The 72,089-nt window shown below is 36.2% G+C and overlaps 2 protein-coding genes across 5 annotated transcripts in view; both read right to left on the reverse strand.

Moving 5' to 3' along the window:
- Positions 1–1,252: 1,252 nt before the first annotated feature.
- Positions 1,253–31,734, reverse strand: FGF7 (fibroblast growth factor 7). The gene is made up of 3 exons (XM_074156263.1): positions 31,449–31,734; positions 3,799–3,902; positions 1,253–3,407 (listed from the first exon to the last, which is right to left on the reverse strand). The coding sequence occupies exons 1-3, from the start codon at positions 31,732–31,734 to the stop codon at positions 3,213–3,215; spliced, it is 585 nt and encodes a 194-aa protein (XP_074012364.1). The 3' UTR covers positions 1,253–3,212.
- Positions 31,735–70,565: 38,831 nt separating this feature from the next.
- The window catches only part of GALK2 (galactokinase 2), a 51,196-nt gene continuing 49,672 nt past the window's right edge, over positions 70,566–72,089 (reverse strand). For all 4 annotated transcript variants that reach the window (XM_074155926.1, XM_074155927.1, XM_074155924.1 and 1 more), the window contains one exon: positions 70,566–71,057. In XM_074155926.1, the coding sequence (XP_074012027.1) occupies positions 70,850–71,057 (208 nt within the window). In that variant the 3' untranslated portion in view covers positions 70,566–70,849. The remainder of the gene's footprint in view (positions 71,058–72,089) is intronic.

The raw sequence follows: 72,089 nt of genomic DNA on the forward strand, positions 1-72,089 counted from the left end.
CACTCAGCTGGGTTGATCTGATCTTGCTTTTCTGTTCACCTTTTCCATTATGTACTGGAGTAGGACAACCCAGGATATGTTTTAATCTTTAAGTCTGTTTTACTCTTAAAATGGCAGAAGAAATTACACACAACACATGAAAGAAAGGCAAAATACTGATTTTTTTCAAATACAGCCCCTCCTCTGCTAAACCAACATAAGGAAAGTATTGCAACATGTAAGCCCATATGACTGTGCTACTGAGGGGTTGTATCATTTGCAGCCAGGTGTCTTTTTGTGAACCGTTCACTCTGAATTTCACTGAATTTCACTGAATTTTTCACTGAATTTTTTTTTTAGAGTTGGAAGGGACTGTATAGATCATCTAGTCCAACTCCCCTGCTGAAGCAGGATTGCTTAGAGAATGCTACTCAGGACTGCATCCAGGCGGGTCTTGAAAATCTCCAAAGAAGGGGACTCCACAACCTCCCTGGGCAGCCTGTTCCAGGGCTCTGTCACCCTCACCGTGAAGAAATTCTTTCTCATATTCGAGTGGAACCTCCTATGTTCCAACTTGTGCCCGTTGCCCCTTGTCCTGTCACTGGGAACCACTGAAAAGAGTCTGGCTCCCTCCTCCTTCAACCCACCCTTGAGATACTTATAGGCATTAATAAGGTCTCCCCTCAGCCTTCTCTTCTCCAGACTAAAGAGTCCCAGCTCTCTTAGCCTTTCTTCATAAGGGAGATGCTCCAATCCCTTAATCATCTTTGTTGCCCTTTGCTGGACTCTTTCCAGTAGTTCCCTATCCCTCTTGAATTGGGGAGCCCAGAACTGGATGCAATACTCCAGTTGTGGCCTCACCAGTGCAGAGTAGAGGGGGAGAATGACTTCCCTCGACCTACCAGCCACACTCTTCCCTATGCAGCCCAGGATTCCGTTGGCCTTCCTGGCCACAAGAGCACATAGGATGCTTTTCAGATATGACAGCTGTAAAACATAAAGCAGCCTTGGCTTACCTGGTAATGATGGTAACATAGTGATCCATTAGATATAGTGTATAGCCTGTAGGGTTCATGAATAGTTTGACTGTATTCCTGTATTCTTGAATTACATAATCAAAAGATCTTTAGAAGAGCTGGATTTAAATTTAAGCTTTTTTGGCATATGTGTTCATATATTCATATGGATGTTCACATTTTAATTCAAACTTCAGTAGAGCTTTTAAGCACAAACAATCTTAATGAGATTTTGTTCTTTTTTTTTTTCTTTATTTGAAAGCTTCAACTAACCCAGTTTAGGTCTAGAAACTTTGCTAGTATGTTAATACTGATAATGAGTGTGAACTTTGTTTTAGTATTTATATATTTACAGAAAGTAGTGCAGACAGTTATCAGCAAAAAAAGTTCTTCATAGTACAGTCTTTTGTGTTCAGTGAACAAGTAATAGATAAATTAGCAAAAGCACAGTGAAGATTTACGGATATAGCTGTATTGACAAATTTTTCTGCATGCAAGTCAATAACCATAAATGATTTCCAAATTATAGTGTATGTTAAACAAGCATTTTTTTAAAAAAAGAAATACTTGTTAAAGAGAATTGTTGCCATTTTCTTTGTGCGCTGTTATAAAGAAAGTGTCTCATGTAGGAAAAAAAAAGGTGACTCTAGACACTTGTAATGAAAAGTAGAGGATTTAAGACCTGTAGTAATTAGCTTGACTCCATCCCAGTCATCAGCAGCTGTTTTAGCTGATTTTTTGTGATCTTTATCTAAGAGCAATTATCACAATACCAAGAAAACTCATAGGCAAACTGAACAGAATGAAATGATATAATGCATTAGTCATGCAGGGCTCACTTGAACTCTTTAATAGCTAGAAAATTAAGTGTCTTTTCTTCATCAGGTCACATTGATTTTGGCTGAAGTTTCAAACTAGTCATGTAGGCTCTTGCGTATTTCTGTATCTGAGTGTAGGTTCTATCATCTGAGGATTATTTCCAGTACCTGCTGGAACTGTAACCTTCTTTTACCTGGTGTAACTCTGAGTGTGCTATTCAATTCAATTAGCAAGAGTATGTGGCAAAGATTTCTTACATTTTTGCATTGTTTCTTTTGAGATGTCCATTGTGCGATTTGCTGCAGGCTGTCATTTTTGTCTGCCATCCAATGTATGTTGGCAAGAGGGTTGTGTACTAGTCTTTGTGTCTGGTCACAGAAAAAAATTCATGCATCTCAGCCAGACCATTTTGTTATTCCTTTAGAATTAAAAGCATATGAAACAGATGCAGCTTAATAAGTATTTTTTTTTATAAATAACATTTAAATAACTTAGAACAATAAAGTTCAAATACAACTTAAAATAAAGTTTAATGCTGTAACAACAGAAAAAAGCATGTATAAGGATGGAAAAACAATATTGAAAGCTGTATGCCCTAACAGGAATTATACAAAAGATAGGATATGTTACATAAAAAACCTTAATATGTCTGAATTTTTGCTTCATCGTTATATAAAATGTTAATTTGTGAAAAGTGAGATGAAGTACATTATTTATTCCTATTCTTATTTTACATACACTATTTGAAACATCTTTTAGAGCAGCATTAGGTATTTGTTTCATTAATAGATAGGAACATTTTGTAGTAGAGTAAACTTAATTTTTCCAAACTAACTCTTTTATCTGAATACAACAATAAACATTTACAAGATTATATATTTTTTTCTGATCATATAGTTTATGTATAGGATATCAGTTTCTTGGGGGAAGTATTTAAAATACTGCTCAGCCTCCACATTTACTATTGACTTGATAATCTGACAACTCGTTCCAGCAGCCTTAAAGTCTGACATATTTTACACAACATTATCATCTGCTTATTATTATTATAGCAGCCATATTTAAGAAGCAGATAGGGTTTTTTAAATAAAATATTATCAGATAATCAAGTCATGACTTATTCTTCAGGGTAAATTAATTTAAGAAACTACCCAGTTACAATGACTAAGATAATGATTGTACAACTCTTTAGAATTTTTTACAACTTTTAGTTAGTAAATCTGGTTTTGTGTATATTTTCAAATCTTTTTCATGTAGTCTCTTAAAAATAAACATAAATGCGCAAGTCCAGCTTGTTCAGTTTCTCAGTAGTATTCCAGCCTCTCTTGATACCGTGTCAAATAGTCTTCTTAAAAATAATCTTCCTGCTGGAACTAGTTCTTTATAGATCATTCATGATTAGGATATTGCCAGAGGAAGAAAGTGGGATGCTCTATGTTCTTTCTTTGTTTTTTTACCTTTCATGGGGACCCCTTTGTGATTTAATGTAACAAACATCTCCTTTCCTTTGTGCGTCCATTTTGCAGAAGCATATGTATTATAATGGTTTTCTTCGATCAGTTCTATGAAGTTGCAGTCCTCATTGCATACTTTCTGTTGAGAGTAAATAGTCAAATAGAGTAAAATAAGTACAACTGTTTTTTTAATACTTAGTTAGGGGAGATGAGAGAAGAATATGCATTATAAACCCCACACATTATTAATATTTTTAATAAATAAATTGGACTTCTGAAATCTGAGTGTTGAATATTTTAGCTTTTTCTATTCCCCCTTAGTCTTCCACATTTTTAGAAAGTCTGTAAGCTCTAATCACTGAATTTATTAAATAGACATAAAACTCTAGTATAGGATGTATGGGATAAGTACAGATTACATTTTAATTTTTTAGGAATCTATTTTATACTATACCAATGCTCCATCTAAAAATAAGTGTCTTTAAGATGGCACGTGACGATTGTACACACAAGAGAAGTTACATCCATACCTTTCCATAGAGTCTTCCTGACTTGTTCATTGCCAGAAAGTATTCGCTTTCCACTCCTTTGATTGCCACTATTCCAACCGCCACTGTTCGGATTTCTAGAATACCTGCAAAGCACACAGTAAGGGCTGTAAAATAGTGGTTTGTTCTCCAGTCAACTTAGAAGTTTTAGTTAAACTAATATTCTGTAATATTTCTGTGTTTATTGAAAATCTGCAGCAATCGTTCTTAAAAAACAGAAACATTATGTATTTATTCATGTGAAGAAAGGGCTAGACTTTAAAAATCGTCTGTATGTGATGATATCTGCACATAGACACTTAATTGTATGGTGATAATTTTTAAGTATGGACTGAAGTTGCGATGTTGGTATAAGTAATTTTTCTGTTTTCATAGAATCAGCATATCTTAGAATTTATCAGGTTCAGGGTTTCACTTGGAAGAATTACATACATAGCCATCAAGGTTCACAGAATTTGTGTAAAGCCTTTATTTTGAAGACTTATGTAGCAGTATCATCTCCTTGGAAGAGTGTAAACCTTAGAACTTGTGAGTGATATAAAACAGACCACAGTGTCTTAAATAAGATAAAGTATTTGCTTGACCTTTGTATGCTTTTATGACTGATCGGAGCTGTAAAGATACATGTATTTGCAAATCATTAAAAGCTTCTCTGAGGACTTATTTATTCAAAACCAGAAAACATTTAGAGTTGTTTTCTATAAATTACTTTATTTTCATCTCACTGATGTACATATATCTACAATAGCTTTCTGTACTCACTATGATACATTTGAGTTACCTGCAACATAAAAAATACCCTTATGTTAATAAAAAAACCCAAACAACTGAGCAAAGGCAAGAGGATGGTGTAAGTTATTAAGGAGCACCACATTGTTTTCAAGCTTAAATATTGTTATTGCTGTTTTATGCAGTAGTTTAGAGTTATTCTTCTGAGTTTGAGCTGTTTTCTTCCATATGGAGTCACCCACAGAACTGTGTGCAGTAGCATCTGTACTGTCACTTGTGCTCCAGAATGGGGGCTTTCAAAGCCAGCCAACTCTAGGCAAATTCCAATAGCTAGGCAGGGGGGAGAAAAGTGAGGGAGAGAGGCTTGTGTTAAGTTGTCACCTGAAATATGACCTCCCTCTTGAGCAAAACATTTTTTTTTTTTCTCTTTCAAGTTTGTATTGACTCTTCACAGCCACCACACATGATAATAATTTTTCATTAATTCGGTTTTTTTAGAAAGGCATGAAATATATATGTTATTTCTCCTTCCCTATACTTTTTTTATGCCCTGATGACCTTTGCTTTCTTTACTGTACTGTTTTGCTTTCTTCCTTCGTATTACTGATATATCAGTCCTAGCCTGTATTGTTTACTTTTTTCTTCCTATTTTCCGTACAGGTAGATCAGTTACCTCTTCCCATGGTGTGTGCCCTTCTGGGCGTTCATCTCTGAACACTTATACTTCTCTACTTCTCTATAATGCTAAGCCAACTTTAAGCTTTTAGAATTCTTTGACAAGATGCACTCCACTGCAGGCCTAGCAGCAATTCTTACAAAGCGTAATTTCTAACTGAAACTTACAAAAATTTTATTAACTTTCATTTAAATTTCACTTTAGAAAAACCACAGTGAGGCTGAAAAACAGATGAACATCTGCATCTAGCCAAACAAAGAACATAACAGTGGAAGGGATCTCTGGGTCATCAAGTCCAGCGCTTTGCTAGCCTGGGAATTGCATCAGATAATTCTCTTTTCATAAACTTTGCCAATACTAAATTGGAGTTGTTATTTCTTTGCCCCCAGTGTTTCCGCCGAAGGCTGTTCCAGAGTTTGATTTATTTTAATGGCTAGAGACTCTGTAGTAATTTGCAATCTGCATTTTTTCAGCGACAGCTTATATCCATTTGTTCTTTTGCCTGTGCTTGCCATTAGCTTAAGGAGAGGTTTTTTTTTTTTTTTTTTTTTAAATCTGTTTGAGTTTTCTATTTATACAGAATTTAAAAAATGAAAGATTCAAAGTGACTTTTTAAAACAAGTCATGCTAATAGGAATTGAGAATTCCTTGAGTAAGCTGATGTTGGCTGAAGTTTCAGTAGTAAGAAATACTACTACTTTTAAAAAGGAAATGCCAGAAGCTTTTGTCCAAGGCAATATTACTATTATTATTCAAATTTTTACATTATCTTTTAGCTTGTTTTTTTCCTGAAGTGGATGGTGACATTCATACTAACTTGTAAGAATTATTTTATTTTGGTTTTGGGTACTTGTTTTTCTGCTTTATTTTCAGTTGAGACATAAGTGTCTTTCATGTGGAAACTTTACACTATCTATATATAATTTGATATAGGATAGAAATTGGGGATGTAAAAATATTTTATAAGCCTCCTTTACAGCAAATCTGAATAGCAAAATAAAATGTTATCTATGAAAGTAATATTCTACTTATAATTTACAAGGGCTCTGCATGTGATAGATTTATTGTATTTAGATCTCTACATGGGTTTTCATCTTATTTGTTAAAATCACAGTGTGCATAAAAAGCAATACATTTCAATTAAAGACAGATAATTTGAGATTCATTAATTTTTATGTATATTCAGTACTATTTGCCATAGTATTACGTGCTTTTCACAATTTTAAGCAATTATTTACCCCCAGAATTAAGGGTAGGTTTCACATAAGTACCGTTTGACACCCTGACTGAGAGGTGATATGAAATCCAAAGAATGTTTTAGGTCTTTGAATGGCACTTTTCTAACAATACTCTCTCTGTGCATTTCTCCATAAAGTTTAGTGAGGGAACACCACACAAACTCTCCAATAACTACATTGCATTAAAAATGTGGTAATATTAGCAATGTAAAGAGAAAGAAAAAGACCCTGGAGTGTTCAGTGGAAATAGAACTTCTGTATTCTTGATTCTTTGCTCAGACCATCTCTATCTCAGAATTAAATGGCCCACCATAAACTGCATGTGCTCGTTTTTCTGTTCTCAATTGTAGATCATGTCTCATTTGTTGTGAAGTTTCTTAACGTATCCCCGAAGGAGAAACAAAGCATGAATTTTCCCTTTCCAGTAAAGCATTTATGTGATTTAGGTCTCTGAGGCAGCGTCTCACATGCACTTGAGTGTTTGATGAGTTTCTCTCTCTATTTTAAGGCATATGACAGAAGTTCCTTAAGCAATAAGACAGCATACTGTAAGCTCCCTTTTCTTCTCCTGGAGGCTGTGCATCAGTAATTCTGTTCATTTCAGAAATGTAGTATTGCTGCAATTAATTGCATTTTTTTCTTTAAATTAAATAAATTATATAGGAAATGGAAACAATTTTTAGGAAACGGAAAAGTAAGACTTTGCTGTGTAGTTGGAACTGTAATAGCTGATTTTAGCTGAGAATTTGATTTATGATCTTTCTGTATATAGTCTTTTGTGCGGAACTCACTTGTTCTGTTAATTGCAAAATGTCATGTACATACATGAATTTAAAATTTCTTCCTTTATGTACAGAAGGTATGGAAAGAGAGTATTAAGGTTGAGAAGTCATACACTGAAAGTTTATTAGTTTATCAGTGTCAGTATTGCAGTTGTATCACATGCTTAAATTTAGTATCAATTCTCTCACAGACCAGGAAGAATGATTCTCGAGTAGTGTTCAATTTAATACAGACAAAGATTTCAGTATTTTAACTGTTTTACAAGGTGTTTCTGAACATACAAGATTTATAAGGTGAGCAGCTTTTTCCTGCACACCTATTATGTGCTACATAATTCTCAAAACACAAGTTCTTTGACGAACTAGTTAATGGAATCTTTAACACTTATAAACAACATAATCTCACTGTGAAAACTTTTAAACTACTTTTCTATGTTTTTTTAATTCTCAGCTTGATATATAAAAACTCAGCACAAACTTTGAGGTTAGACATGTGAATAATAGAAATCACTCTCTTCCAATTATAGTTTTATAACTTATATTTAAATATAAAAATGAACGTTTATATTATCCCATTATCATAGTACCAAAACAGGAAATTCCTGAAGGATATACCAAAGAATAAAAGAATAAATCTATAAAGTAGAGGAAAAAAGTTGTATTTTCCCCTCTTTGTTTCATTTGCTTCTATATCTCTATTAAGTCAAGATATCACATTATATTACACTATATAACATCATAGTCATATTGGTCTGTCTCTATTTTGCATGTGTTCCTGGTACTCAATCACTGTACGAGAAATTACGTAATGGTAAACAGTCACTAGGATGTGTTGTTGCAGATAGGAACCTAATCCATTAGTAGGTGTCAAGAGGTAATAAAACTCTTCAACCAGAATTTTGGGCAAATGTGGATATTTCCTGTTTCTTCCATACTTTCTGTAATCATTTGCTAGTGGTGATTCTTGCCAACAGGATGTTGGGGTAAATTAAATTTGGGTCTGAGCTGATATGGTTGTCCTTTTGCTGTTAGTGTGTATGGTTTGTTATACAGTTGTGACAGCTACATACAGCCAGGTCTGTGAATGTGATCTTTTTAGTTAGTTTGCTTTTTAAAAAAAAAATAAAGTTTTTTCTCTGCTATTTCATTTTGAAAGTCTGCGTCATTGCAATGTCATTAATAAGACTAGCCAGGAGCAACACTTAGTGTATGGAAAGTAACCCGATAATCTCATTTTTCTATAAATGTAGGAAGAGCTTTGCTTCTGAGTAATTGATGGTATTAAATTCAACAATAAAACAATAATATACTCTAAAGATTAGCTTTATAAGGATGGTAATCTGAGTTAAGCAACTCATGAAAGCTAAAGAGTGTCTTTTCTAGTATACCATTTTTGACTGCTTTTAAGACATGAAATAAATTAACATGTCTTAGTTTCATTGCTCCTCTGCTGTGAACCTAAGTGTAACTGAGCTTCAGTGTTCATGCTAATTCTTGTTAGCTGATTAATTGGAAGGAGGTAAATCTCTATATTCATAGAAAATTGGTAGTAGAAGTAAACCTACTATGTTCAGTTATGTTTGTAGACCATTTTATACATAAAGGGAAAAAGTCTGTCCTCATTAAGCAGCTAACTCAGTAGAGCTGAGATGTTATCCTTAAGGTAGTTCCTTCAGTGAGGCAGGAGGTGTATAGTAAGCTAAAATCTTTTCAGAAAAAGCCCAACACAGAAATAGAGGAAAATGCTAAAGGGGCACAGATGTGAGATTTGTCTGTGCCAGTTTCTAAGTGTTAGTTTATGTAGCACCAGACACTCCAGTGAAATGATAAAGAACTAAAATCTACAGTCAGAAATTCTACTAAAGAAACCCTCTTCTCCTCAGTCTAATAGTATACCCTTCCTTGTCTTATATTATAAAGTCCACTCTTATGTGCTTCCTCTTGAAGTAAAAAGTTCTAAGCCTGTCAATCTCTAATCATGAAAAGGAAAAAGTTACCAAGCTGGGATGGCAAAGAGAAAATTCTTATATATGTAGATTGTTTCATTTAAATATCCTGAGTTTAAAAATGAAACTGTAAACTATGTTTTTCAGTTACTTTGTCTAAGGCATCCACATAAAAGTTCAGAAGAGGTTTAAGAGAAGACTTGAATATACCTCTAAGTAACTGGGAAAGAAATCAGATTAAAGCCAGAAAGAGAAAAAAACCCTGAAAATGGGCATGCAAAATTGAAACCAACTGTAATTTCTATAAAATCAGCATGAAATTCCAAACAATTTTATATGGTTGCGTGGTCAGTGTTACAAATGTAGCTTAAAATTCCTGTAGTGAAGGAAGTTTCCTACACATCTGAAATTCTGTCCAGTGTACGTAAAAGACAGTCAGCTGAAGTGGGCTATACTTTCTCTTTAGAAGAAGATGACTATGGATGCTGGCAGCATCCTTGGTGCAAATTAAATAACAGACAGTTGATGTAAAATCCAGCAGGAAAAAAAAAACCACCAAAAAACCACAAAGGAGCAAAACAGCCCTTTGGGTTAACACAACAGTTTTAGTGGGTGAAATATATCTCGTGTTTTGGAGACAATTTACATAATAAATGGGGTGAGTTTCCTGGCATTCTGGTCTAGAATGACAGTTGCTCAGTACTTTACAAGTAGACACTTTTATTCCGTGACTGTGGCCTGGAAGACAGGACCGTATGTCACGCTGGAAATTTATGTAGAAAAATTAGCATTTAGCTATATCATTGATACAAAATTGAGCATTCTCATGTGAGATAATTCTTTCCTGGCAAGTGGTATTTGATAATTTTAGTTTCCATCACCTGATATTCAGTATCTTTTTCTGATTTAATTAAAATTTTCACATTAACATTTTAATTTTCTTTTTATTTGTTAACCTTTTTTGCTTTTACAACACAATAATACTGTGACATTTTATTTGTTTTAATAAATCTTTGCTTTTATTGCTACACAATCTGTTTACGCATTATATTGAGCTAATTTCTAACTGTATGGAGCCATAACTGAATAAGCAAAGTTTCTTTGTGTTTGCCCATATTATCCTGAAATAACAATATCCTATCTATAACAAAGTAATGAGAGTCTTGTGATTTAGCAAAATCGGGGCATTTTGTCTTTAATAATTTTGCAGCCAAGAGGCTGAAAGAGCAACTGCAGTTCTTGCTTCTGAGAGCTGTAAGGGAACCAGTAAGAGCAGCACATTACTGAAGATCCAGCAGGTGGTAACAACCTCTCTAATGGGTCATTGGAAGAGAAGAGAGATCAGAACCACCCAGCTTGATATCTTTTCACTCACTAGGGAACTGCCCCGGTATGTTGGGTAATAAGATTGTTCAGGAAGATTTTGGATGAGGTTTTAAGGTGCACATTGTGTTTGGTCCCTCATCAGCTGGCTCTTTTTCCAAACATTGCATATGTTGACGATATCCACTCCACGTCTATCTCATGGTGTTTCTGGTCACTGCTTCTCAATTTGTTAGTGTCAGAGTTTCTGTAGACATTAATTCAAAGAGAAATTTCGCCATCCATTACATTTTTCAGCAAAGCTGACAGCAGTTTCATCCCAGTATTTTTCTGTTGTGACAGGTACATATGTTACTAGAAAATGTTTAAGGGTAAGATAGAAACTGCTAAGAAGACTTCTGCAGTCTTCTAAATGCTGGAAAGAAGGGAAGAAAAAAGAAAAGTATGGGTTTTAAGGAAAGAAAAGCAAAAGTCCAGAAGCCAGTTATGATTTTACATTCTTGTTATTTCTTTTTTTAAAAAAAAATAGCTAACAGATAACTGATTTTTAACATATTCTACATGTTTTTCAATACCACTGTGTGGTATTTACAGCACTTTATTTCTTGTGGCCTCTCTGTGCACTGAAGTTAAAAAAAACAGTCTATTACTGATTTTTAGTGGTAGGGAGGCTGGCACTGCCAGTTAAGCACTTGTGAGGAACGTCTTTGTGAAATACCCTTTCTTAGGCAGAATTGTCCTAAGATAAAGTATGTGGAATCTCAAATAGGGAAAGAGGCAGCAGAAAATACTTAGGTGGAGAGTAAGTCAGAACAAAATGAAACTTCTAAATTTCACTAAGTTGTGTTTCTAATCAACTAAATTTAGAGCACATAGTTATGAATTCAAGTGACCTTTGCAGATGATTGAAGGCTAAGAAGAATGCTCTTGTCGTTGCTTGCAAGGCAGTGTTTAATGGTATTTAATGCAATTTGTTCTTTTGTTCTGAGATTTAATCAGTTAATGTTTGTGTCTCTCAAAGCAAGAAACTAGAAATCACAACGGTCAATCATACAGTATTTTAGAAAGCTTTCATGGCGTTACTAATGTGTGTGTGCGTTCGGTCAGCCAGCACAGTAAATACATCCATTAGCTGCCTTATTACACTCAAAATGTTTTTCCAGAGGAGTCTGTCAGAGTTTGTTTTCTGAAAGTAAATGAATACTTTCATTGGATAGTTTTTTTAAGTTACTGGTTTCAGGAAACATTGCCCCTTTCTATTTGTTTTTAAAAAATAGTGTGTATATTGTGAAGTATTTCTTTGTGCTGAAGTTATTTTGATTCTCAATAATATTTTTGAATGGATGTATCTTGAAGTTCATTTTTAGGTAGAGCAATCTGCATTCTCATTCTCTCTCAGATATAAAATCTAATGGTAAAAACTTCACTGCAAATAAAGGTATTAATTTAAGAGATATTGTAATACGATTTAATTATTTTTTTACCTTTCCCCATTATTAAATTTCAATTGATAGAATGTAGGATTTTCATTTGTATTTTTTACTTCCCTTTTCAAGAGAGTGAAAGTTTCTCAGATGGTACTTCATAGAACTTTTGTTCATAAGCTTTATAAGTAGAAATAAATATACAAGTATATGTTATAATAGTTTTCAAAGCAGACATGAGATTGTCTCCACCCCAGGGATTTTCTCTCTATTGATAAGATTTTAATAAATAGTTAATTATGGCAACAGAAAACAAGCTGGTATATACATTCACTATCATTTTCTTTTTTTTAACTGTCATATATTTGCTTCTCCTTGTGATACTCAGAATTTGGGTTCATGGCATAAACACATATAAAATATGTTGCTATTTCTGGCATTGGCCAATATGAAAGGCTAAAAAAGCTTTTATTTAGAGGTGTTGTGCTGTAGCCCTGCGTGCATTTGCTGTCCATGTGTAGACTATCTGAAGCACTTTAGATATGAATGTGACTGTAAAAATGATATGCACATAAACAATGAATCTGTCAAGGATTTTCAGTAGAACAGTTGAAGCTACTGCTTCAGTGAGGTGCCAGACATCTGGATATCATGGACAAATATTCAAAGCACTCACAACTCCTGGTTTGTCCCGTGTGTAACTTACGAGCAGGAAAAACTGTAGTTGTCTGAGGAAACATTATTAGTGATGAGAGCTGTTCCTTGAGAACCTGATGCACCATATTGTTCATGCATCCTCAAGTAGCAGAATTTGTGTATAAGATTTAGTCTGTGTGCAGAATCTTTAGTTAAGCATAAGTAGCTGATGTTTAATTAACTTTTTGCAATTCATTGGGCACAAAAACAGTAAGCATACTGTATTAAAAAAAATTCAGATAATTCCTAAACAGAAGTCCATCAAAATATTTTTGTACTTCACTGAATTTTCATTTATTGATAATTTTAAAGATTCCTTACTTGACATTACATTATCCATAAATTTCTCTACTCTTTGACAGTCCTAAAGACTGATTAACGTATGCCTTGCTAGATAGAATAACTTTATAATAAACCATTGTCCTGGTGGCATTCAACAGTTGACAGATAAATTAGTTATGGAATTTGAGCCATGTCAAGGTTTCTGAAAGAAACTGCTAACTTGATAACTCTGTGAAGATAGTACAAAAAACTGCAAGCTGAGAACCAAACAGAAAAGAGAAGGTACAACAGGGAACTAAAATGACTGTTTAGAAATGCTGTTATTTTACTTACAAGATCTGTTCTTTGCATGTGTACTTGGACTTGTGGGTGTTTACCTTTATGACAGAAAAGGAAGGAGTAAGCTAAGTTCCACTTTAAGTCTGCATTGTTCAAAGTATTCACATGGTTTCACATGCATCATCAAAGGTATAATCTGGCCTTCTGAATATGTATTACTGGCACCATAGCACGAAAAGAAGTCTGGTTTGAACTTTCCAATTGATGTTTAGGAAATACACCTTCCTTTTTACTTACTAACTTACCACATTTGATCCGCAGTGGGAAATACTAAAAGCCATAATAACTTTTCTAGTTACTTTTCAAAGTGAATAAATGTAAAGCAGCGCTCGTCAGTTTTCAACATTCAGTAGCTTACCTCCACTAATTACTGTAGTGAGGATTTCGGTGGCCATATTGCAACGAATTATTGCTGAAGAGAAATAGCTTGGAATTTCTGAGTATTTTTCCTTATTGTACAAACTCTTTGACCTCAGTTTTATATTAACTTTCTGCTGGTGTTGGTGAGTTAGGTAGGTTTGTAAATCAAATGCTTCATTCTAAATGCTTGTATAATAAGAATTGGTCTAGGACACACTGACTCTAAATTGCTTTCTCTCCTTCTGTGTATGTCTCTTTGGAACATTAGCACTTTGGACCACTGTCTTTCCAATATTTCTCTTCATTTGATCTTCAAAACCAAAATGGTGTGACATTTTTCACTGAAGTAGATTGTAAAACTATGGAACTTTTCAATTTAGAAGCGTGACTTGTGAATAGCACTATACAGTAACAACTGAATAACATGCTGCCCCAGGCAGTCATTCACTTGTGTATGTCTCATTAAACTTATTAGAACCCTTCACTTTGCTGATCTCCACTGTTCATTTCATATAAATATTTTCTTGATCAGCCTCTTACACAGCACATAGTCATTTCTCATTTGAGCAGGAAACTACATTTCTCTCCAATAAAAATTGCCTTGGAGCTAAACATATGGTTATAATGAAAAATAATATTATTTTTTAGAATTAATGGTGTCATGTAAAATCCAAGTCTTAATCCTCAGTCTGAAAAAGTACTCTCTTATTACAGCATTAATAATTTACTGATATTAAAAATGGAAAAAAAAGGGTGGAATGACTGTTTTCAAAATATAATTGTTTCCAAGCAGTAAGAAAATTAATGACTTGATAATTTAGAGCTAAACTTGTACAACAAATACTTTCACTACAGCTCGGATGAAGAATATTTCTAGTATTTAAATCTTTGTTCCAATTTCACTAGAAAAATTATCTTTTCATCTTAGCAGACTTTTAGAATCTGGCTTCAAAATAGCAAAAGTAAATGTAAAATGCTGCTAATTAACATTTTCACAGCAAAATGAGATACATCCATTTAGTGGTGCAAAACTTCCTAAATATAGAATTTCAGTGCCTATAGCTATTTTGATTTACTGAAACTTGGAAAATCCCACATAGGACCAGAACCTTCCGTCTCTCCAAATTCTTCTGTAATGCAAAAGTCTTTAAATACATTAATTTGTTCTTTGATATTTGTTACTGTGCTATTTTGTGTTTTCACCTAGTAAAGAGCTGGTGTCTTGGTGTCATGCCCAGGCATCATTGCTGATTACATTTCCTTCCCCCTTTCCTGGGTAGAACTAGTGATCACAGTTGACATAAAATTAGTCATGTCATTTCTATGCAAGACTTTTTCTTCTGTTTTTCTAAGGAAAAGAGAGGGGCATACTAACATACCTTCTCGGTGTATAGGAAATGGAATTATTCATTATCTGAATTGTGTTCTGAAGAACTTCAATTCCAGGTGCATTTCATGTGCTATTTTGGCTTATCACCTGTAATAATCTGGCTGCAGGCAGTTGCAAAGATGGCACTTTGTGCTGGATTTGTTCAGTTAAATGGGGCAAAAACATATCCAAGACAGGACCTGTTCTTTTTTATATGAAGTATTCCTTCACCCTCAAGGTCTAGCTGGTTTGTTCTGCATATTATACTGTCTCCAGCCGTCCCTGTGGCAGCTTTTCTGGTCCCTGAAACAGGCTTGACAGAAGAAATAGCAGAGCCGTATTCTGGAGACAAACTGAATCTAACAACTGCTTTCCTGTTCTCTCAGGATAATTATTTAGAATTATACACTGTTGACAAATATTACTAAGAGCTATTATTAAATGCTCATAGAATGATTATAATGACATTCTTGGTACTGAAAACTGTATTATCATTTTAAATATAAAGTGAAAGGCATTTTTAGAAGTGAAAATGTTCTCAAATATAGCTAATTACTGAATGATTTAAAATCAGTAAAATTCAGAAAGTAGACGCATAAGAAAGAAGATGGCTGCAGTATTCCAGAATCTGAATGTATGCTTAGGGGCCTCTGGTGCAAGAGCAAATAGCTTTAAATGATTTGAAGTTTTGGACAGTAAAATTTTGTTTCACACAGTTAAGAGAGCATTTCATGCAGAAACACTGCAATCCCTATTGCAAGAGATAGACATCTTTTCCCACTCTAAGCAGTTATGTCAAATGTAGGGCAAGCACTACTCAACTGAATTCCTTTTAGTTCAATTTCCAAATCAGATCGGCTACTTGGTACAGGAACAGCTGAAGCCAGACATCTAAATATATCAATTACAGCGCCTACAAGAGCACAAGCAGGCACTACGTTACTCCTTTCAAGGTACAAAATGCAAGAAGCTGTTAAGAAAATCATACTAACCCCTTGCTGCACTACAGAGTGGGAATTGATAGAAACCATCTGGCTTGCTCTTCCTGCTTTCAAAACACTACTGGACATATATTTATATAATATGGTCCCTCAAATTGTTCTGGTTTGCTGCCGACAAATAATTTAGATTTAGTTGAACTTTCAAAATCTATAATAGACCAAACACTGAAATATAAACTAGTAGATGGAGAAAATTTTTAAAACCCTCAAAATAAAAAACAATCTAATAATTTAATTGAATTCTGAGAGATAAATTGGGATTTTTTTTATGTGGTGTTTCTCCTGTCTTGCTCAGTATAGAGATCAAAATGTGTGTCAATTATCCAGCTTTTTTTTTTTTTCAAATAGTTAAGTAATTCCTTGTCTTAATTTTGCCTAATGTCATTCATTTACTTCTAGTTACACACTGGTTTTACCAGTCTAAAAATTTTATCTAAGATGAAAGCCTGACTTTAGGAAAATTAATAGAATATTTGCCATTACACACAGGCAGCACTTTGAAACCTCTCTGTTTGTTTACATGATCAGATATTTGTAAATATGTTACTGCCATCCAGTTAATCTTTATTTTCTTCTAGTTTTACAATTCCATATCAAAACTGAGAAAAACAGCAGCGTCAGCAGCAGCGGAGAAAATTGTTCCTCTGATTCAGGACCGATTGCTATTACCAGAGCAAATACACTATCGGAGCTGTAGCCAAATTTCTCTTTTATTGTGTATTTATTTGTGTGATTTTTTTAATCTGCCTTTTTAAATTCAGCTGAATTATGCAGTTTTAATATCAGGGTGGGGGTTTTTTTCAGTTTTGACTTCAACTGCTAAGATATAGAGGAAATCAGGTGTTAATGATTTTGAGTTTGATGATAAATATTCGTGCATACATTTAGTTTTGCCGATGTGCGTAATATCAGGAAGTCAGTGAGAAAACTATTGCAACTTGTGTCATGGAAATGTATTCTAGAGTCCACAGCCTTTCTGTGCTTTTCTTTTCTCAAGCGTTACATAGAAATCGCGTCCTAGTTTTTTAGTGAAAGTTACTTGTACCCTTAAAGTAGAATGAAGGGCTCAGAACTAAGGGCTGTACGTGTTCCGGTGTGTTGTGATAGAATAATATGATGTTATCTTCTGAAGAGTTATCGGTCACAGCTAAAATGTAAGAAGTCATGCAATAAAGATAACAGTACCAGAGCACAGGATTAGCCAAATTATATGAAAAGTTTCTTTAAAGTCTTTATTAACACATTTTTATTATGTTGTTGGTTTGTACACAACCCAGTTTCATATTGTTTTGTTTTAATTTTTATATCCCCATGTGTGAAGTTATGTTTATTTCAATTAAATTAGCATTGTTTATATCAACTAACAATGTGAAAAGGAGACATATAAAAGGGAAATGATGAATTTAGAAAGCTGCCTTGGGTTATTATGCACTGTTCCTGTGCATTATCACCAATAACCCCACCTGCAGTCTAGTTTAAAAGAGGGGTTTTCCTATATATCTAATGCTGCTTAACTCCACCTTCAGTTACTGAAACACTCTTAAAAACCTAACCCTTAGTGATTTAGAAGATCAAGTCTCGTAAAAAGATTTTTAAAACACTTTTGGCAGAAATTGCCCTAAAACAATTAAATCAAATTTTAAAACATTAGTAAAATTGGTATGCTCTCTCAATTAACCAGAAAAAGGTATTTAAAGTGTGATAGAAACTACTTCACTTTCTTTACCAACTAAGGAAACTTTCTTGTGGCCCTGAACTGCAGAAGGAAGGGTGTGAGCTCTCCTGTGCCTGTAAAAGGCAGTAGTTTTCTTGGCTCTCAGAGCATATAGGTACTACTATATCACTATATGGTGACTGTTTAGAATACAGTTACCTGTGACCAGTCTGTTAAAGGATTTGATATCTTAAATGGAGATCCGTCCTGGCAGCCATATTATTCTATTGGCAGAATTCCAAATTTCCATCTCTGACAATAATCAAACAACCTGTCTGATAGACAACAGTGCAGTGCACTGGCATAAGCGTAAAGAGGTACTCTTCTCTTGATCTGGAGACAAATGAAAGATTTCATGCCACTCAAGCATTTGGTAACAGCTTCAGACAGGGACCTTTGGGAATGCTTCACTTTCCAATTTCTCTGCTACAATTCACATAATTCTTATTTTGTTTTTATATGTATTGGTGTCATGAAGTTTTGATGAGCTCCACAGAAGTAATACATAAGCAATCTGTAGCAGAATATATGGACTCCTTTAAAATCCGGAAAACAGATGGTCTATGTTTTTAGATGTTTGAAAACATGCAGTTCAACTAGTGGGCTTAAACAAGGACCTTGTTCAATCAGGGAAGAGTAAAATGTTCTCTGTAAGGAAGGAGAATAACATGTTAGAGATTTCCATAAGTTTATAGGGCTAGAGGACTCAGGTAGAGGTTAGTGGGTTTTTAATATTAGACTTTGGGCTGGGTAGCAGAAGCTGTATGCGCAAATAAAGGGTTTGCAGCTCTTACATTTTTGTTTTATGAAGTATTTGCATTAAACTTGTATAATTTTGTGATTAGCAGACTCGGTTTGCAGGCCTTTTTTGATTCTGGATTGTATTTATTATCATTTCTACTCCTTATGGTACAGTTCTCTCCTAGTCTTCGAAACATAAAAGTTGCTGTGTAACATTGAACTCAGCAGGAAATTTTAGTACTGCCTTGAAGAGCATGAAGTTATAACAGAGAGCACAGAGATTGGCTGCACCCATAGTGGTACGTTCTAAAATATATAAAATATATAAAACGCCTGTTGTTGGTAAAGAATTTGCTATGCTTTTTGCTCTAACTGAAACAATTATGGCTATTCCAAGCACTTAAAGTGGTGAAGAAACCTTTTCTTTCTTTGCGTAAAATACTTGTGACTTCAGCTGTATTGCAAGAAGGAGCTGGACAAAAAGTACCAAAGCGGAGTTTGAGAAGACAATTGTTTTTTACCACACAAAATGAAACAAAAGGCTTCGGCTGTTCTGAACTTGGTGGTTTTGTGCCACCTTACTTCCTCCATGATTATCAAGGTATTCTTGATTCCTATGTGAATGCAAATGTCATGGTAGAAAAAAATTTACAAAAGTAGATTATATTTCTACTATTAAATATGTATTCAGTATAAATAATGCATTCAGTTTCTACTCAGTATACAAATGTGGATCTGTGGTTTTAATATAGCTCCAAAAAACTTAGAATAAACTTCTATTTATATCTTTCATACAGAAATATAAATTGGCATATCTATTTGAAAAGGAATAGCTAACTATTTTTCAAGTTGAATACCCTAAATTGGGTATATTCTGCTGTATTGTTCTCTCAAGCCTGTATCTTGAGTAGAATAAATACAGATAGCAACATTACCCTGGGTAGGTGTTGGTAAGATACAAATAAATTATTCTGACTTGAAATTCGGGAAGAGATTAATGGTGGAACAGGAATTTAATTTTTCTTGCCCAGTCTGCATTACCAATGTTATGAAGCCATACCTTAAAGTAAAAGCACATGGATTTACAGAAGCAATAGTTGTTATTTGGCATCTTTTAAAATTAACTCCTTAAGCCATTGATAGGCATCAGTAACAAAACTCTTACTGATCTCAGTAGAGCCAGGCTTTTACAAATGGCATATATTTGTTTCTTTCCTAATATGGGTCTTTCAACTCTTGAGCAAACTTTTCCTAATGAATCACAGGGTTAGATAGCTTTTCCACTAGTCAGTAACTTAACTCCTCCACAGCTGTGCAGTATTTTTTACTTTCAACAGCAACTATTTAGACTATTAATGATAGTTCTCTATAGTTCATCAGTAAGTCAATACAAATAGAACAGTCATGTTTTGACTGTATGTTGAAAAGAGCTAATGCTGTACTTCTCAACAATTACTTTCTCATGTTGATTCCATCTCTGTGTTGTTGAGAATGTATTTCAATCAAATACCATGCACACAGCAGGGGAAATAGATTTCTATATGAAAAAAGTATGTTAATGAAATAAATATGGCACAGTCTGACAGGGCTCACATCAGACTTTTTTGTGCAATACCACCTGTGAGGTAAATTGCAGCACATATGATTACGATACGATAGATGATGTATATATCATTCTTTAGGGATCCACTAACAGAGGGTAGTTTGGGGTGCAGCTGCCAGATAGCTGCTAAGGGGAAAACAAAGAAAGAAACCAACCCCCACCATGATGGGTCTGGAGCTGGAAAAGAGTAAACTCATGAAACAAGAGTCATAACTAGCAGTTCTGCTTTGCTAATCTGAATTCAACTGAAAGTACCCATAACTGCAATGTTGAAGTATGAACGAGAAGACAATATAATAAGTTGTGATCCAAAATCTTCAATATTTATGGTGCTGTATACAGGCAGAAATATCCTGCATTTTCCTGCATCACATACAGTGGGGTTAGGATACACTCTAGTTTTGGAATTCGTGTAGTTAACTGTTTGGGGAAATAAGCGTGATTACTTTCATGTGCAACTTGTACAAAACTTATGTTTATTAAATATTCTCGTATATGGATAAGTATACCCCAAACAAAATGGTATCACAGACAAAAAAGTGCACAGCTAATGTGAAGAGGGAGAAAGGGAAAAAAGATTTTTAATGGCAGTCATACATTTTAATTTAGCCTTAGCAGGAAAAAAAATGTTGTATTTTATGGGTACAAGATGATTGCTTGCAAGTGATTAGGAGAAAGTCAGGAAATATGGGTTCTATTATTTATTTTGTCTCACATAGTTGCATAACAGTGGCTACTTGCACATTTTTGAAAATATCATCTGAAGTCATTTAGACATGTAAGTACCATGTACGTGCCATGGGGTTTAGACTTTAAGTATTGCTTTTTGAAATGTCCCTTGAGGACTTGTTAGCACTTTTAGAAAATTGTCTCTGAGATGTCTAAAGATCCTGTCTGAAAAGGACAATGTACAGAATACCTGCTCGTATTTATGAAATATTTTGTTATATAAGAAGAAAAAATGGGGTTAGTACTTAGTCTTAGTTTGGCAAAGATAGGTATTTATTATGTTCCATATGTTAAACAGTTCTGAGGGATTTCACCAATAATTTCTCACAATAATTATGATGTGTCTTCTATCACTAGATCATTTTCTGCTTAAATGATATAGCCATTGAAACTCATCATGTTCTCTTAAATAATCTAGTTGGATCAGAGCTAGGCTGTTCACCACTTCACTAAATTAGGGGATTTATGCCTCATATGTTATGAATCACCTGAAAAATTCTGCTTTTGGTCTAGTTTGGTCTAATGCTAGTTTTATGGTTTTGGTATAGACCAGTTTTGCTTCTGGTGTTGCTTCTGGATGGAAGTGCCATTTCAGAAATTCTCATTAAATTATTCAGAATGTGTCCTAGAACAATATGATTAAAGTAGATGAATTCAAATTCAAAAGACTGGATTACTTAGCTAAAAAAATTAGCAGAGCATGATTTCCTTGAAAGATGTGGTAATAGTTTCCTAGAAAGATGTGGTAATCTTTTTTTTTTTCTTTAATTTTGTTGCATGACAGTTATGTTCAGTAATATAGACTGAATTTCCTAAGTCACACGAAGTTGCAGTCAGAAACGAAGGCATATTAAGTAATTTTAGTTTGTTATTTATAATCAAGTAGCCTGAGCACCAGGTTGCTAATTTGAACATTCTGATTGAGATTGGTTTCTGATAATTTAAAAGAATGGTTTGATTAATACCTGTATTATTTTCATTGCTCAACTGAAGAGGAATTTAAAGGGACAGATATAAGCGGCCTAGGACTCTTGCCATTTACTTTATAATTTGAGCACCTCTCCTAAGGCTACTGTCAAAATTCATGTAACATTTTGTTTCCTTTGAAGTAATAAATATTAACTACAAACTCCAGTAACAATTCACCCAAATATACGGCTGTTACACTGTTAGTAAGGTAGGAAACATGCCAGACTGTTTGTCTTTCACAGCTTTACTAAGAAAACTTCCTTCCTGACTGCTGAAACAGCTGCTCAGACTGACCGGTCAGCACCCTAACCCTTGGTACCAGTGCTGTAGGGATGGCAGGATGGAAAAGGGAGCAGGAGGCTCAAAACACCTGTGCAGTTGACCCCATTAGTGAGTGGGAGGAAGGAGGGCACAGCCAGCCCCTTGTAGCTGGCCAGCAGAGAGAAAAGGGGTGGTTCGTACAGGCTCTCTGTGTGCTTCCCACTCTGGTTTTCTTCACGTTTCTTATGTTGTCTGTTACCTGATGAGGTAGGTGGTAGTATTTGTTTCCTGACTGGTCTTTTTGGAATCATAATTCAGACATAAGGTATAAGAAAGTTTCTTTTTTTCTGACTTGTATACAGTGTTTTAGAGTGCTCTAAAGAAGAACTTGCTTGCCCTGGAAATTATGTACCTTCTTATTTGCTTTTAGTTTTCAGTCTTTGTTGGAAATATTGACCAAGGTCTCCATGCTCAGTAAAAAATGTAAAAGGTTCACTTTGAAGAACGGAGCTTACTTTAATAGGAAGAATGGCTTTTTTTGTCACCAGTTAGTTTGAAAACAGCTTTTTGAAATTCTACCCAATTTAGTTTTTGATTAGTAACAACACTGTAGGCAGAGTACTCTTGGAGTATCTGTCGTGCTGCAGTTCATATGTTGTCAGGTGTGGGATTAGTCCGTGGCAAAGATTTCTTTTTGTACTATGTTGTCGCACAGTATTGTGAAGATGGTGCTAAACTAATACAAGCAATAGTGCTGGGTGGGGCATTTAATTGGTGAGAATTTCACTTTATGCACAGGTGTTTGTCCCTGTGCGTATGTAAAGGTAGTATTACAGTTTTTTGCTGAAGCATTGGAAGTGATAAGACTGTGATCACTTCAAGGCTTCTCAGGTGTAGTTTCCCCACATAAGCAAATGTAAAGAACCACTGCTGAGGAAGATCTTGTACTGGTCATTCCTACAGGGTACATCTGTTCCTTATTGTAAGGTGACTGTAACAAGCAAGTCTCATTATTTGAGTCATTATGTGCTGGATTTACATAGCCAGTTCCCTAAATCCTTGTAAAATCTCACCAATAAGCACTCAAGAACTGCTTGGATTTCTTTGTATCATCTTGCATGTTATGTGCAGTTCCTAAGCTGTATAGGCTATTCCAAAGGAAATAAATTAGCGTGGTGGAATTAAAGTTGCTTTTGCTGGTGAAAGTTGCACTTTCCAATTGTACTGTTACTGGCTGTGGTCTCTAGGATTCAGTTATCCTTTCTATTTTACTTCAGAGTTTCTTTCAGGGAGTACAACCCTTGTTTTCACAAAGTCTTTGCTGCAGAAGCGACACGAGCACCGGGCTGCCTTCTACCCTTGACTTAGCTAGATCCACATTTTGTGCCAAATCCATCTGCTTGGTGACTAACTTGAGAGCCTCAACATTGCCACCCTTAGAGTTCATGTAGACCACTCCAAGGGCAAATCTATCATCGTAATGCAATGTTGTGTGTGTGTTTTGTGCAAGAGGCCATAAAGCTCTTGTAGTGAGTATTTCCACACACCTGACAAGCATCTAAAATGGATGCCACTACATTGCTTACAGCTGTGCATACAAACAACCCAACAGAACTATGGCACCAGTTCACCTGAGCAGCTCTGAGACTTCAGCACAGATTCACATGCAACCTTTTCAAAATTTTATGTTGATTGTGATTAATTTTGCTTCCCCAATATCTTCAGCTCAGGATAATATGTATGTTCACCTATAATAATTTCTGCCTTTAACAATCCTAAAGTTCTCTATTTACTTTTTTTTCTGCAAACAGTTACTTCTGATTGAAATATCAAATCATTTGACATTTAAAGGTCATAATAAAATCTTATAAAATTAGCATAGGTTATAAATGAAAATATGCTTCTTGTTAGCAAGTGCATTTATTTCTGTTGTGAAATACATTAACTTCCAGTTAGACAAATATCAAAATTCCAAGGTATCAAAATGGCCAAGTCTGATCAGCTGCTTCTTATAGTCTATAGCACCTCCCAGTGTCCATTAACACGTTTAAAAGCAAGCAAGCGAGCAAGCCAGCTTACCAAAAATGGAAGGTAGGGCGTGTATGCTATTAAAGGTCAAAGTACTAATGCTAGGAAACTCCTTCAAAAAAACCCACAGGTAATGAAGATTTTCAAAAAGTGTTTTGATTGAAGTGATGGAGATGAGTGGTGTTTGTTACTCCCTGTTGAAGTTATTGTGGTTACAAATGCTATGAAATGGTCATGTTTTCTGTGGTTTTGTTTATAGTTTTGCGTTGATCTATCAATGTTCTGACTGTGCTTCATTTTGAAAGATTGCATCCTGAAGGAAAATGTCAGTGTTTTTAACAGGATATCTAGGCTTTTTAATCATTTCATCCTGGTTTTGCATTGTCAGATTCCCACTATAACTTTAAAAGAGCAAATGCTCAGTTGGAATAAATTGGCACAGCTTTGCTGATGTTAACTGGGATTTACAAGTCTGATCCTCTGATTCAGCCTGTTTAGAATATTGAAGTTGTCTGTTGATAAACTGTGCAGGTACTATTCATGTCATAGGCACTGTGCGAATACTGTAAAAAAAAAAAAAAAAGAAAAAAATTCCGTAACAATTTAATCCCCGTCTTATTCTTTGTTTCAAAAGCTAAATAATAGTCCAGAGAGTGTATTGATTGCATTGGTATTTTATTGCTTTTCCGGTGTGTTTTCATGAATTTGTGGGCCACATCTGTGAATATCCACTTCCAACTTTTCAGCACCAATTGTTACAAAGAATTTTTTCCATTTGTATAAATGATGTCATGTGTTATGAAAGTTTTAAAGTGTGACAATTCAGTGCTATGATTGTTAACCTCTATTATGTTATTGCCATAGGAATTTTCACTGTTAACTTTTTTAAATAATGTTTCTAAATTACATAGACCAGAAGGCTAACTTGACCTTTCTGTCAGCTCATATCCAGAATTAAAAATTAAAAATAAAGTCAAAGGTCAAAAAAGACAATTGAAATACAGTTGCCAAATATAGTCATAGGCAGTCAATTATGCAATGAAAGCAGTGTGCCACCCAAGAAGAGTAACAGCCTTCATTTGCCTAAACTTATTCTGTTTTGATGAGGAAAGTGTTCCAAAATATACTGCTAGGTGATACATCTTGTAGTGTAGAACAGTAAAATTATATGCTTTAGGATATCTTGGTCTTCCTGAGCTTTAAGGAAGATGAAGGGGAAAAGCAGCTTTGTTCTGTACTCCAGGATCCTAGAAATCTAAAACAAATCACTTTCAGATACCTCCCTTCACAGCTTCCAGCTTTCTGTATTGTTTGAGTATCTGGATTTTGGGTTTGTTTTGCAAGACTGACTGTATAAGGAATTATATTTTTGAACAAATTCTATTTGCCTGTATTGAAAATTGCTTCCTTAAGATTCATCTGAGCTCTGTTTTTCTGTCTAGTTACTGACTTCGGTTACTTTAGTTAATATTCTGTTAGACAATTAAGAATAAAAATATTTAATGTCTATAACATTAAAACAGAATTCTTTTGTAGGTTTGGAAGTTTTTTCACTAATAATTTTTAAAGATTTTACTCAGAGTTGAATAATTATTTTTCATAGAGGCACAGAGAGCTTGAAGAATTTTCCCAAAGTCTGTAAGCAAATTGCTTAAAAGTTTGGATTAGCCTCAAGTCTCTTGAGTCTCAGGTCAGGGCCACTTCAGCACATTTTCTTCAGGATGGAGCAATAACATGCCCAGTGATACAATACTGAATTTTTCATACATTCAGAAATTGTAAACAATGTGGGGGGAAAAGCTGTGGGGAAGAAGGGGCTGCAATTTATCACTTTAAATGTACCTTGTAACTGCTCCTGCACTCGGCTGCTAAACTTGATTGATGGTTCCATAAAAATGTAACATGACTCATTTCTGATAAATCTCCATATTGAGAGATTCAGAAAAAATGCCAAGTCACAGCTGAATTACAAAGGTGTATCGAGGTCAAATGTATCAGTTTAAGCATGATGTGTATAGAGTCAGCTTAGATGTTTTTCACTGCTCATACCCCGGTTTTAAAGCACACGCAGGCAGATGTAGCCCTGTTGGTGTATATTGGCTTGTGAAGCCGCTGCTGAGCACAGAGGTTTGGTTCTCCCCTCACAGAGCTTATGCAATTGCTTTGTGTTCAGGGCGAGAAGAAAGTGAATATAAACTGCCACCGTTCTGACTTGACACATGTTTTTCAGCTGGTAAATACCACAGAATAGACAAGGTGATGAAGATTCAGGAGGTAAATTGAGAACTGATAAACAGTTTTAATTGTGTTTTGTGGCACCCCTGTCATACTGTGGCAGTTGAGCACTGATCTGGACACTGATACGTGACATACGAAGAATCTTGCTGCAGTAGTTCAAGGCTTTACTCCCTCCTTTCTCCTCACTTCCCCCAAAGGGTACTATTATTGAAATAGTCAATTGAAGCTGTAAGACGGGTGTAACTCAGCTGCTTCTGTTATCTGCATCTTTGCTAAAACCCATCTTCATCAGCAGTTGATGGTGAAAAGCTGGGATTTGTGATAAGATGCAGGCTAAGATACAGGCATCGAATCTCTTCTGCTGGTTGAAACTTGAGGGGTGGTATCTACCACCAGTGCTAGACAAAGAGATAGAGAGGGAGCAGGGAAATCTGTTACATTTAGATCTGATTAATTGCTAGGGGAGACAAAGTCACCCCTGGCACTGGAGGTTAAGTTTTGAGAGGATACACATATTGCCATGCAAATTAAATCTCTTTCTGTTATAATTGAAAAGATTAGCAGAGTACTAATGTGAAACAAAAGCACTTTCACATCAGTGAAGGTTTGTCTTCTTCTGATACCAACATTGTTGATTGAATCAACAACCTCTTGAAAAATCAAGAACGCAGTTGCAAAGACAAACCGGTTGGTTGGAATGCACATAACCGTTAGCTGAATTTGGTACGTCAATATCTTCCTTGAAATACCCATTTCCAGATACTGAATATTCTTGCTCCTCTATGTAATATGTATTTAAGCACCAGAAATAAAATGTATACAGGGGCACAGCATACAAAGTCCAACATTTGTTTTACTCTACGAAGCATATATAAAATGCTATTGGAAATAATTTTGATTTCTAAGCAAGTTTGAATATTTAAACACTAAGATGCATATAAAAGTATTTTGTCATTAGTTAGGGGTTAGGTTTGAGCAAAACTGAGTTAGAGTTCATTTAATAATGCTGAAAACTATGACACGTTGGATTTTGATCAAGATAGAAGTAGTTTTCCAAGATAAAAATTTTAATAAAGATTTCAGCCATTTTGTGCCAAGGTCTCACTAGACTATCTTTTCTTTTTTTACTTTATTTGGTTGGCTTTATCCACTGAAAAGAAGAGGAAATAGGCACTTTCTGGGTTTAGAGCACACATGGAATATGATAGGATCAGACATCTTAGGATTCAGGTTCCGGGAAGGCTTTTTTAGTAACTAAGAGACCCTTTGAAGTCTTTAAAATGAGATTCCAAAGGCAACAGAGCGTGGAAAGTCCTAAAGCATCATCCAGTCGTAGTTGTAAATCCTCTTGGATAGAGTCAAAATAAGCTCTGAATTTTGCTGCCTTTTTCTGAACAAAATAAAAGAAAATCTGGGAAAATTAATAAACACAAACTGAAATGAAAGAAGGAGTAAGAAGTAATAAGGAGAGATTTATTTTCTACCTAAGACAAAGTTAACAAATTGCCATATTATCTCTAACATTTGTTCAGTCACTCTCACTTTTTTACCATCATGAATTCAAAAAAATCTGTTTTGTGTGCCCACTTAGATTATTCTACATGAACAAGGTACAAAATTTATTTTCTAATAAAATGTATGTAGTTTAGGCTTAGACAAGGTATAATAAGTAATTGCCAAAGAGAAAAATTTTTATGAATAATGATAGATTTTTCTGGGTGACCTCATCTCTTGGCTGCTTCCTAATTCTTGCTTTAGTTTTTCTGTGTGTGACTGTCAGTTCTCACTCTGCTTTTTAGTTTTCACAATGAAAGCAAAGCTGTCAGGTGCAAAGTGATTTCCTCTGCTTAGTGGAGATCACTGTCCTCTGATTTGCTTAGTTTACTCTTGAGTTATCACCTTTATGTCCACCAGAAGGCTCTACTGCTTTCTGAAACGTGCAGAGAATAATATTCTTCGGGTACCTAACAAACTCATCACGGTTGTAAACAGGATTCAGCGATTTGCTTTCACTGAAACAGTACGCACGTTTTTCTTGGACTAAGCAGAAGTGAATGATAAATACAGACTAAATGCAATTGATGAGTGAGGATTTGATTCAATATTTAATTTTGTCATGGAATTTCAACCCACATACATTTAATACAGTGGATTTTGAATTAAAATCTTAGGAAATTTTAACACTTTTGTTATTTTTGCTGTTACTTTCCTAGGATGTGAATATGTATTTTATTATTGAACTTACTAGAGAATTTTGAAATATGAAGACTCTAATTCCTTACTGTCTTGGCATTTATAGTCTTAACCGATGGGAGAAGCTCTGTGAATTTTGACACTTGCCAGAGTTATGACGAAGTTATTCTACAGATATTTCTCAATGTGAAGATTGCTCTTCACAATTCAGGGGCTGAAAACAAGTAGTTGACTGTCTGCAAAACTGTTAATGCAGCTTCCTTTATGAAGCTGTTATAATAGTTAAAAATATGAATTTTTTATTGTTTTCATTTTATTTGCACATGGTAGTGATTCAAAAGGGAAAAAGATTCCTTTTATTTATTATGTAAGTGGAAAATTAGGATAAAATAAGAAGATACTTCTCAGAGCAACACTTTTTGTACCCATTGATTAATTTGGCTGCAACTGTTCTGGGATTCCGTCCTGAGAAACAGGTCTGATTTGCCTTTTACTAACTTTCAGAACAGGAAATCACAGAACAAGAGTATTCGAGCACCCAGATTAATACATCTTTGTAATGTGTATGATTTTAAAATTATGCTTTTCAAAAACCCTGAATAAAAATAGCCTGTTTACTCTTCTAATGTTAAAAATTTTGCTTAGGGAAAGTGTATTGGTCCAGATAGGAATTTTTGGGTGCTTTGTTTTGGTTTTTTCCCCTCATATCATCTTATTTTCTTTATGGGTATTTTAGTATAGAGCCATAAACACATCTTCAAAAAGGCTTCTTACATATTCTGTTGAATAGAGGGTATGACAAAAAAAGGTTTTCACAATAGTAATATTTTTTAGTTTCTCAGAAAATCCAGGTTATCAGCATTCACATTTTTCCAGTCCTCTTTGTCTATATTTCCCTATTCTACTTGTCCAACAAAACCATTTGGATATTATTTCCTAGTATACAATAGATTAATTACAGCATTTCAACTTAAGATGGTGGGAGAGTTCCCACATACTTTAAATTTAGCGGAGAGAGTTCATCGCAGTGCACATTGGTTACCACATAGACCATTCAAGTATTGATTGTTTTTTCTACTGATACTCATTACATTTACCAGAAAAAGAATTCAGGTTTTTTTTTTTTTTTTCACTGCAACATAAATGTAAGGGTTTAACGACTCAAGGTTGCCTTTCTGTAACTTGTAATAATTACCATCACTAAATATCCATAAATTGTTCAGAAAAGTACAGGAATATGGTTTGCCTTTAGCACAAGATGATCTGATATTCTCTAATGGTTTCACTATAGAACGTTTCAGGGTGTCATTAGTGTGCTTCAGCAGCATGGGATCCTGCAGACAATTGGGAACCTTTACTTGAATTTGAAATAATGCTAAATTACTAAGTTTTACTTAAGCAGTGTGGAACTAAAAAAGGCAAATTAATATAATTATTCAGCTCTATATGCTGTCATAATCTCTTTAAAGTGTGTGTAAATAACAGAAAAAAATGGGTACAATGGGTATTCACTTATCTGCAAAAATGTAGAAGAAAATATTTCAACAGTCAGTAACAGTTTTCCCCGGTGATTATTATAGGAGCAACATTTCAGTTTGAAACAAGCTCTATGGATCTCTATTGTAGCAATACCCTCCTGAAACTCAATGGGAGTCTTCTTGAATATGGACCAAATAATTTATTTGGCTGCTGGCCATGTGTTGTCTTTCAGAGGAATATGGTTGTTCACTACGTAATAGTGGAGGAGGAAAGGAGACATATGGAAACAAATTTTAAAAGAAACAGTAACATTAGTCAATGAAGTTTTAACCATGCAAGTTGCTAAGCACTTAATGCAGTCAAAGTCAAGAAATAAATAAATTATGAAGCCCACTAGCCAGGCACGTAGCATGCAAATGTGCTGTTCTTATAGAAAATAAGCAGTCAACTTCCGTTGAAAGCTGAGTCACAGTAACAGTTCTTGAAGTTTGATTTATTGATTTTTTTGTTGTTGTTGTTGATGCTGATATAAAAAGCACGCTAACATGTAGAACCTACATTACAACTATATTTAATAGCACCATTGGAAATATATGTGTCCTTTCAGTTGACTATAAACACTAGACCAGCATGTCTCTGGCCTCTTTTCCTTATACTTTTGTTTTGAAATATGCAATATAATCCTGCGTATTTTCCTGTTGTATCTTAATAAAGTAACATCTTTTGAAGTAGATGACATATTTCTCTGAATAAACAATGTATTTGTAATAACATGAATGTGAAAGTGGCAAAAATAGTGACTGTAAAAGTGATGCCGTCAAGTGTAAATGGAAGATATATAGGTAATTGTGTGAAAAATACAGATTAGTATGACAATTCTTTTGCAGTTCAAAAATGGTATTTGCTACAGTTTTGCAAAATATAATATGTCCATTCTCTGTAGATGAGTCATGTTTTTGGAAGAAAGGGGAGAGAATATTTTTTCAGCATCATGATCATTGTAATAATGAACTACAGAAACTATAATAGATTTTGTTCCTGGCTTGGCAAACTATCTAAAAGATTTTGCAAGAGAGTTTACATAATTCTTTCCATTGAACTTTCTAGTATTGCATATGTTTTAATTGTTAACCCAAACACACCAAACTTTTAGGTAGTTTGTGGACTACATAAATGTGGTTTAATGTTTCATAAGTATTTTATGAGCAGAACTTGTGGTTATACATTTTCATACTTACAACCTTAATTCACTTGTTAAAATAGGCTCTCTGTTTGCTAATAGTTACCAGCTGTAACTAATACATTAGCAGATCTACAATGTAGTATTTAAAATGATGCATTTCAAAATCAATAACAAATGTCCTGCTATAGGATTAATTGGAAAACTTGTCTTATACAATGGTCAGTATACTATACAAAATCCTTTTGAAATTACTATAAATCAAGGAATAGGAACAATGACGTGTAAATTTCTAAAAACTTAGAATTAGGAAAAGCAAAAATATTACTTACTGTAGTTGTTGTTTGCTTCTCTTGTCCCTTTTACTTTGCCTCGCTTATCAATCCTCATATACCACTGAGTTCGACAGAAAAGTCTTCTCACTCTTACATCCCCCCCTTCCATATAATCATAGCTTCTGGTATGTCGCTCAGGGCTGGAACAGTTCACATTTGTAGCCATTTGCTCTGGAGTCATGTCATTGCAAGCTAAAGATATAGTGCCCATTAGAAAGATAATGTAAAAGTATGATCTGTAGAGCAAAATTGGCAGGATCCATGTCAGTATCCATTTGTGCATTATAGTGCAGTGTTCGGGGTGTTCATGAACAACATAATGAAAATTAAATCTCAAGTAGACTGTTGCTCTTAGGTCACCGACCTGCCTTCTGTCTTTACGAGTTACAGATTCATTTAAATGAGATTGCTCCCTCTTCTAGAATTCTGATCGTTATTCCTTAATAGTTAATGGCGAAATAGAAGAGCTTCTTAAATATCTCTTCAGTCAGAATATCCTTTAAAGACACAAGTTATAAAAACCTTTGTTGTCGTGACCTTCTGTACTACTTGAATTTGCTGCTTGCACTGAAAGTAAAAGATCTGTGAGAAAAGGTGCATGTATAAGTCTTTATGCTCAATTGTTACAAACGTGCAAGGATACATTATGCTACTGAAAAGTACTATACATAAATGTATGACATTTAAAAATATGCATTTATATACACAATAGATATCTCTCACACAACTTTTTACATAAACAGACATTTAAACTGATTGTAAACATAGTCCTATCTTCAGTTTTAATTCCTTCCAAAAAATCCCTTATTGATTCAGTTGAACTACTTTCTCATGCATGGTAAAATTCTGCTGATTACTTTGTACCTATATATTCACTGTTAGCACAATCTATCAGATAAGTTTTGTCTAGTTCAAATTTCAAAACAGACCTCTTATTCTTAGCCCTGTATTTATATTCCTATCCTTTTCAGTTATTAACAGAAATAGTTTTCTTAATATTTTTTAGCATCTAGCATATACAAATGAAGATAAAAGTTATTAGCTATTACAATCTGTTGAATGTTTTTGTAAAGGACAGAACTTACTTGTTCCTGTTGACAAGAGCTGGATACCCAAGTATTCCATTTCTGTTGTCTGCTTTTTGCAACATGAGACACTCTACTGTAGCTACAAACTTTCTCAGCTCAGAAAGACTCCACCAGAATTATAATTGTTTCCATAAATCAACACGCTGGAGAGATGGTGTGTATGTGCTTATGCGTGCGCGTGCATGTGTGTGTTGAGCCTGTTGTTCAGTCCTTTTCGATAAATACCTTTGCTGACCTCACTTGGAAGCAATTAGAATTTAACCAGTCAGCTGTCAGTTGAATGCACGAACAAAAATAAAAGGAGACTTGCATTGTATCGTGTCCAATGGTCATCAGAGGGAGCTATGTACATAGCTTATACTTTAAATCTCCAAGAATCTACTTTCTAAAAACATATATTCTGCAGTGTGGGGGTAAAATTGCTTCGCATGCTAGCTAGTGTTTCTGTGCTTTGATTTAGGTATTTTTCTGTCCTTAAAAAATTCCTCCCCCTCTCTTTTGTACTCACACGCTTATCTCAGTTTGCTTTCAAATCTATTCTGCAGTTTGGTGGATTCATAGTCTGCTTAGTGCCTTTCTGATGGATATGTGAAACGTGTGGGTCCATTATGTACCGTGGAGAAGGGTGTGCTGTGGCCATTATCGATCACGCAGTGTATTTTTATATCATGGACTTGGAAAGAGGAACAAACGCACTGAGATTTTTATTTGATCAGCCACTAGGTGAAAATGAGAATGTATATTTGGATGTTTCAAAGTCTGACATTCAAATGCAACCTTTATCAGCATGAAGGAAAAACTACTACTAGGGAACAGCCTTCCTTAGCGTATGTAGTTATTAGATCTTGAAACTCGCAACACAAAATGAAAAGTGGCGGCAATGCAAGAAAAAGCCTTATATGCATACCTGCCAATGGGTGGCCAGCAGGCTTAAAATACAGAGAAACAAAATAATCAGTAGATATGCCTGCTTTTCTCCTTCTGTATGCTTATTTCCATCTTTGACACCAGTCTGCTACCCAAAGTCCATGTTCCATTTCACCCTTAAATTCTGTTGAGTTTCTGGTGAATGTATTTGTAAAACATACTGAAGCTAAGTTTTCAATTGCTCCATACCCTGTTTAATATCCAGGATTAAGGATGTGACTACACCTCAGACCCATTAGTAAATAATAGTAACAAGGAAAGTCTGGAATTAATCCACATATTAAGAATAGTTTACTTACTTTAGTTGTCTGTACTTGATAATATAATGCAGTTTATCATTCACTGCTTTTATCCCACCTTCCTTCCTCTCTGTAGAAACAGATAACAGTTACTTCTTAAAAATTAAGTGAATTGTAGAAGCAGTTAAAAATCATAGAGAGTACGTATGTGCCACCTTGTGGTGGGGGGGACATAAGTAAATTGGGTTTTTTTCCATTGGAGTGATCCAAAATGAGAATAAAGGTGTATGGCACCAGGCAACTTTGTATTACGCAGCCTTTCCTATACACAAACACAGAATGAGTCATTTCTTTCCTTAACATCCTCAACTTCCTTCTCAGCGCTCACTTGGATTAATCCCATTTTTTACTCACTTTACAGTATTTATTTTTTTTAATCATTTTTACTCTTTTCATTATGTGCATGGGCTGTTCCCTATGTTGTGTGCCTCAGCCTAAATTTCCTAGGTCAGCAAAAGGCTCAATATATGCATCTTTACGATATGAAAGGTATAGCGCTTAGGGCTTTCAAAGGCTGGATGCCTGCAGTAGATACACAAAGAAGTGGCTTTCATTAAGTTAACCCTTGTAAACTATGATTACAGCTATTTCTGGTTTGACTTGTATCTTGTCAACCCATGACCACCATTCTGACAAGTGGGGACTGAAATTATTTATCCCAGTTGCGCTTTTTGCCAGTACATTTGTTGGATTTATATCAGTATGTTCTCTGATCCGTTCCACGGTCTGAATTCAGAATGACAGCAATGAAAAAAATTTGTGGTATTCAAAAGGCTTATCTGTTGTGTATTATAAAGCAAGCAATCAAGGATAAAAGGTAACCTGTGTTTTACTCAGCAAATTACGATGCAAGTAGAAATGTTTTTGCAAATATTCTGGGTCTTTTATGTGCAATACCAACTTTCACTTTTGGATCCATACTCTTTTTAACTTTTTTTTTCCTTGTTTACTTATTGTTTCTGACAGTTAGTAACGGGAGGAAAAAAACATACCTGAGGTTTTGGTTCCGGAAAGCTGGAGCTACTCCTACTCCAGGCATAGGCATGTATTTCTCTTGGCTTTGAAAAAATAAATCACTTGTAAGTGATTTACACTGTAAGTGTGTTTTTTAAGTGGTGCTTCAGTTCAGATATTTATGAAGTTTTCTATTTAGAATAAGTGAAAAGCAGTTTAAATAAGGCTCTAGCTGTAAGTTTGGTCAGCGAACAATGCAGTTAATCTTTAATTACTGCTGATAGCGTTCATATCCTCACATTTTCCAATTATACAATAACTGTTTTCCACAATGTTTTGACTGCAGTTTTATTTAAGCACAGTTTTATGTCTTGCTATACAAGTACAACCGTATATTTTTTAATGAAAGGATGCCATCTTCATCTGCATATGCAAGTCAGCATGCTTTGCATAAATCTCTGATCCCTTGAACGATCCAACCCACTTCTGTTTAAACCAAGCATCACAAATCTCTCTGTCAAATTAAACTGGTTTAGTTTTATGGAAAATTTAGCTTGACTGGCACTTCTTCCTCTACCTTCTTACAAATGTGCATGCCCAGGGCTTTGCAAATCCAATCCCAAGCAAGTCCTTAATGATGTATAGAAATTGTCCACATAAAATGCTAGCAACCTTGGGTTTCTTTGGTGAGATTGTATTTGAAGAAATGTGTTAAGGTATTGGGACCACATGAAACATGAAAATGTCCAAAATACACGTGCTGTAAGCCATCCTTTAATATTTAAACCTGTCCCCTTTATGTTAACCCATGAATTGGTTCCCACTTCCCAGCTGATAGACAGCTGTCCACAGCATTGCTACAGTGCACATGCTGAAAAGAAAAAAAGTGGAAATTAATTGCAAGCACTTTGCTTCCGATTATGAGATTGTGCGTAGGCCTCCAGTTCAAATAGAAACAGCTTAATAAAGTCTATTCCCTTTTCCCTCACATAGGAAATTACTTTTTGTCCTTTTAGATGAAAACATGAGCATGGGGATCCATGCTTTCCTCATCTCCAGGCTGGCCTCTTGTAATATGTACCGCCCAGGTTTGGCAATGGGTCATGAATGCGACTTTTTAAAAAAAACTCCATTTCATCCAGCTTGCCCTCAGGGCTACGCATACCTGCTAAGAAACTATCATTCTGCTGCTCCTTGTTCCTTGATCCATTTCAAATTTGCTTTAGAACATCTTCCAGAACTTTCAGAATTTAAGACAGTAGAAAGATAAAAATCTCTGTATCGAACTTAAAACCTGAGATGTTGGCTTTTAATGCCCTGTGGCAATAGCTAAAATGGGATTGGAAGGTCCTGTGGAAAAAAATCTGCGGATGTGAAGGTGCTAAACGTTCTCATGGTTAAATTCTTACCTTTAGTTCCCTGATCTCAGAAGTCGGGATTAGATAAAGGCTGACTTTTGCTACATGCAGAAGATACAAGAAAAGTGCTACTTCTGTCAACACCGATATCTTAAAAACACTGCAACATGCATGCAAAATAAACTCATTTAACAAGGCAGTAAAAACAAAAGAGGGATGAGGAATATGGCACTTCAATTTGGATTAATCTTTTCAGGTTGTAAACTTAAGTGTAAATTTAAGATTAAAAACGATAATTATGAATCCTTTGTCTGCCTGACTATAAGAATGTCTCTCTGTTCTTGGTAACTGGTATGGTTATTAAAATCATATTGAAAAGACAACAATAAATTTTTCCTAGCAGTTTTCAAAACAGATCCCTTAAACATTCATTTCTTTGTTTCCTCCTATTCATTGAGATCATATTGAGCTGATTTAAATCTACAGGAAAATTGGAATGAGATGTAGTAGATAAAAAAAAAACCCAAAACCCCCAAACTATCAAATAGTTGACAACTGTATAATAATTTCCTTTCTTGTTAATTAGCTACAGCAAATGTCTTTTATATTACTTATTTTAAGGAAAACAGAGACTGGGAATACCTTGGCTCCCTCGGTAATAAACTTCAAAGGTAAAGCCATCCAGGCTTTTTTCAGTAGGACAATGGAGTGTCATGATACTGACTTTTGAAGGGGATAGAATAAAAAACTGAATGTGATGGCAGTCAGATGAATTCTTCCTTTCTGAATGGAGTTTGCACAGTATATGGTTATGATAGGTCTCCTTGTTATTCATAGCTTGATAACCCTCAGCTTCAGGGAATATTGCTTGTAATGACATCAGGACACTCAGGCTGTGATCATCATAACCTCAGATGTCGCAGACTTGAATTGTAACAGTACATTTTTGGTGGAGACACAAAAAATATAGAACTGATATGAGAAAATACTGAGGAGAACCATTTGGTTTATCTTATTTATTACCAGGCATGAAGGTCAGAGTTCTCTCTTTCTGAAGGGATCCACATGTTTGTATTCAAATTTTAGTTTTACAAAAATACTTACCATGCACTGATTTCTTCTGCGTGATTTTAAACATAATTTAAAAAAATAAAATAAAATGTGTAGCATCTTTTTATATACACAGATTTTTGGATAAGAATCAGCTGTTAAGTCCTAGATTTGTGGAACTTTACTGACGTATCTTCTTAAAAACTTTCAGAAAACTATTGTTCCTATGAGTTTACATGTAACCATTAAATTTTACATTAGTAGCAATAAATATAAAATAAGGTGTTCATGCTTAGCTTTTAACTCATAGCTATACATAGCTATGAATATTGCATATAACTCAAGACTGGATTTTACAAATTACTTCTGTGTTTTTTTTCTTTTAAAGTGGTCAAACAAGCTAGCCATTTTTAACCCTTCACATGGGTCCATATACAGCATAACTATTATTTTGTTTACTTGGTGGTTAAACATTTCATGGGCCATATAAAAATAATTCATTAATAACACCTAAACAAGAATAAAGCTTTGTTGCTATGGTAATATATATCCATTATTATCCTGTCTATCTGCTGTTCTTTTAATCTTAGAAAACAATTCAGTTCCTTCTAATTGGAGCCCATGTGAGGGCAGATTTTGGAGGATAGTTTTCAACCTTCTTGGATTTTTATACTTTTGAAACTGTGGCTTCATTGATCTGCTAATACTACCTATATACCTCATTGAACAAAGGTTGATTGAAAATAAGAATGGAAAATTATCCTCTTATTCAAATATTTGTTTATATATCTAATTTAAACTTAGTCATGGAAAATAACTAGATCGTGCAAATTATATGGTCTGCTTTTTGATTTGCACCACAAGTTGCACTCCTTGATTAAACCACAATAAAGCTGAAATTATTAGACTTCCAGTAACTACCTGTTGGCATCTAGTTAGATGGCAGCGCACTAAGCCCTGCGTTTTCTGATGTAAAGGTGCTACCAGTTAAAGTCTGAAAGAAAAGACGGTTAAAAGAATTAGTAAAAATGTACAGCAAGTATAATGGCACATGACTTAACATCCTACATAGATACATACCTGTATATAACAAAAGGATTTGCAATATCACTTAGTAGTAGGTAACCTTACATGTGTAACTGAAAGTGAGCTGGTTGTGCAGAAAGAAGTGAGAGCGATTGGTCAGAATTTGGGGGAAAATGCTTCAGGTGGGAGAGCCCTAGGGTTAATTAGGTGATTGGATTGGGCACTCCCAGGAACCTGCAGAGGGAGAAGGAGGCCAGCACTGAAGAGATAGAGTTCAGAAAGGGAACTGGGGTAATTTGAGGAAGGGGCAAGGACCTAAGTATGGAGATTGTGAGTCAGTAGAGAAGGAAATAAAATGGGAATATTTCCAAAATCCTAAAGTGAAATGGAAGCTTTACAGAGAAGCAATTTCTTCAGCTGCCCATGGGCCTACATTGCAAATCTTTTGGCATGGCCCAAAATATTAGGTGCCTCTGTGTGCCTACAGCTGCCTTCTACAGCTGTGAGTTTCCCCAATTAAATAGGCATGATGGATCCAGTATGTACTGCTGCTATTGCATACTGTAGATGTAAAAATGCTCCTGTGATGGAACGTTAAAAACCTAGGCTCACACATACACACACTCTACACTGAAACATTATTAATGCTGTGAAGTAAAATACTCAAAAGGCACAAAATACTAGTTATCCATCTTGTGCATTAACTTAGGGAGGGAACTTGTGAAGAAAAGAATGATGATAAAAATTAAAATCTGTATCATAGTACATACTCACAGACACAACCAAACCAATGTTGTGAAAGCAAGCTGTTGGCATCTCCTTATACCTCAGCAAGTCCAGGATTTCACCTGAGGTTTAACGTGGATTCCTTCTTTATGATTCTATGTTATTTGCAAATGTCTTAAGTCTTCAGATTTAATTAGATGGTTTTTTCAGTGGCTTGCTCTTTTTATACAAAGTAGGCAATAAAGCAGATTGGTACAACCAGTACAAATGCAAAGTAACGAAATACAAGGCTGTATATAGCAGAAATGCTACTGGGTTATTACTGTGTATTTAATATTTGATTTTAGGAAACAGCTGGAGTAAAACCTTTCCTAACCTTCAGCTAATTATATGGCCTATTACTACGTATGTTCTAAGAGCAAAATAATGTAGGGAAAAAGTGCCCTGTTCCCCTGCAAAGCTGTGCTGTTTGCAGAGAGTTAAAAACTCACCAGTATATTCAGAACAAGAGCAATTCTCTGTAATGATTGCATTTTTTATTACCCATCTGTCAGAGACAGGGACACCACTTAGTCACAAAAATGTAAGGTTTTCCAGCTGTTTACCATTTGAATGGTAGATAAGTATTTGCTGAACTGAGGGAATCTAATAAAAGGGTGTCTTTACTACAGAATCTGTGTTAGTAATTGGTTTACAGAGTGAGCTCCACCACATTTCCTCACTTTTTCCATTCCCTCACTGATAATGAATTTCATGTTATCCTACTAAATCTATGTAAATTCAGGCCAGAATAGTCATTTGATAATCTAGTAAGGGTGTGAAAGGAGGATGTAAGGTACTAGGGATCTGAGTGCAGCTCACCATATCAAGTGCAGGGTTAGAACAAGCATGTCAGCATCGTTCCTGAGGCATCTAGTGAACCAGTTTTTCTAATTATAAAATAAGAAAAGAAAGTGTCAAAATACTTCAAAGTAGCAGAGGAAATTGAGACTATGTCAAAACTGCAGTTTCTTTCAGAGCTCCCACAAGAGAGTTAGGCAAGATGAGACACTATTGATTTCAAACTGACTGTAATTTTAAAGATGCCTAGACTGAGGATTACCAGATAGTTTATATTGCAAGTAAATAGCACCATCCTGCTCCTCTGTACATGTAGTTTTGTAGATTGAAGGAGTGATCCCTTCTATCTGTGAACAGCTGTACTTCCAAGAGTTTAAATGTCTCCTCCTGCAGCTGTTGCTCTGTTAGATGGTTATTTGCCTGGCTTGTGGCATCAGCGAGGATTGAATTTTGTCAGCAAGTGATGAAGGTCAGGCTTTGGAACAGATCTTAATCAGAACTGATGTTGTTCTGATCTGCTTCTACTCCTGGCTTACTTTGCTCACCATAACTATCATATTACTAAAATAATTTCTACCCTTTTAATATTAATTTCAATTGCTAGGTTTTCACGCTTACTTTTGACAAAGGCTGTCCATTGCAACTGAAATATTCTCCACCCAAACCTAAATGTTACTGTTATGTTAAGCTGGAATGCAGAACATTTGGGAAATGATAAAGGGGGAGGGGTGAAAGCTAGAACTAGGGGATCTGTGTATTCCCTTCTCCCCTGTGGCAGACTACTTTTTAATCCTATAAAAGAGGAGGGAAAACTTGATTCCCCAATAGGAATTTGTCTAGTGTACTGGCAACTTCTCCCTATCAGCTTTTTATGATATTGGGTTGGGTGCATCTGCAGTATCTGTCTAGTTTGTATCTTTTGCTTCTCTGTTGGCTCTGCCATACTTGACACTGTGTTACTGCCGCAGAGACCTTTGCTGTAGTAGAAATTTTTTTTTGATCTGACTTTGTCAGCAGACTGTATAAATACACCCTTTTTGCTTCAAGGACTTAAATGGTACATATTGCCTTGCCCTGTGCATCATGAGTGAAAAACTGTGGCATATGGGTGAAAAACAAGTTTGAGTAATAGCTGTTCCTAAGAATACTAGTTATTCACTTAGGCAGTAGAAATAATGTGGTCAATAGCCTCCAAAATCACAAATAGTAAGTCCATAAAACAATTCATAAATAACCAATACCCTGAAAAATTGCTTTTTGTGTCTATTCCATAAATATACACACACCAGCTTGATTTTTCCAGATACTTTCTAAATGAAAAACAAAAAACAAACAAACCAAAAAAAACCCCCCAAAAAAACCGACTCCCTTTTTTTTCACCCAGAAACAAAAGTTTTTGTGAAAACTATTTCCTGGCGAGTAGGTGTATCAGCTTCAGTGCTGAGGCTACTGTGCTGGGCTACATCATACTGAGGTACAGAACGAGACAGTCCCTTCACACGGCAGTCAACTGAACAAGTTTTTGTTTGTTGGTTTTTTTTTTTTAATGTAGTTGACTGAAAACCACAGAATAAGAAGATATAAGAATAAGATTTAAGAAAAGATACTGAAAAGCTTTTTTAAAGGATTTTGACAAGCAGTTTTTTGCTAGTTAACCACATTTCAATAAAATTCCTCCCTGAAGATCATGCCTTTGTTTGTTTGTTTGTTTGATAGCATTGTTAGACATGAACAATACATTGGCAGTGCCTGCTATGAATTCTTGGTCTCTAAAAAGGCTCTGTTGAATAGTTTATCAAATTTAATATGTATTCCATAATCTTGAGTTACAGATTAGTTTTTCTGCTCGAGTGAATGGGCTGTGCCCTTCCTGATTGTTCCTGTTGGTGCTAAATCTTTTTATATCTCTTCTTGATTGAGAATCCTAGAGAAGAAAGGACAGCTCTCTGAAAGTATCCTAAAATCTGGGAGCTTGTTACAATTCTTAGACTCTGCTGTGAGGTTTGTGAGGTTTTATCAGTAATTCCCAATGCCAACATGCTTTTGATAGCCATTACTTCAACACCAATGGGAAGATATCTTTTGTAGGAGTCTGTAGTTGTACAGTTGTGGAAACAATATGTGATGATGCAAAGAAAGATCTCTGTACACACAAAAGTTGAAGTAAGGTTGCATGAACGATGTTAATTCTGGTATTTCCCAAATACAGAGTGCTTGACTTTGCAGTCTTAATTTTCTTCTGATATTGGAGTAGTTGATAGTTATAACTGTTGATTTACACAGTTTGCAGTGTGAGAAAGACCAAGTGTAGGATCACAAAACTTTTACAAAAAGTTACCCAAAAATACCCTTTATTCCATTACAAATATTTTGCTCTGTGGAAATATTATTTCTTATGCCTTCAGAGTGGTGGTTGCAATGTTAACTCAAGGTACTTCTGCCTTTCTTCAGTTCAAGGGGCAAAGGATTTTATTAATACTCTTCTAACCATCTCTGTAATAGTTATTGGCACCAGTATCTCAAACATAGCAACAGATATCTCAAATAAATAGAACTTTGATCCAATATCAGTCTTAAAACATCCACAAATACTGCTTCTCATGCAGGTAATTGTCTGACTACACAAGATCAGTAAACTTTTGGATGAGGGCAGTGATGGGTGTCCTCTAATATTCCAAGAGGCCAGTTAATGTAGAAGCAGGTGCTGGCATGTGGAAGAGAATGGAGAACCAGCTATGGGAAGAGGGAAATTAGGAGCATTAAAAACAGTGGAAGAGAAGAAATAATGGAAAAAAAATTTGGGGAACTCCTAGAAAGAGGGAGAGAGATGTAAGTCCTGGGGAGGAACAGAGGAAAGTAACGAGGTCCTAATATATGCAGTATGTCAGAAGAAAAAGGAGCTAGAAATAGAGGACTCCTGGAGGTAAACTCTAGTATCCTGGCGTGCAGGGAGGGATCAAGGAATTTCTCATAAAAATCCCCTCCTCTTCTGTCTGATACTTTTTCAAAACATCTCTAAGAGAAATAACATCATTTGGCAAATCAAATGTGTATGAGGCTGTGCTTCATGGAATCTCTCATTTTGAAGTTTTGTGTAAATATATTTAATATTCAATGTGTTTTGGGTTTGGTAATCTGCAGTGAAGGACTTCTGGGGACGGAGTAATTACTGTACCACACAGTGACAAAGCTTTGTTCACACAGGAAATAAGATACTGATACCCAAAAGTGTTCATTCATGAAAACTAGAAATAAGTTCTCTCTTCTGCCTTTGTACGGTGTGTTGTTTCAAGCCAAGTTTTGCAGGCCTGATAGTGGGGGTTATGCTTTTCCTGCTGGAAGTGACTCTCAGCTGCAGCAAAATGACCTGGTGCAACTGGGACAGTAGTTGCTAGAGTTGCTGCTGAGCAGGGCCAACCTTTTTTTTTTTTTTTTTTTTAATTATCATTATTTTTTCTACCCAAGTGATAAAATCCATTCTTCTCCATGCTTGTCAAAGGAGACTGCCACCCTCTTCAGCGGTCTAAGGTTCCTGGCCTAGATGTAAAAGTGCAAGGGGAAAAAATACGGCTTCAGCAGGGCCATACTGAGATCTGCAGTAGAAGCTGTGGCTTGAGGGTTGGTCCTGTAATTTCCTTTGTGATTTGTGATCCCTATTCCTTTGTTGCTCTTTTCTAATGCATGTGAAGAAACAGCTGGTCTACTCTGCTGAACAGTACCATTAAGTCATACTCAATCTTCAAGATTGCAGATAGTGGCCTGGAATTTAGCACAAAGAGGGCTCCCATCAGGATTGCTATGAAGATAAGGCTTCCATTTAGTGGCTCTCTGGAGCTGAAGATAAATAATTCTTTTGGAACCTTTGTATCATACTTACAGGCCAGTAAACCAAAGTGGTATTGCTATAAAATGCTGAGGTCTAAATGTAATTTAGTCTTTTTTTTTTTTTCTTCCCTATGAGCTTTGTTTCTTGTGGTTTTGTGAGCAAACCTGAAAATACTGATTTTTCTTTGTTTTAGTGTTAGCTGGTGCACCCAATTTTAAGCTAATGGTGCATTGGAGTATAATCAAAATAGGTGCCTGAAGAACTAGATTGTTTCATGTTTCTTAAGGGCTTTTTTGAGAAAGAGGAAAGTTCTATTTTTTAGTGTTTTTCAGTTCCTGCCCCGCCCTTCTAAAAGATACATATGCTCTCCCTCTTCAGTTTTGAGAAACACCCCCAGGGCATCCTTTTTATTTGAATTGATTTTCTGGTTGTTTATCTTTTTCAATCTGGTCGTGAAAAGCACATCTGGTTCCTATTTTAATCAGTATTCCAGTGGGAGCACCATCATATTATAGAAGGCTAACAATGCTAAAATAATAATCCATAATGATGCAACTTCTGGTAATTTAAAACTGTTTTATCCACTGTTTGTAGAAGTGTGCTAATGATGTAGGCCAACTGATCTCTTTGTAGATTAAACTCACCCTGGGTCCTAATAACAGAAATATCTGACATCCACATTAAGCGAACCCTTCGAACTGTCAGGAATTCCCGTTTTTTCTGAAGTGTCTGAGAATCGTAATACTTATAGAAAGTGCCAAACTAACAGTTGTGGAAACTAAAGCAACCAGTTAACAAAGAGGTTGGTGCTAGTTTACATGTAAACTTGTTCTGCATTTTATTTGATGCAGTTCTGCATCTTAGAGGTGATAGGGTTGCAGGTCTTTGTCTTGTTTTTCTTTACTTTGTTAGTTGATTCAGTAGTTGGCCTATATGGTAAGACGACCGGAAAGCGACAGTGGTTATTTTATTATGAAAGTTTGTGCTAGCAACTAAACTGAGACCTGCTGTTTCAAATAGGTTGCCAAACAACCTTCAGGTTGTAGGACTCGTTTTCTGTATTTCTTGTCATGGTTTGAGCCAGCAGCAAAGAGGAGAGGCTGCTATCACTACTCTGACTAATGCATACATACGTACTTTAGCCATTATGTAAAATTGAAACACGATATCTCTGCAGTTTTCACATGAGTTTGCAATAGTTCAGCGCAGCAGCAGACTCCAGTACCTTATGTGACAAGGCAAGGCTTTGCTGAAGTGTGGACCTATCTCAGTTACACTCATGTTGGCATTGTCACTTACTTTAAAGTATATCCATTCTGATACCATCTCCAGGTTAGACTTCTACAATATTGCAGTGTAATCTGAAGAAGCTCTCCTTTAGAATTGACTTTGAGAGGTGGGGAGAACATACTCTTATTTATTGAGAAAGCTCTGGTAACAGAGTGCTCTATCTAACCCTCTCATTTGGCCTTCAAATTATTTCTTGGAACTGTCACTTTAATACATACTTGCTTTTCCCTTGACTCCTTCAGCAAAGTTTCTCACTGTAGCAGGATGTAGCATATTTTAAATTGGAAGGTCAAATTTAATACCAGTATGGTCAAATCAGGAGTGACGTTCTTGGCAGGATGACAGCATTATACATTAATTATTTTAGAGACTAAACTTCCAAGTGAAAGTTGGAGTTCATGACCTCTACTTCTTTCTACTCTAACCTAGTTTTAGGAAAAGCTAAAGCCTGAAATAAAAAGAAAAATTTAAATTTTGCAAATTCAGTTTTTAGACAGGAATGGTTATGTTTTAGAGCTCTGTAACTGCAGTAACAGTGGAATTCTCCTAAAGGTCTGTGTTCTTGGAGAGGTATAGATATCAAACTCAGCAGTAGGTTTCTCTAGTTCTCTAAGAAACACTGCTCTTAATTTGTTTTTTCAGCTCACTTTCCTATCTTGAGACAACCGATTAATGGATTAATATCTTAGCACTTCCATCAAATATTGGTATTATTTGCTCCACTTTGGAGCAAAATAAACTATTTTTCTCACAGTTCTAAAGGAGCAAATTCTATAAAACATCAGAGCAAAGTAATGCAAATTTTAGAGGAGCTAAGCTTTTGAAATGCTGTATCCGAACTTCTGTAAATAATCCGTGCTAGAGGTCAGAATATCAGGTCAGGGATATCCAATGACTGCACATTAAAGCAGAGGAGCCACAATATCTCTCATCACTAAAGTTTTCAGTTTGCATTTTTAAATAAACCAGGAACAAGTGCAGCGTATATATAGTATTGCAGCCCTATGTTGACAGAGGAAACCTCTTAAATCTTGAAACATGGAGTTAGTGAAACTGGTGAAATGTTATATTTTCAGCTACCCACTTGCAAGAGAGAATCTCCATAAGATTGTCAGGTGCTATTCGTTGCTCTCATTTGAACTGATGCTGCGTTCCTGGTTGGCATGGACACACTTCAGTGCTAGATAAATGGAAATATTACTACCTACTACGTGCAAAAGTATTTTGGAACCCTCATATTGTGGAACTATTATATTTCTCTGCCAGATACGATAAAAAGCTTCAAGAAATACTTTGCCTAGCGGGGAATTATATAATTGAAAAGAATGGGAAGATGGAAGAATCTCCTAAATGTTTCTTTCGTGAACTGGATTTTATTGTTTGTTTTATTTTTATTCCTGTTTTGACACTATATTATTTCAGGATTTCAGCTGCATTTTATAAAGCATTCTTATTTTTAGAATGTCCCATTTTGAAAGGACTTTCATGAGTCAAATAATATTTTTGTTTCTACTGAAGAAGGGGGTGAAGAATCACCCTACTGTCCATTTGGCACTTTTAGGTTTCCCTAGTAGCCAGTTTCAAGCTGTGGGTACTGAAACAAGTTTCCAACCTGGGATGCTTTTCAAATCATAGATTTGTGCACTGGCTCATGTTTGTAGTGTTGAAAATATACCATGAATACAAACCAAATTTGTCTTTCCAGATCCTTGGTTTAATTTCTATGTCCTTGTGGTCTAAATTCAAGTGCTTTCTTCTAGTATTTTTCTCATGGGTATCACAATTTAACTTCTAGATGAGTTGCATAAGTGCTTTCAGGATACTTGAGCATAATGTGTAAATAATAAAGAGGAAAAAAAGCTTCTCTATATGTATGGCTTCTGAATCCTGGCAGTTTTCTTCAGAAAAAAGTTTATGAACTCCATACCAAGAGGCATATGCAAGCAGCAGTCATTCTGAAGAAATAACTGAGAAAGTCCTTGTAACTTAGGATCATAGCTGGGGAAAGTGAGGTATAAAGAAGAGGTGTACATTTTCCAAACCTACGAAACGAAGTAGCCGTAGATGTCGGAGTTAAGGTCAGGTGGCCTCACTGCAGGAGCTTTCAGAATGAGAACAACCATTTAGGCTATATCTCACAGTGTGCATTTCACTTTCTAGTTTTCCCCTCTTGGCATCCTATTTTTCCTTTTTTTTTTTTTTTTTTTGTACTATTTACAAAAGAACATACGTGTTCCCAGTTTTCTATGTACATGTATTTAGGAACAGTATATTTGTTGTCAAATAAAACACATTCCCGGAATGGGACAAAGACTCAGTAAATGATGAGAAGTCATGGAACTTCTGTGACTTTTGAGAACTACTTTTCCGCCCGCTCCCTCCCTCCCAACACATTGCTCAGTGAGTTGCAGCTCAAGTATGTAGTTTTTCACAACTGTCTCCCAGACTTTGGTACCAGAACAGTTGCTCTTTTTGCCAAATTTTATCAGAATGCCTCCCGTCCCTCTCTCCCCACTAAAAATAATTATTAGCTCCACCTCCTGTTTTGGAAGATGCTACTGTCTCGTTTATGGAAGCCAGTTCAGTTTTTCCTTTGGCTCAAGAAACAGCTGGTTTGGTAAAATTGTTCTTTCTGTGTGCATAGTGCCAATTTGGTATTTTGCTGAATAAATAAGGTGCAGGGTGGGTCGGAAAGAGGCTGAAAGAAATCTTTGGTGTGAACTTGCTTTCTCCAAGTAGTTAGTCAAGCAAGTTAACAAAGTTTATTAAAAGTATGATAGAATGAAATACAAATTTAGATATAGTTTATAAAGTAAAATTTTTCAGCTTTTTCAATGGGCAAACTATTTATAAATCAGTGGCATAATACAGCCTTTTCTGTTTCATTTTATACAGTTGTGCATCATTAGTTTTCTTTCACTTTCTCACTACGAGTAAGATGATACCGGATCATATCCTTCCTCTGTTCTGGAACACAAAACCCACCTGACTTCAATGATTTTGCTTAAAAACTGATGGCATGATAAAGTCACTCTATTTAACATCCAATATTATAAGATAAGAATATTAAAAGCAGCTTTATTATACAAAATGAAAGCAGATAAATTATCTCTGCTTTATCAAAGCTTTACACATTCTAGAAACAGATGCCTTTTCAAACCAATACAAAATTCCTAGATATTAACTTTTGAAACAATAGCAGCTGACAGAAATCAATCCCTTTTGATTAACTACTCTTAGAGTAGGCCAGATTTGTTTTAAAGTTAAACACTATCATAGAATGAGTTTCTAAAATCAGTGTATTGTTTTCATGCTTAGTCCAAGGAAATTAAGTTTAATTCAGAATTCAGTATGTATTTCATCCCATATTTCATAATATGGGAAATCTTTTGTAACCTAAGCTAAAATGTTACTTTTGTCTTTGCTCACAGTTTAAAGAACATGCAATGCAGCTTTTCTATTTAATTTTTTCTGGTTGTTTTAATCTCTTCAAAAGAGTGACAAATGAATTAGGGCTGGTATGGATTTAGTCAGTTGTATTGCTTGCCAGAGTAAATTATTCTGGCACCTTCTTGAAGAGATGAGTCAATTTGGGAGATTGACCTAGTCTCACCTTTTTTTTTTTTTTTTTTTTTTCTTTTTAATTGCAAACAGATAAACGTGTAAATTGAATATTTGGAGATAAAGTTTCAAATTGTAGAAGAGTGCCTGATGTCATAGAACTGGACTCCTGCTAGATCCCTTGCCGCATGCCTGTGTATGTGTGCAGTTCCCTGTCCCGCTGCACCTGTTCAAGCTTTTAGCTATTCCGAAAATACATTTGTGTGAGTGGCAAATAGTCTCCTTTTTAAATGGAGATGCATATCTGGTGCCTTCTGGGCACCAGTAACCAGTGTATTCAGAGGCTCAGATAGCATGGTGCATTCCCAGTCATGATTACATTAAAAAAAAAAAAAAAAAAAGTCAATCATTCTTTCCTTTGCTGCTGGGAATTCACATGTTCTAATCTATAAATTGATGCTACAGTTTAGTGAGCAGTACAAGAGATAAGGATCAAAGCTCAAAGGATTTCTCATTCATAACCCTCATTTTAGACATTAGTTTTTATCAACCAAAGCCAGCTTTCTGTGCTTTAGGTGATTAAAAGCAAGATGCAGTTTTACATGAAAAAACAGGTGATCTGTGGCTTATTTTCCATCTTTGGAAGGATTGCAGTTCTAACTTTGCACTGAACATAAAAGCAGCAATAACTGCATAACTGCACTAATGAAGCTGCTAAGTGTCACAGCCAGAGATACTGTCATTTGCAGGAGTAATTCTTTTGCTGATTAACTTTATCATAATGCTTTTCCTTTACTTTGACAGTGAAGACAAGTACAATCAATATTCTATTTAACACGTAGTGCTGTTTTCAAGCGTGAGAGACAGTAATATAGATACAAAAGTACATTATCTTTGCTCAAATGTTGATGTCTATATTCAAAAATTAAAAACATATGAACTTGTGTCAGACCCTCAAAATAATATGCATAAATTTGTAGTGTTCAACTTGGATGCATCCTAAGAGTGCACATTTTTCATAAACTCTTCCTCTGATGATGATCTTCTAAGAGCACTCAGATTGCTGTGAAGTGGCAATAATTAATTAATGAAGGATTAGGAATTATAAACTACCTTCTGATACCCAAGCAGACAGGGACAAAAAAAATAGCAGGCTTTCTGTTACTGTGAAAGAGAAAATTAAATATAAGAACAACTTTTTGAGACTTATGCAAATTCTTCCAGGACAGAAACAGTTTTAGGTATTTACACTGACTAAGAAAAATAGACCTCAGAAAGATCTGAGTTCCACCTACAGCACCAGTTCTTTTCTGCTTCCATCTTTGCAAATTGGGGAACATATTGAAATGCTACCAGGTCCTCATCACCTGATTGTTGTTCATTCAAAAAGATCCTAATAATTAGAACCAGAATCTTAGCTCCTTCCTCTTTCTAAGCCTTAAATAGCCTCCGAGACTGGAAAGGCCTTGGAGTGTTTCAGCATTTATTTAAAAAATGGAAGCAAGCTGAATTCCTAAAGCCTCTTGGAAGTTGCTCTTTTAATCAAAAGTATCTTCAAATCTGAATGGCATAATGGGGACCAGAATTTCTGTACCTGTTTTTTGGGGTGGGGTTTTTTGCATGCATGCATGCATATTTGAATGACCGAGGTATCACTAACCTTTTGCCAAGACTCATATATAAAAGAAGTTTGCCACCATGTTAAAAATGCATCATGTTTTTCTTGCCGATACTGTTCCTGCTGTTAGTCACAGGGCTACATGCATTATTCAGTCAGAAAGAAAGAATATACATATTTTTCTACTCCTGTTCTCTTATCGTGAAAAAATATGCAAAAGACTTTCTATAGATTGTTTGGTGGCCAATAAAAACAAGAGAGCAAATTTATTTTCATTGTGGACTGAGTTCACTTCCATGCCCTAAAATCTGCTGCTCTAGACTGTTGAAATACTTTGCTCGTCTTTCCTTAGCCAAAAACAAAGAGACATTTCTCTTTTCCAGCGTGCAAGTACTGCTTGGAAAGGTTCTGGAAGCATTCATCCACCATGTAATCTCTCTGACAGTGCACACACTACTAGTGGAATTTCCTAGATATGCGTGCAACGGTCATTTACCTCATCTCATAAAAGAAGGGGGAGGGATGGGACCCATCAAAACCGTGTCATACTTTTTTTGACTAGGTAATTATAAATAAAGCCTCGCTTTTGGTTGTTAGTAATTCTTCCTTTCTTACTTTCATTTGCGGGTATTTCATGACATGCTACAATAACTAATGACAGTCTAGATATTCTGGTTTTTAAATCAAAATAATCAAAAACATTTTTAAAGAGTTAAATGCTTTCATTTAAGCTGGATAAAACCCAGCAGAGTAAAAGCTTGTATAGTACAATTTGTGCATGATACTAGAGCAGGCTCAGGGTTCATTTGAAGTTTCTGCATGCTAAGCGTCTACTGAAATCAATGGCAGCTGCACATGAAGAGATATTGCAGAACCCATTCACAGCTTAATGACTGCTAAATAGTAAATATGAGATAATCTTACTCTACTTCATTTTAATGAAGAAAATTTGGATTCAGAGTTGGGTAAAATTGTACCTAGACTTCCATATGAGTTTATAAGGTGTCAATTTACTTCAGAATATGTCCTGTATAACCTGATTAAGTACTCATCTTGAGCAGTTTGCTCATGTGGCCTTTCCTCTACACACCTTCCATTTATAAGTCTATTTTCTAAATCAACTCTTTGTAGATATGAGATATTTTCAACAAATTCCTCTGAAAATTTACTGTAGCAAATGTGATATTGTTTCCAGCTGTTTCTACCCAGAACTGATATTAAATACTGGAAGATAACACAACCAGATCACTTTCTCTATCAGACTTTGACACTAGGTCATGGGAATTAATAATGTTCAAAATGTATCTCAGATTGAAGCTGGAAAAGCCAGAGATCTCAACCAGCAGCAGATGTTAAAGCCAAACTCTGATCCAATTATTACCTTGCACTGCAAAAGAGGAAAAATATTCTGGAGGCCAGTCATGACGTTTGGTCTTTCTGGGTGGCCTGCTTTCCTTCTCTTCAACTGATCTATTCTGAATATTACTCAAGATGCTTTCAGGTCATTCAGCTAGCAACACAACATTTCATTCCTTCCCACCACACATTAAGATATTGGTGAGATAAGATGTGGGTAAGATATGGAGAAAGACAGTATCTGAGCTAATAGCCAGATTTGATTTGTTACTGTTACTGCCGTATTTTGTTAGGGTGTAAAATAGCTGTTGGGCAAGTTTCCATACTAGTTCCTAATTGTGTAGGGGAGATAACACTAAAGGTGATATAATACTGAAAGGTGGTATAATAATATTGAAAGCATGTGACCTCCCAATCGCTTGTTCACTGAAGTAGCTGATTCAGAGTACTGGATTCTAACTGCAAGCTTTATATGCACTTCTAGTTATTGCTGATGTTTCTGGTGGGATGAAGGGATCGACAGCCACTAATATGTGGCTACTAAATTCATTCATGAGGTAGTATATAGGAGTATATATTGCTCGTGTGATATAATTTGCTCATATGCAACATATAATTTGCAGCGGTCTCTGAAGACTTTAGACTTACAGAACCCTCTTCCTGAAACCACCCTCCATGTGGGAGCGTTGCAGTTGCTTTGCCACTATGATGTGACATATCTAAAATAACCTAGTGTCAAAGATTTCCCATTTTGCCGGGAGGAAGAATTTTTTTCAAGGATCAAAGTGATCACTTAACTCCAAATGTTTTTTATGAATTCACTATGTCTTGTACAGTAAAATTTGGTTCCTAAGAAACGAAGTAATCAAAGAAAAAAAAAAAAAAAGGAAAAAGGGAATAAATTGAATAAATCCTTCTACTGATAGCAACAGTATTGGTTCTGTAGAGGAAGTTTGGGCAGCAGTGCTAGCAGCAAGAAGATATTTTATTGTGGTAGTTGGATTGCACCAGAACATTCTAATGTTATTTGATTACTAGTTGATTGATCCTACCTTCATGCCAGGTAACACATTGGCCGTGTCTGTACACCCTGGGAATCAGACCAGTTTGTCACTCTATTAAGTGGCTTTTTTTTTTTCAGGATGATGCATTTCTGTCTAATTTGTTCTCTAGTTTTCCTAGACAGAATTGTGTATCTTGGTATCTTGGCCTGCAGACAAGGTCATTTTTACAGTGACTTAGAAAAAGGTAGGGAGAACAACTGATCATCTGGCTAAATAGTGTTTTAAAACCATAGAATAGTTTGGGTTAGAAGGGACCTTTATAGGCCATCTAGTCCAACCCCCCTGCAATGAGCAGGGACATCTTCAACTAGATCAGGTTGCTCAGAGCCCTGCCCAACCTGACCTTGAATGTTTCCAGGGATGGGGCGTCTACCCCCTCTCTGGGCAACCTGGGCCAGTGTTTCACCACTCTCATTGTAGAAAATTTCTTCCTTGCATCTAGTCTAAATCTCCCCTCTTTTAGTTCAAACCATTACCCATTGTACTATTGCGACTCAGAAAAATATAGTCTAAAATACTTGACAAAACTGCTATTAAAAGTTTTGGTTATAGTACAAAAACTTAAAATATTGAATCCAGAAAACAGAAATTCTTATCCAGTAGTTTAGGAATATTAAATGAGAAGAATTGGAAAAAGGGACCTCAGTTCCTTCTGCCAGAGGACGTTTTGGGAGAAGAGCTTCTGGTTTGCAAGATATCTTAATATACAAAAGTCTTCAGTGGTCTATTGCAAGATTTTATGTGTTATGAAAAGTTCTCTGATTATTTCCTAATTTAAAAGCAAACAATACTAGCAGAAGATCAGATTTAAATAAAATAGAAATGGCTCTGCATGCAATATTGTTAAGCGCCAAAGGACACTGTTGATACTAAATTTTGAAAAGTTTCAAAGATTACTGAAGTAATTAGAAAAAAATTCATACAGAGCTATAAAATAGAGTGACTACCTCTGGTTCTGGAGCCACAAAATGCTTGTGGCCAAGAGAGATTTCTGTGGAAATATCACTATGTGCTTGCCACGTTCTTAGTCTTCCTTAGGCATCTGATGTTGGTCAGAGCTGGAAACTGGATACTGCGCTCTATGTACCTTTGGTTTGACCAAGTACAGCTATTCTTGTATTCTTTTGTCATAACAGGAAACAATCCAGTTACGTCTTATTTTTTTTCTACGGTGAGAAGTTAGATTTTCAAGTACAGTAAAGCAGATGCAGCATTTAGCTCTCTGTTGACTTTTAGTCATACAAACTCTCTCTTCACTAAGTACCCAGACCCCTGAACTAGCAGACAGGGGTGGGGAGGAGAATGAAGCCCCCGTAATCCAAAGGGAGGTGGTGAGCGACCTGCTCCAACATCTAGATACAAACAAGTCTATGGGACCAGATGGGATCCACCCAAGGGTACTGAGGAAGCTGGCAGAAGTGCTTGCAGAGCCACTTGCCATCATTTACCAACAGTCCTGGCAAACTGGAGTGGTCTCAGCTGACTGGTGTCTGGCAAATGTGATGCCCATCCACAAGAAGGGTCGGAAGGATGATCCAGGGAACTACAGGCCTATCAGTCTGACCTCGGTGCCTGAGAAGGTCATGGAACAGATCATCCTGAGTGCCATTATGCAGCGCATGAAGGACACCCAGGTGATCAGGCCCAGGCAGCACGGGTTCATGAGGAACAGGTCCTGCTTGACAAACCTGATCTCCTTCTATGATAAAGTAACCCGCTTGGTGGATGAGGGAAAGGCTGTGGATGTTGTTTACCTGGACTTTAGCAAGGCCTTTGATACAGTCTCCCACAGTATCCTCCTGGAGAAACTGGCTGCCATGGCTTGGATGGGAGTACTCTCCACTGGGTTAAAAACTGGCTGGAGGGTCGGGCCCAGAGAGTGGTGGTGAATGGTGTTAAATCCAGTTGGCAGCCAGTCACGAATGGTGTTCCCCAGGGCTCGGTACTGGGGCTGGTTCTCTTTAACATCTTTATCAATGATCTGGACGAGGGGATTGAGTGCACCCTCAGTAAGTTCACAGATGACACCAAGTTGGGTGGGAGTGTCAACCTGCTGGAGGGTAGAAGGGCTTTGCAGAGGGATCTGGACAGGCTGGATCAATGGGCTGAGACCAACAGGATGATGTTCAATAAGGCCAAGTGCCAGGTCCTGCACTTGGGTCACACCAACCCCATGCAGCACTACAGGCTTGGGGCAGAGTGGCTGGAGCTGCCTGGCAGAAAAGGACCTGGGGGTGTTTGTTGACTGTTGGCTGAACATGAGCCATCAGTGTGCCCAGGTGGCCAAGAAGGCCAACAGCATCTTGGCCTTTATCAGGAACAGTGTGGTGAGTAGGACTCGAGAGGTGATCGTCCCCTGTACTCGGCACTGGTGAGGCACCACCTCGAGTACTGTGTCCAGTTTTGGGCCTCTTACCACAAAAAAGACATTGAGGTGCTGGAGCGGGTCCAGAGAAGGGCAACGAAAGCTGGTGAGGGGTCTGGAGCACAAGTCTTATGAGGAGAGGCTGAGGGAGCTGGGGTTGTTCAGCCTAGAGAAAAGGAGGCTGAGGGGGGACCTTATTGCTCTTTACAACTACCTGAAAGGAGGTTGTAGAGAGGCAGGGATCAGTCTCTTCTCCCAAGTCACAGGCGACAGGACAAGAGGAAACGGCTTCAAGTTCTGCCAGGGTAGGTTTAGGATGGATATTAGGAAAAATTTTTACACTGAAAGGGTTATTAAGCATTGGAATGGGCTGCGCAGGGAAGTGGTTGAGGCACCATCCCTGGAGATGTTCAAAAGATGGGTTGACATGGTGCTGGGGGACATGGTTTAGTGATGGTTGTTTTTGTCAGAGTTAGGTTGATGGTTGGACTAGATGATCTTGAAGGTCCCTTCTAACCTAGATGATTCTGTGATTCTATGATTCTCAATGTGTTCATTTTGATTTTTAAAGTTTTCTCATCCAGTGATGAGCAGAAAATCTAATCTATAGATTCTGTATTTAAATAAGAAGGAACCGATAGTTAATCATCTTGATTTTTAAATTATCTAATTCCACTCTTACTCAGAACCTGCACACCTTAACTCCATGGGCTTGCTTAGAAAGACATCTTTTTCTCTTTTTTGTTCCTCAAGATTTTGAGAAGATTCAGAGGAATTAAGTGGTATCTGATGGTTGCTAAAGCTGTTCTTTTGCATTGGTGTTAGAACAATGTGTTGGTCACATTTTGAAATATCCTTCTATCATTGACCTCTTCTTGCACATACAATTTTGAATGTCCAGCTTCTGTCTGGCATCTTGTTTTGTGTTTTACTTATCCTTCAGTACTGAATGTCTTTCCCTTTAATTTTCCTCGGGTCATCAATCCTTACTTGTTTTAACATACCCATTTTTCTCCAAGGCACATAGGACCAGTAATGTAGATAACTTCAAATGGAGAAGCAGGTGACATGATGTTTGCACCGTGTCTAATTTTGAGTCCCTTACACAGTAAGGAGATAAGCTGTTCATCTCTTTTTGATACAAAATAAAAGCTTGTGGATCTTAATGTGGTAAAACAAATTCTCCTCCATAGAAACCCTACATCGTGTCTCTGGACCAAGATGTCAATAGCACTACTCCTTTAAAGATCTCCTGCTTCTTTCCTTTTAAATTGGGGTCATATATTGAAAAGTATTTTCATAATTCTTTTATATCTGGAAAACTTCAGAAGTTAGAAATTACAGCTCTTTATACACCAATGCTGTTCCCTGTTCAGAGGCAGAGTTTCTCATTTTAATGACAAAGGTTGGTCTGGTTTTCCCCATGTTACCATGGCTGTAAAGAACTCGCGTAAATTTGAGACACTAAATTAGATTTCTTGCAGCAGTTAACAGAATAATTATTTTTAATTATATATTTTTAAAGGTTGATTGTATTTATGTAATATATTTATTTAGACCACTAATGCTACTGTTTTCAGATTATTTATTTTTTACTCCTCACTTTCCAAATATAAAAGAGGTGCATGTCCAATTCTAGACTGAGGATAGTACGCTATGGCCAGTCATGATGCAGAAAAACAGATCACAATTTAGTTTACAACGCTGTCATGCAAAATAAGCCAGTTACTTTTGAACATCAAAAGGATGCAGATACTTCATGTGACAAGAATATTTTTAAACGTCCAAAGCTACTTTTAAAGATTTCTTTAAGAAATGGTCTAGTGAGAAGTAGTGGCTGGTCTCTCTGCTTATTGAGTCTATTAAATAACGGGCTAGGTATATTAGGTATCTGTTTAAGGCAGATCATTGCAGCACACTTTAAAGTTGACCTGCTGTAATTTTTTTGCTTTCTTTTCAGAATTGCTTTTGTCATCCCGAAGGGAATTTAGTAACATATTGCACTAAGCAAACCAACTTTTCCTTCTCCTTTCATTCCACTTCTTTTTCCTTGTTAGGAACTGGGTCCTGTTGAAGAGAAGGCACTAATTCCTTAGCAGTAAGGGAGAAATCAGATAACATGAAAGCCTGTGAGGCTCTTCTCTGTAGGATGACATGTTGTAAAAATACAACTGTATTCTGAAAAGTGACTGTGGAGATGGCATCTTGGGAGTGAGTGGGGGAAGGTTATGTTTATTATCTGTTAATGACTTCCAGATCAAGTTTGCTCAGTTTGCAAGTTAAAAAAAAAAAAAAAAAACAAACCAGTCCTTTATTAACTGCCGTCTCTGCAGACTCAATTTGGGGTTTAAAAATCATGCTGTGCTAATTTTAATCCAAGTGTTACTGTCAGCAATAAAAAGGTTCTTTGGGGTATATTGTGCCTTTGGTTAAACTGTCCATCAGTGGACTGTAAATGAATCTTAATTCCGTTGATGAGAAGCTTGTCAAAATCAGGTTTTGTCTAGTCCTGGTTATTCTTGATTAAGTCTTCCTTAACTAAGTCATACTAACTCTTTTTAAATACTTATGTCTGTTTAAACAGTTTCTGGACTTACCTACTGTGGAGGAATGTAAAAGGAAGAGGAGAAAACCTCAGAGCTGTTATTTTTGCATTGCTCATAAGGATTGATGGGTGAGGTCATAGGAGTTATAAAAGAAGTCCTGTTGACATACTGACCATCTTGTTAAGTTTAAATTTCTCAAGGATTTGAGTATTTAGTGTTCATGTGTAACACAAATGAGGAAAGTTTGTGGGAAGAAGCAGTATTTTAATTAAAACAAATGATGTAATTTGAAAAACGTCAGCTTTGAGACATGCGGGTCCTTCTTTAGATAAAATTGTAATCATAATGTTATCAGAGACAGCAATTCAGGAAATGCTGAAATGCATTTTCATGTGGCCTCTGACAGTACTTTTATGGCACTGCCACTGAGCTTGGTGGTTACAGTAAAGGAAAAAGGAATATCAGTGGTAATCCTGCACTCCTTCCTCTCTGACAGATATCCAGTGGTTCAAATTGTTCTCAAATCTTGTCAACAAAGCCCTTTTTACTGACTTGTCAGGCTACAGGGATCAGTCATGTTCTGAGACGTGACTTTTCCACTGCAGTTCGCCCTAGACTGGTAAAATGGGCTGGATACTGCCTCTCCCTGTCTCGCTCAGCCTGGGACATTGCGATCCTTTGGAGATAAAGGTAAGAGGAGAAAGTGTTCCTGTTCTTTGGCATCCTTTTCTCTTTTTTTTTTTTTCCTCTGATCATTTGATGCCATCTTTGATGACAGTAGCTTTTCTATAGCCTCATCTTGTTAGTTACCAATCCTGCTCCACTCTGTCCGCTTTCTTCTTTCCGGGAAGAACACTACTGCACATCAGGAGAGTACCACAAGGATTTGAGATCGCTCCTGGTTTTAATAAGCAATACAACTTCTGCCCTCAGTACCCCATCAGAGGAGTTCTCCATCATCTCTCTTCCTGGTGCAAGGGTGTTTCCTCTGCAGAGGTACCCTGCACATCTAAACTTGTTACTTCTATTGCTCAGCCTTTCAGGCCCTTGTCCACGTGCTCACTGCTGCACTTCTCCATGGAAGAGGCTTTTTCATGCCTGTCACTTCTGCATACAGTGGGAGACTTTTGTACAGCACACAGATGTTATTCTCAGATAGCATGTCTCTGAACACTGCATTGTGAACAAGGTTAGATTATAATTCAGTTTGAGTCAGGATATTACTTCATCCATTTTCTTTCCTAAATTGACATCTTAGGGCTGAAGTGTTTCTATGCTCAGTGGTTGCAGAAAGTCCTGAGCTATGTCTGAAAAAACAAGCCTTTTCAATGATGTCTTCATTTGGTTTTATTGCTGAGACATGCTACTACACACATCTCTGCAGAGGGAATGACCACGTAAATGTTGGATTGTGGAAAGAATTGCTAGGAGGCAATCAAAATTATTTTCTTTGTTGGTGAATAGACCTACTCCAGGAAGAGTTTACTGCAACAAGGATGTGGCCAAAGAATTGTTCCACCTCACATCTCTGCAGTGCAGCTACCTGGAGCTCCATTTGTGCTTTTCTGAAGCTCTGTTCTTGAGAGAACTCTAAGACACGATTTGAAATTATTATCGAGCTTCTGGAGGAGAATACTGACTCCTCAGTTACAGTGTAAAAAAGGACAAGTCAAAAAAGGATAGAGTACTTTCCAGTACAGATTTTATATATGTTGCCCAAATATACTTTCACTGTCATAGATCTTTCTCTTTTTCTACAAATCTCTTTTAAATGCTCCTGAAACTATAAAGAACTGAGCATCCCGATGACTCTGCACGTGGCAGAGTTTAAAAAAGGTGGATGACTACATAATCTGTGTACTGCTAAGGCAAAAAGAAAAGTTGTGAGATGCAGACTCCTGGAGTAAATCTTTGCCCATGAACCAGCATATCTCAGTATTAAGTAACCTTTCTTCCCATTTGTATTCTGACATCTTTCTAAGAATTCATTAGCTGATCTGGAAGCGCTTGGTACCTCCTTCCTCCTTTTGCTAATTTTCAGTAGTCCAGAGCGTTATTCTCACACATATTTTTCTTGTGAGTATATAAATTGTTTCGAAGGCCCTATGGGATAACTGTTATTGCTGGAAAACCTTTTTTTGAATGGAGTTTGTCTGCCAGCACCCAAACTTGAGGAGGTTATTTCATCTTGGCTTTCATTTCTTTTCTATTTTAGCGGTTCTTTGTCTTCAACTCCACCATCTTCTCTGTGCACTGAGCTGCTGTGTTCAAAGACATTTTTTTGAAATAGAATTCTTCACTTTGTGGTTCTTATTCGATGATGTTATTTTCATTTTAGGAGCTTTTGTATTTCTTTAAGGCAAATGAGGCATGTTAGTGGTTATTTGTAATTCTTTTTTGTTCAGTGGATTTCCTGTTATGCAAAAATGTAAAGTTTTTCTCGCTGTTCTTCCAAACTTTTGTTTTCCTGTCTTGATAGCTTTGTACATCTGTGTCTGCTTTTATAACCTGTGGCTAAGATATACTTGCCCAGTTGTCTTCATGGATGCCTGACAACTTACTGTAAAAATGCAGGTTGTTAGAACTCTCTTGCTTGTTTGTTTCACTACCTTCAAGAAGGAAGTGCAGCTTTCTTTTTCTTTCATAGATTTTCTGAACAGACATGAGGGTACCGAAGATCTGTCTGAAAAATTCAGCATGTCATGCTTACGTACTCCACTTGTCCAGCAATCATTTTACTCATTTGTTAGTGTAACAAAAAATTACAGGGGGAGCTTTGTAGAACATAAGGCTTGCACTTGGACAACACATGAACATATGTGTGCACTGCGTGAAGTGTAAGGTTTCTATATGGCGCACAGGCAGCATCCCATCAGCCTGCTTCCTGTCCACGCTGCACGGAGTTGGGTACTCGCATGCCTGTGTTTTACAGCTTATTTTTCACTTCAGTGGGCAGGCAGGGTGGGGACAGGCGGGCAGAAAGACGTCAGTCCTCTTAGACCAGATATTTACTCTCTGTTTTCTACCACCGTAGGAATCTAGGATTATTAATAGTAGTCTTTTAAAAACATCTCAGACAGGGAGAGCTAAGGATCTGTGTTTTGCCACTAGTATCAGTAAGATGTTTTCTAGTTTCCAATGAATCCACAGATCAGTATGGTCTCACTAATGTAGTTTAATCTTTTAATGTACAGAAAGTGGATTAAATGACCTTCATAACACCATTTTTCACTAACTACTCCATTATCTTTAGTGAAATCTCTTTGCGTGGCATTTGTCTGGAAAAAATTGTGGAAAATGTAGTAAGGGGAGATTTGGTTTATTACACATCACACTTTCGGTGAAATGTTATCCTACAGTACCAAGAAAATGCTGCGTGATGAAAAGGGATATCATAAAAATAGGAAGACAGCAATATTTATGTATTGTCAGTAAGTGAAACTTTATGCTGTTTATATTTTTGTTAGCAGAGGATACAATTTGCAAAGATCTACTTGAAGATAGGAAATGTATGGCAGATGAAGAAATAAGTGAAGATTGTGAACATATAAGTGATAAGCCGAAGGAATCCAAGACCATAACAGAGGTTTGCTTTACATACTTCTGATATTAAAAAGAGCATACTACAGGTGGCCCACTAAGTAGCTCACTAACAAAAGCCTTGTTTCTGTTAATATTTATAAACTTTATAAACTACTAAAATGCTCTACAGAGGAAAGTTATCTACATAGTACATAGTGGCAATATCAGAATATAGAGGATTATGGAGAGAAAACAACAATACATGTAATTGGAGAAAATAAACTGAAAAGGTGATTTTTCTCTGTTGATCTGCAGTTGCAATAATTTTAGGTGCGATTTGTTTTTTAAAAAAAAGACAAATCGGACATAATCGTAATCTTTAAATTTGTTGTATAGATTATACTATTAATCGTTTTGAATAGTGCTGCATTTATGTTGGACACTTCCTTTTATAACTTATACAGTTATTGTGTCTTTGTGCTGGTTGTTTTTACATGTTTTATGTGATTTTTTTTTTTCAACTCTCCTTCCTATTATATTTTAATTCTTTCAATGTTCACTAAAGGAAAATGTTTTAGCCTTAGATAAGAATTAATTAGGTAATAGATTAAGGTAAGAGTGTGATTGTGGTAAACTGCAGTTTAAAATGGAATTCACTAGGTTCTTTCTTGATAAAACTTTAATTTATTACACACCCTGATTTTTTTATTTCTTTTAAAAAATTAGTGTGCATAAATTACTGCATTGATTTTAAAATAACTCAAACTTACTTGCAAGTGTTTATATTCCATGCCAAGGACTTGGTCTTATTGTAGTCTGCAGGTTTCCCACTTGAAATGGAGAACAGTCTCCCATAACATTAGATCATTGCCATCAGTCTTTGTCAGAAATTCTGATCCCTTCTTATATTGATATCACCTTTATGTAGTACAGGATTTTGTTTTGGTGAAAAAAAATCTTAGTTAAGGGAAAATTCTCAGCATGAATATTTTTTTTTTAATATATATGTAAAAGTTCATAGTCTGTTCTGCTCTTATTTTGAGCCAGTTAGTTTGATAATATCCTTTACTGACATTTCTCCCATTTTTACAGTCCCCTGGTATTGTTTCGGATCCAGAATGCAAGTGTCTGCTCTTCAGACTTTGGTGGCCAAAGTCCTTCGGTCTCCTACTATCTTAAGACACATGAAATAGATAATGCTGTGTCGTATTCCTTGACTGGCAGGACTAATTGTACTAAAGTTTACAATCAACTGCATCTTTTTTGACTCCCAACCTGTATTGTGTTTAAAAACCTTTCTTTGAAACTTCTTGCCAAGATGGTTTAAACCAGCTGGGGCGGGGAGGAGAAGAATGTATTACTAAAGTCTCACCCATTTATTTTGTTTCCTTTTTCTGCTGTGATCCACAATAGCTGGGACAGTTTTCTCTTTTCTAGACTGAGACAGACCACAGTAATGCAGACAATCTCAGCAAGTGGTTTGCCTAAAAGAGAGAAACTTAGAAATACAGAAAAAAGGCTCGGTTGGTCCTTCAGCTTGTTATCCCTTAACCTAACATATGATTGAAAATGTCTTAAGTAAGACTGCACTTCAGCTTGGTTACTTAATTTTATTTCTGTTAGATTTGGGGGGAATAAGGCTGAATGAGAAACGTAAATCAAACCTCACAAAATGTAATGAAACTCCTATAGTTTCTGGATTCTAGCTTTATATATTGACTTGGTTTTCTTATGGCCCTGAACTATACACTTTGGGTCCAAACATCTGTTTTCTGAATCTGGACATATTTCTGTCTGGCATGTATCTTTCTGAATGTAGAGAGGATTTATCTGTTGTGTAGTACAGATATTCAGGGCCCTTCTGTTTATATCTTAAAGGGGTTTCAGAAGCAAAGATTATGTAATTAACTCTGTTCTTTTCCATTCTAACTAGACTGGTTTTGGAGGATTTAATGAAGACTTACCTGAGTTTCCCTGAAATATTTTCTGATGGGAATTCTTAGAATTTTGGTCTTCTGTATATTGAAGCATTTGCACACAGCACATTAAAGAAAAACTAGTTTGCTACTGCTTTTCAGTGTAGACTATTTAGCACAGGGAAGTCAGAGCTTGCTTATAAAGAATGTTGTCGAATCTCAGCAGCTTTTGTTACAGGATTCTGTGTTATAGTAGTTTAACTTCACTGGCTTCAGCAAATTTCACAACATCATATAGAAGAGTGGAAAACTCCCCCTCTGCCCCCCAACTTTGTGTGGTATTTTTACATTTGTCATGTTGTTTTTATGAACTTTACAAGGAAAAATTGTAAAACTTGTTATTAGGCTGACTAATGGGATAAAAAGAAAATTTTAGATGTCTTGTGAAATCGATTATGTTTTTCTCAGCAAATTTTAGGTGACTTCACATTATGAGCAGAATTCTGTCTAAAAATAAGTTGTGTCCACTTCTTTATGGGTTTATTGAGAACAGAAATTTCCACACCATTCTCTCTTTAATGTGACCACAATGGGCAGTTGTAATTTGTCCATTTATATAAAAGGAATAAATTAGCAAATTAGCCACTATAAACTGTTAGTATATCCACTTTTGCTGACATGTTTATTGTAATTTGCAATATGCATGATGTTGATTTTCAAAAATGTTCCATTTTCTTTTTTGAGAGTATGAATTATAAATTCATCAGTCACAGAAAGCAAGACTGTAATAAAACTTAGAAGTTGGAAACACTACATAGCACTCATCTATGTCATCCTCAAAAAACCAGGATGTTGAAATTTTTCATAGTTTGATTAAAAGCCTAAAACCTTCTATTCATTTTACAGCTAAAACAGAGCAAGATGGATGGTTTTTCATGCATTTATGTAATGTGCAAAAGGCAGCTAATGACCATGTCAGGAAATGTCTAGAGAAAACCTAAAAATGGACAAATATATAAATTTCAGTTGACCGCTCAGAACGTTACACAGCGTAGACTCTCATAAAGTAAACACCATGACTTTGTCTAAAGACTTAAAGTATTTTTAATGTTTTATTCTAATGGTTTGTATTTTAAAGGAAAGGAACTTATCTTCAAAAAACACATCTAGGAATTAAAGATGGCCCCTAATGAACAGACAAAGGAAGTAAAAAAGGAGAAGCTTTTGCAGGCATAAAAGTAGAGTTCAAAATATCATCCCTCTTACAAAATATTTCCTGAAAATAGGCTTGTGGAGCACAAAAGTAAATTCTGGAAACTCTAGAACTATGAAAGCAAGTCCAGTAGTCGGCACTTTCAAAAATAAATAGAACCATCAGGCAACAACTGTATGCTAATTGCATTTAAGAAATAAGAGACCACCTACACAGAAATAAAATAAATCTCATTAGTGGAGCTAAAACAGATAGTTGAGATTCAGCCTCTGTTAATCCAACCCCTCAGGCTCACTTGAAAGAGCCTACAAAGTCACTGCCATCTTCTTAGGGGTGGAACAGAAGTGTAAAATGTGCACCAGCATCTCAGTGCCCCCAACTTGGGTGTGTGTAGCAGCTGATGGGCGTTTCTTGGCCTGGTTGTGCCCTCGCTTTCAGAGGGGGTGACCACATTTTTCTTGCTGAATGAGCACATCCAAGACACAGAGAAAGAAGGTCGCCGAGAGCAGGTTTTGTGCAAGAGGCTACTAGTTTAGTGTAATACTAAGAAACCCCACAAATCATTACATTTTTTTCTGTCAATAAAATTTTATTCATTTAACCATTAATTTGTTTTAGCAAAAGTCAGCTTTGTGAAGGCAAAACTCTGAAATCTCATAATCAAGAAAGTTGAATATTTTATGAATTTCAGACAAGACAATAAATTTTGGAGTTTTTCAACAACAATAGCGAGAGGCCTGTAAGTCCGTCCCTTGCAGCAGCTCGCACTAGCCATTCTATTCCCTCTAGAGGAAGTACTGAAAATCACTTGCAACAGTGCCCCCCTCTCTCCCCATTGGCCATCATCAGGTTATAGATCTTCAGAAACAAAAGCTGCCCAGGCCTCCTCTCACTTTCTCAAATGGTCTTCTCAAAAGGAAAAAAAAAGAATCAAGGCTTTTGAAAGCTCATCATCGGTTCTGCTGCTGATATAGTTGGATTGCCTGTAGAAATAATTGCACAGGAATTTAACCGGATATATTCTTAGGATCAAGGCCTAAACATAACTAACTTTAAAAACAGCACAACAGGTATTTTCTCCTTAATCTTTGTCCCCAAATCTTTCCATTCATAGTTACTATTTGGCTCTGATTCAATTTAATTCAACTGTGGAGCTTTAACTTAACCTGATAGAAGTTCTCTAAATCCTTGCTAGACTCTTTTGGTTGTGATTTTAGCTCCTGTTTTCTGTTAGACTTTTTAATTCAGCTATGAAAGTTAGAGATTCATGTTTCTAATGTAAAATTAGATTCAGACCTTCATAAAAAAATTATTTTTCCTGCAGCTGCTATTGCTGCTTAGAAGTGGCTCACTGAGTTCTTCCTCAAGGACAGGGTCTTCTTGTCTTAATTCCTCTCCAGGCAGAAGCCTGGACAGGAGGGAGACAGCTACAAGAGAGGATGTTCACTGGGAGAAAGCCAGTAGAAAACTCTTCAGCATTTAATCAGAACAATTTAATTCTGTTGATAATTGATCAACAGAGAAACAACTAAAAAACCCCACTTGAAGTCAGAACAGCTTAGCCAACAAAAATAAACATATATACTTGTCACACGAGGGACAGATAAGAAACCAGAAAATGTAGAACATGAATAAACCCCTCCATTATATGAAATTTAGCAAAAAATAAGGCCTTTAATAATAATCCTCAGGAACTGGTGTAAGAGTTTCATACAAACCTGCTTCAGTGTCCCTTGAAAAATTAATTTGGATTTTTTTTAAAAAACCCCACACATCTGGCTTGATCATTGGCTAATAGAACATATTTTTATTCCCACCCCAAATCACACGCAGCTTGGCTGGAAAGAAGACAGCTGCTTGGGCACCAGCATGTTTCAGTTTGAAGTACATCTAATCTTTATTGAGTTATTTGAGCCTCGTGTGCCAAGTGCAGAAAGGCATGCTTTTGTGGGAAAAGGATTTTTTTTTTTTTCCTTTTAATATTAATGCGTAATTTTGGCCAACAAAGTAGTACTTAGGAAACAATAGCAATTCTCAAAATACATTAGACTTAAAATCCAATAAATACACCAAATGCTGTTGTATAAACCCTCATCCAGTTTGGTGCTTCTGCAGGAAGCGCTGCTATTGGAAATCAATCTCAAACTTTTTATTGGTCAATTTATTCTGAAAGATCCTTAGTGTCTTCTCGTCTGATTAGCTTCGACACTTTTTACTCTTCTGGAGATTTTCCATTACTGTCTTACACATATGATGAATTTGGCATGAGTGTCTTAATTACATGTGTGATTTCGGGCATATCGGGTTTATGTGCGAAATCTCTCTCCAAACTGTCCTACCAAGTGACTGTTTGCCAGGGAGCGTGGGCTGGGGTAAATCCGGGTTCTGCTGAACTCGGTGACCAAATCTGCAGGGATTTCAAGGACTCCAGAAAATGTTCATCCACAGGTTTTACTGGTAAAAGAGTCGTAGCGGACCTGAGGGGAAAAAACGACCTGCCCAGAAGACAGCAGTTCCCAATATATCCATTACAGCTTGGTCATACCACCTTAGACCGATACTGCAGTCCCACTGAGGTATGAGAGGCTAGAGAGGAGTTTAGCTCCTGCCCACCATCATCCCCATGACAGATTCCATCTCCTAGAAACATCGTTTCAGCCATTACTGGAGGCTGTGATGTGGTATCTTGTAATTAACTACTTTTGACACAAGTCTGAAAGCAGAGGGCAGAGCATAAGAGAGAAGATTGACAATCTATTTTACGGGATATGGAATCTCAGAAGAGCATTCAATGAAGCTGGCTAAACCGAAGAGCTGAGGTAGGACAGATGTGACAGCAATGTTGCTTGGCAGCACTTCTGCTGCCAATACCGCGTGCGCTGGGAAAAATCTGTCACACAAGGTTGTATCGCAGGGAGCAATTTGCAGTTACAGTTCTATGTTCCCCATTGTGCTCCTTTCTGTGTTGTGAACTAGTCTCAAATCAATACCTACCCTTCCATCTCAAAGTTAGCATTTAAAATACAGCTTAACGCGCTGCATGATTCACAGGGTTCATGACATTACGCGTCACCAGTCTGGTTTTCATGCTATCGTTCCTTCACAGTACAGGTCCTTTTACAGAGTTCATTTTTCTTGATGAAGCATACAACGAGAAGAATCGGAAAGCGCTACTTCAGTCCTGCCTATAACAGCTAGGATTTGCAAAGTATCTTTTTTTTTTTTTAGAACAAAATAGCTCTTGTGAACGTTGTTCTGGGTGTATCTTCGTTTAGCTATATCTGTTTGGGATTTAGCACACAAATAAACTTCGTAGTTAGCTGAAAATACAAATCTTTCACTTGACTGAAACTGTAGCAGAGCAGTTGCTCCAACACATCAAGATGTTATTAGAGAGACACATGGACTCAGAGAGGAATTTCAGAAGGATTATACTGAGTAAGTACACAGCAGTTACTAAAATAAAAGCTGGCATTCAGATCGTATCAACTAGAAACCAATATTCCCCAAGATGTTATGTAAGTAATTACTGTATATTAGGTTGCCGTATGTAGGTGTCAGTGTGTGTGCTGTGTCCAAGAGAGCAAATGTCAAATACACAGTCACGATTCCCTCCCCTCAAGTGAATGGTAAAATTACTCTCATTCTATTTCCGAGCACGAGCATGTTCCTACATAGGAGATACACAGTCAGCAAAGGCAGTGATGAAGACGTACGTGTCAATGGGATTAAGATAATACAGAGCATTAATATGGCACCAGGCAATGCTGCTGCACTTGGATGTCTAACAGTGTCTCCATTCCAAATCCTTTTTGGAAAGGTCTAGAACCCATTTACTGCGCAGCAAGATTAAACTCGTGATTGAATGAATTACAGTCAGACATTATGATAAGATAAGATCCCACTCCACTGATAATCGTAGCTCGTGCTAACAGGATGCATCACCTCTGCATGTGTTCTCACAATTTGGTTAGTTTTCCAAATATATATATGTATGTCAGTGTGTACATACTAATTAGCATTATTTATCTACAGAAGAGATTCTGAAAACATAGTCAGAAAAAGCTATTAAAAATGCAGATCTGGAAAGACTTAGGCAATACGCTTAGGAGTTGCTACTTTACACACAGAAATTTTCATTCAAACCAAATTCTTGCTATTGTCAGAATTACTGCTAGTACCCTTGCTGCTCACCTTACACGGTGGTGGTATATTGCTCTCGTGCTCTGATTATCGAGGGGTTTTACCACTATGTAGAAAAATGTCTTCAAAGGTTTAAAAAGCAAACAAAAACGCAAAACACAGATACATTCAATTTTTTTTCTTTGAAAAGAAACATTTACATCCCATTGGTAGTCAGCAAATAAAAATGCCTGAGTGCCATTTTTCTGTATGTAGTTTGAATAGCATAGGTCTTTCAATGAAAGCTATGCCCCAATTATATTTGCAGATTTCAGCAAAAGTATGGGAAAGACATTGAAGCAATAAAAAGAGGAAAGGAAAGAAATTAATCAGAAGTTTAGAATGTTCAATTTTATTCTTTTATACTGTGCCAGTTTTCTGTTTTCCTTTTCTTTGTTTATGAGAATATCATTTATAAGATTCATTGACAGAAAAATTTTGAAATTTACTGCAGCCCAAAAACTTGCCTGCATGTTTTTGGGAAGATTCCATGACTGTGTGTGTCATGCTCAACTTCAAAAGAAGAAGATAAAACCCTATAATATCTCTTTATTCTGTTCATACCCTGATTAGTGCTTCCATGAATCCAGCTGAACTGAAGTTCAGTGCAAATATATTAAGGAAAGGATTGGTACGTACTGTGTTGTACTCCATTTTTATGGCAGAATAATAAACAGGAACTTGCTGAACTCACTGAGGATCATATTTAATAAGGCAGATGGTAACAAAGCCATGGCATTATTTTATTGAAAGTCTCTAAGATTATCTTGGAGAATCTTGAAGATATTTACCTATTGTTTGATTTTTGGAGTCCTATGTTTACAGCTTTAGTTGAATGTACAGTATATCTGCTGTACATTACAAATGGGTGACAAGATATTAAACTACCATCGATAGTAACAGGGAATGTTCTGAGATTAAACCTTTCTGTAAGTCTGGCTCTTATTCTTAACTGTCTCCCTTATCCCTTGCTTTCTCCTTCTCAGATGCATCCTTTTAACTGTCCTCCCTCCAAATCCTGTCTTTTCACCCCCATCATACCTAGACCTTTTCTCTCGAGTACTTGATTTTCTTGATCTACAGCACAGTCTATTCCACTTTTCCTGGTTGTCAGAAAACAGAAATCTTCTCTGCTGATAATATTACCATTATATGTCCCCTCTGAGGTTCCTGAAAAGATCTGGCAGTTTGCATTGGCTGTTGTTCATCTGCTGTGTTCAAATTTGGCAGCGTCCTCTTGCAGAATTAGTAGCCTCTAAGAACTTGTTTTTGGCCTGAATGAGCCTGGGTAACGTACAGAGGATCTCTTCTGAGAGATCTCTAATTTGACACAGACTTCTGGACGTTAACATGTGCTTAGCATCGCAACAACGCGCACAGGGACAAATCTTGCTACGTCTTTTACGGCTGCACGGGTTATGACACTAGTAAAAGCTGAGTTTTCACTGTAGATATCGGAGAAGGGGAAGTTTGTGTGCTGGGAGAGAGAGGGCACAGAACCTCATTTTCCCCTTGGAAGCGGAATTAGGACATCTTTTGGGTATCTTGATGTACAGTCACCTCTTTCTGCAATCACAGTCACTTCTCCTCCTGAGGAGATGGGTTACAAATGGCGGCTGCTGGATGTCCACTGCACTGCAGTCACCTCAGGATCGTCAGGAGTGGAAAGCGGGAGCAAAAGAGGAGTTTGTCAATAATATGTCAATGACATTTACTCTTAGTCATAACTATTTACTTTTGCTTAGTACAACTCACTAGAGTGAATGATCTCCCTAATTATTCCTTACAGATTTTAACTGCTTTTCTACATGGTCAATAGATTACATTTAATCCTTTGTAAGAGTTTTGCATAAAACCACAAATGCTCTACCTTGTACAAGCCCGACTAGGATTCAACAATTAGAATACAGCGTTCGGATAACTCAAACCCAAACTTTGCTTCATTATTTGTTCATTCATTTAGGGGAGTATGTTGTCGTATCAGACAGCTCACAGATAGCATTCAGTTTTGTTGACGTAACAAGTCACCCTTGCACAAGGATATGTAAGAAACATGGCTAGAAGGAAATTTTTCCTGCTTAACGTAACGTATTCCTAATGTTTTACTTGGCTTGCAGGTGCTCCTCCAATAGTATAATTAATTACAACAGTAATAATCCTATTTGAGGTGAGTATAAAACTTCTCATCTAGCAAATTCCATCTAATTTTTTGAATGCTTCAGTTTAATCTTCCATTTTTACAAGACACTCAAAAGACCATCCAGCGCCCGAAGAGAAGCAGCACTGAACAGCCCTGCAGACGTTGCAAGGTTCCTGCCCTGCAAGGAAATAGCTCATTGCTCCGCTGGGTCTTGCTTTTACGACAGCAAAGGGAAAAGAAGAGAGATCCCCTGTAACAAAGTATCGTCTTTATTTCGATTTCAGTTTTCCTTGTCAATAAGTTTTGTGAGATTTTGTAAATCGAAGTTTATACTGAAAGATATTTTTAGTATGAAAAAAAAAAGACTTTATAATCAAAGAGTTTTCTTTTAATCCTTTCTTCAGAAATACATTTTGATAATAGCAACTGCTCATTACAATAAAAACCAGAAAAGGCATTCATTTACTGCGGCGTGGGAAGTACTGCCAGTTCTAAATGCCCTACATAGTTTCTTTAAAATTTTTACGTTCTTTAGGCCTCAACAAAAACCAAAGCTCCTCTTCCAGGTTTGGTAGCAAACAGACTATTATTCTCCAATGGTAACCTTTGGACATCGGTTTGGTAATAAGCTTTTTTTACATTTTTTAGGAAAGTATTCAGCTTGTCAGTAGGCACCATTGACACAGTGCAGCCACCCCATCCAGCTCCAGTCAGACGTGACCCGATGGCCCCAAATTGCCTAAAAAAAAATAACAGAAAAAAATTCTTGTAAAATAAACCAAAAAGGGGTAATCTGTCATATATAAAATTCCTATAGAAAACTAATGAATACTTTATTCAAAACACATCTGTGTCATCTGATTTTTCTGAAGTTCACTTGGTTGTATGTGACGTTACAGCAATCTGCAGTTACCGTTTTGGACAAGAAAAATACGCTGGTGCTTTAAACTGCAATATAGTCACTTCTGTCAATTCTAAAAGTCACCTTCTTTTATAATGCTTCAGCATCAGCTGTTTTCAGGATCACAGCACAGCTGAGATGAAGAAAGCAGGAGAAGAAAGGAATTGTGTTAGCAACATTCATAAGACATCAGAAGTGAAAACAGAAATACATGACAAAAATAACAAAAGAGGGTTCATAAACTAATTGCACAGGATGTAGGCATGCAAGCCATTTTCTAATGTGGCAAAGACAAATAGCTCTATTCTTCCAGGACAGATCTAAAACATGCTGAAGATTCACAGGCTTCTGCAGGACCGTTGAGCGTGCCAGTCAAGAAAAGGAGAGTTCAGAAACCCTTAAGAAGTCCTACAGAGTCATTGCACTCAAACATCTGTTTATGCTGAATGGACAAAGCTGGGTATCTCTCTTTAGAGGAACCTCATGAACTTAACAGATTTACAGCAGTAGAGGTAAAACAAGAATTTAGTCCCAAAAGAAAAAAATGCTCTTAATGAGGAGGGTGAATAGAAAGAACAATGACAAATAAATGACATCCAAAATATAAACCATTCCCAGCCTCAAGATACTGGCCTGCTAGAATGTCCTACAGCAAATCCCACGCCATTAGTCTGCACGATTCAGACACCATCTCGTTAGAATTTAGTAGAATTATTTTCATTAGTCTGCTTACCTGTGCTCCTGATCTTTACTTAGATTCAGAAAAAGCAGGAAAATACCAGGTAATAAATTTCTTTTTCTAACCTAGTCAGACCAGGATGATTTAGAAAACTCATTTGAAATCTTATTCTCATGAGAGATCTAATCTGA

The sequence above is a fragment of the Numenius arquata genome, chromosome 11 (genome assembly GCF_964106895.1).
Source record: "Numenius arquata chromosome 11, bNumArq3.hap1.1, whole genome shotgun sequence".
NCBI lineage: Eukaryota > Metazoa > Chordata > Aves > Charadriiformes > Scolopacidae > Numenius > Numenius arquata.

What these genes read in the sequence shown, in the direction of transcription:
- FGF7 (XM_074156263.1), bottom strand. Translation starts at nt 31,734, where the DNA reads ATGCACAAATGGATACTGACATGGATCCTGCCAATTTTGCTCTACAGA. An exon ending in AGAAGCAAACAACAACTACA is followed by an intron (nt 3,903 to 31,448) that starts GTAAGTAATATT and finishes TGTGCTTTGCAG; the next exon opens with GTATTCTAGAAATCCGAACA. An exon ending in CAGGAAGACTCTATGGAAAG is followed by an intron (nt 3,408 to 3,798) that starts GTATGGATGTAA and finishes TACTCTCAACAG; the next exon opens with AAAGTATGCAATGAGGACTG.